Source organism: Bubalus kerabau, chromosome 9 (genome assembly GCF_029407905.1).
Source record: "Bubalus kerabau isolate K-KA32 ecotype Philippines breed swamp buffalo chromosome 9, PCC_UOA_SB_1v2, whole genome shotgun sequence".
Lineage (NCBI taxonomy): Eukaryota > Metazoa > Chordata > Mammalia > Artiodactyla > Bovidae > Bubalus > Bubalus kerabau.
In genome coordinates, this window is record NC_073632.1 from 87,378,497 (window position 1) to 87,450,585 (window position 72,089).

General features: G+C 37.2%; 1 long non-coding RNA gene across 1 annotated transcript; it reads right to left on the reverse strand.

Moving 5' to 3' along the window:
* Positions 1–19,580: 19,580 nt before the first annotated feature.
* Positions 19,581–40,129, reverse strand: LOC129620084 (uncharacterized). Its single transcript, XR_008698367.1, has 3 exons — positions 39,838–40,129; positions 39,072–39,118; positions 19,581–21,944 (listed from the first exon to the last, which is right to left on the reverse strand). It is a non-coding gene; the product is annotated as an uncharacterized LOC129620084 (long non-coding RNA).
* Between the last annotated feature and the right edge of the window lie 31,960 nt (positions 40,130–72,089).

A 72,089-nucleotide genomic window follows, 5' to 3' on the forward strand; every position in this document is an offset into this window, starting at 1 on the left:
TGTGTGTGGGTTTGTACAGGTGGCTTGTCAAGGTTTCCTGGTTAGGGAAGCTTGTGTCGATGTTCTGGTGGATGGGGCTGTATTTCTTCTCTCTGGAGTGTAATGAAATGTCCAGTAATGAGTTATGAGATGTCTATGGTTTTGGGGTGACTTTGGGCAGCCTGTATCTTGAAGCTCAGGGCTGTGTTCCTTTGTTGCTGGAGAATTTGCTTGTTATGTCTTTCCCTGGAACTTGTTGGCCCTTGTGTGGTGCTTGGTTTCAGTGTCGGTATGGAGGCGTTTGATGAGCTCCTGTCAATTAATGTTCCTTGGAGTCAGGAGTTCCCTGGAGTCAGGGATTGGACTTAAGCCTCCTACTTCCAGTTATCGGTCTTAATTTTACAGTAGTTTCAAAACTTCTCCTTCTATACAGCACCACTGATAAAACATCTACGTTAAAGATGAAAAGTTTCTCTACTGTGAGGGTCACTCAGAGAGGTTCACAGCGTTACATGGAGAAGAGAAGAGGGAGGAGGGAGTTAGAGGTGACCCAAATGAGATGAGGTGGAATCAATAGTGGAGAGAGTGGGCTAGCCAGTAGTCACTTCCTTATGTGCACTCCACAACTGGACCGCTCAGAGATGTTCACGGAGTTATACAGGGAAGAGAAGAAGGAGGCAGGAGACAGAGGTGGCCAGAAGGATAAAAGGGGGAAATGAAAAGGCGGGAGACAGATCCAGCCAGTAATCAGTTCCTTAAGTGTTCTCCACCGTCTGGAACACACAGAAATTCACAGAGTTGGGTAGAGTAGAGAGGGGTTAGGGAGGAGATACAGGTGACCTGGTGGAGAAAATGGAGAGTCCAAAGGGAGAGAGAGCAGTCAAGCCAGTAATCTCGTACACTAGTGAAAAATGGGTCCTGAAGATTGGGTTCTTAAAGGTACAAAATTGGTAAGAAATACATAAAAACAAAAATTAGAAATTAGAGTAGAGTTTGGAATTTCCAAAATGCGATGTTAATGAAAAGGAGAAGGAAAAGAAAGAGAGAAAAAACGAACAAAGAAAAACAAACAAGGTCGTGAAAGTAATAAAGAAACTACAGGTACAAAATTGATAACTAATACCAAACAGCAAAAATTAAAAATCCAGAGTAGAGTTTGGAATTTCAAAAATACAACGTTAAAAAAAAAAAAAAGAAGAAGAAGAAGAAAAATAAAGAGAGAAAACAAACAAACCAACAAAAACAATGTCGCAAAAATTATAAAGAAAATACAGGTACAAAATTGATATCAAATACCAAAAAGCATAAATTAAAAATCTTGAGTAGAGTTTGGAATTGCAGATATACGATGTTATATAAAAGAAGAAGAGAAAGAAACAGAGGAAAAAAAAAAAAGTCACAGCAATTATGAAAAAAACTATAGGTACAAAATTGATAACATATATCAAAAGGCTAAAATTAAAAATCTAGAGTAGAGTTTGGAATTTCAAAAATGCAATGTTAAAGAAAAGAAGAAAAAGAAAAAAGAAAAAAAAAAAAAAAAAAACCACGGTCAAAAAATTATAAAATATATATATGAAGTTTGCTGAAGAAGAAAAAAAAAAAATAGGGTCTTTTTTTTTTTTTTTTGCAAAGTAATAGTTATAAAAGTGAAAATTAAAGGACAATAGAGGACTTAAAAAAAATTTTTTTTTAATTAAAAAAAAAAAGAAAGAAAGAAAGATTGATCGTAAAAATAGTAAAAATATATCTAGGTCTTTCTCTGGTTTTGTTGTGAGTATTGTGGGTTCAGTTCATTTTTGGCAGTTCCTTAGTCCGACTTATATTTCTCAAGATCTATAGGCCCCTTCCTATGTAATCCGTAGTAACCACAGGGTTTTAATCTATGGCCTGTAGCTTCCAAGGAGTTTCCCTCTGTTATAGCTTCTTCTGTTTGCTGGTCTCTTCAGTGTCTGGTTCCCGCCCTGACACAAAGGGGACGGTGGAGGACCCTATTTTTTTTTTTTTTTTTTTTTAATTTAGGCTCACTTGTTCAGCCGCGCTGTGGGGAGGGAGGGAGGGATGCTGCAAACAGATAACACTGGCGTGCGCTCGAAGTGCCTCGGCCACACTGGGTCTGCCCCCGCTCACGGCGCGTGTAGCCTCCCTGCCCACACTGCTTGGGCTCTAGGTTGTTCCGCCGGGAACAATCAGAGGCCGGCCCTGGACTGAGCTCCCAGGTCCAAGCCGCTCAGGTTCAGGCACTCGGGTAGTCCTCAGAGGCGCAGACTCGGTTGGGCCTGCGTTTTGTGTTCTTCCCAGGTCGAGCAGCTCAGGCGATGAGGTGCTTGGCGGGCGCCAATGCTGCGACTTATCGCCTCCCCGCCACTCGGTTATCTGGGTGTAAAACCGGCGCACCTTCTCAGGCAGATGTTGACCGTCCAGACCCCCAAGAAGTTTTAGTTAGCAAAGAAGCCTGCTTACAGTTTTATAGATAGTGTCTCTCTGGGGCTGCGATTGCCCCCTTCCGGCTCTGGTTGCCTGTCACCGGAGGGGGAGGTCTGCAGCCGGCTATCTCTGTTCAGTCCTTTGTTCTGTGCGCGGGCCTGGCGGTGTCTTAGGTTAGGGCTGGCTTTTCGCGTGGTAGATATCCCACAGTCTGGTTTGCTAGCCCAAATTATTTCGCTCAGATAGCGCTCAGGACATTCGGCCCGATTCTTACTCTAAGGGACACAGCCCGCGCCGCACTTCCCTGCCCAGCCCCCGCTTGCTAATGCCGTGTGCAGGCGTCTGCGCTGCTTCTCCGCTGGGGGAGTTCCCGTAGGGCTCACAATCCGCGATTTTTAATTGTTTATTTTTTTTTTCCCCCTCCCTTTTATGTTGCCCTCTGTGCTTCCAAAGCTCGGCACAGATTCGGCAGTGAGAGGGTTTCCTGGTGTTTGGAAACTTCTCTCTTTTTAAGACTCCCTTCCCGGGACGGAACTCCGTCCCTCCCTCTTTTGTCTCTTTTTTTGTCTTTTATATTTTTTCCTACCTCCTTTCGAAGAGTTGGGCTGCTTTTCTGGGTGCCTGATGTCCTCTGCCGGCATTCGGAAGTTGTTTTGTGGAATTTACTCGATGTTTAAATGCTCTTTTGATGAATTTGTGGGGGAGAAAGTGTTCTCCCGTCCTACTCCTCCGCCATCTTGGCTCCTCCTGAAATATAGATTCTTATACCAATTGTCTTTCAAATGTTTTTATTGTTTATAATGTATAATTCATTCTCATTTTGTACACCATGGACGAGGAAATGGAAGTATGTTATTTTTAGAGACTGATTACAAATTGATCCTTAGAACACTCTTTACTTTAACTAGTTTGATTTAAACAATTGTCTGAAAATCTCCCAAATAGCCTTTTCTCAGGTACATTCTTTGTGGCTTTAAATTCAGACAACTGATCTGATTCCCAGTCATCCTTTTTCATAGCATAGTTATAATGAATCCAGTTGCTTTATCAGATGCTTTTGGGTATAATTTGAGAACTATGATTGACATTTTAATAACTATTGTACTTACATCAATATTATTTAGCACATTTTCTAGGGCAATAGTAAAGTTAAAAATGCATTTAGCTGGCTTAGTTATTAAATCTGAAAATGTCTTCAAAATGAGAGAAGCCAGAATATTTATCTGAACTGATTCAATGTTCTGTAATTTTTTTAAATGCCAAGTAATTAAGTTTAGAGTCTAGGAAATTGTACTTACATGTACATATAAGTGTAACTTACATTTCAGTACATGCACAAAAATACATCCTATCTTTTACATTACCTATAATCAGCTATTCTCCTTCATTTCATTGGATTTCAAAAATGAGAACATAAATAGTTGCTCTCAAGAAATACATCATAAAATAAGCCACTTTTAGATATGGTTTTGTTAATTGGAATAACTTCTAAAAGGGAAATACAGCAATTGTTGCTATGTAATTTAGGTCAAGTGTCTTAGTTGCTCAGAGCTAATACATAATGTAATCATCATCATCTCTAAAACTCTTTCAATCCATAATAGTCATAGATTATAACAAGAAGAGATACGTATGTTTCTCAAACATGCGGTGGCACAGTATGGACATCAGTTGGAGTCTGTCTGCCAAGAATCTCTTCACCCTTTGTGGTGCAAGAGAGAGTAATCTACTCTAGACATTTTATCAGAAATAAATTTAGATGCTTATAAATTACTGAATTTACTAGAGTAGATCCTAGGGTGGGCCTCCAAGAGTGACCCCCCACCAAAAAAAAAAATACAGAGTCAAGAACTAAACAGATACTCTCTCCGAGGCCACCACTGAATCTATGTTAGAAGAAAGGTGACAGGGCAGCTGCTCCTGAGGAAGCTGAAGAGATGCTTCAGAGGAAAAACAAAGTCTCACATTTTCACAACATGGTCAGCAGAAACATCCCCAAATTATAGAAAGTTGGCTTCCTTCTCATGTACTTTTCAGAGAATCTCAGGTGAGAATCTAATTTATTCCCACACTCTCCCATAGTGGACTCGTGTGTGTGTGTGCTCAGTCATGTCCAACTCTTTGTGACCCTATGGACTGTAGCCTCCAGGCTCCTCTGTCCATGGGGATTCTTTAGGCAAGAATACTGGAGTGGGTAGCCATTCCCTTCTCCAGGAGAACTTCCCAACCCAGAGAGCAAACCCATGTCTCCTGCATTGCAGGCGGATTCTTCACTGCTGAGCCACTGGGCAATGTAATTTTAGGTTTCAGCTTCAACAAATAGGAAACTGAAGTGAAGTTTGAGGGAACCAATCAGGAGTTTATTGTTCTAAAAACGCATAATAATACATGGTTTGCTTCCATCACATTTATCCATTCCCTAATGATGGACATTTAAGTTGATTCAACCTCCCTGTTACCATAAACAATGCAGGGATATGCATTCTCATACATTTTGCTATTCGTTCTCAGGGTTGCAAAGACTCCACTTGCTCAAGCCATATTTAACATTCTGATTGTTATAATGAAGGCATTCCTTCTTCCAGTTAATCTACTATTTTCACTTTGAAGACTGTAATCAGTCATTCTATTCTCACCCAATACCTTTCACTAGTAGTGATAGTTTCAATGTGCCAAGAGATGACAAATCTCTGCACCCTAAAGACATATCACCAGAGCCTCATGTAGATATGGCCACACTGTTCAAAGCTGAACTTCTGATTTGCCTCATAAAACTTAATTCTTTTTTTTTTTAATTTTTCCTATGGTGTTAAGTGGCAATATGATCAGTTACTCAAGCCAGAATTCAGGAAATTTTCCTTTGCTCCTCTTCCTTCCTCACCTTCAACATCCAAAAGAAACTTGAATCCAACAGATTCCATTCCTGAATACCTATACTGCCTGCATTTCCACGGCAACTAGTCTGGTTTGAAACACTATCACCTCTCAGTCTGGAACACTGTACTATTGGATAACTTCCCATATTGCCTTCTTACCTTCTCTCTTGCTCGCTTTTAATCTGTTCTTTACATTGCATTCAGACATTCAAAATGGAAATCCAATCATTTAATTAACTGTTTAAGACTCTAATTGTTTCCCACTGCCTTTAAATAAAATCCAAACACTTTAACATGAACTACAAGGTCCTTGCCAAAAGAACTACTGCCTTCATAGCCTCCCTTCTGCAGGTCTTCTATTCTACTTAGTTTCCAGTTATATTGGAATTTCGGTTCATTGACTCTGATACAGTCTCACTGGTTAGACTTAACACATCTAGTTCCCCAATCTCTGGTAAACTCATTCTTCTCAGTTTACTTTAGTAAATTCTACTCAATCCTTCAGGTCTTGAGTAGACCTCAAGGATTTTTTTTGAATCAAATGTTTTTAACTGATCCAGTCAAAATTATGTATATCTCATGTAAAACCTTATCAGAATACTTTGTGTTTCCTAACATAGTTTTTTTATGTTTTTGAAGCTTAGACACATTTCTGAAATGATTCATTAAATATATATTTCATCTCCTCTCCTGACCTAAGGAAAGCTCTTTCTGCTGATCTAGGGCATTATCTGGTACATGAAAGGAAATCAAACATTAACTTAGCACCTATTAGGCTCCATACACCATTCTTGGCACCACAGACACAACAGTGAACTAAACAGATAAGAATACATCCTCCCCAAAGAGAAATTATAATGATTTTAAGAGCAGCATATTGATGGGTTTTAGAGCATGGCCTCTGAAGGCATACTGCATAGATTCAAATCACAGTTCAATCACTTCCTAGCTCTGTGATTTCTGATTTAGGTAACTCTCTGTATTTATTCCCTTATTCATCAGTTCAGTCACTCAGTCATGTCCAACACATATTGACCCCATGCACTGCAGCAGGCCAGGCTTCCTTATCCATCACCAAATCCCAGAGCCTATTCAAACTCATGTCCATCACGTCAGACATGTATCAGATCATGTCCAACTCATGTCAGACTAATCATCAGATCCAACCATCTCATCCTCTGTCATCCCCTTCTCCTCCCGCCTTCAATCTTTCCCAGCATCAGGATCTTTTCCAATGAATCAGTTCATCCCATCAGGTGGCCAAACTATTGGAGTTTCAGCCTAAACATCAGCCCTTCCAATGAATATTCAGGACTGATTTCCTTTAGGATGGACTGGTTGGCTCTCCTTGCAGTCCAAGAGATTCTCAAGATTCTTCTCCAACACCACAATTCAAAAGCATCAATTCTTCGGTGTTCAGCTTTCTTCACAGTCCAACTTTCACATCCATACATGAGTGCTGGAAAAACCATAGCCTTGACTAGATGGACCTTTGTTGGCAAAGTAATGTCTCTGCTTTTTAATATGCTGTCTAGGTTGGTCTTTCTTTCTTCCAAGGAGCAAGCGTTTTTTAATTCCATGGCTGCAATCACCATCTGCAGTGATTTTGCAGCCACAATAAATGAAGTCTGTCACTGTTTCCTCATCTATTTTGCCATGAAGTGATGGGACCAGATGCCATGATCTTAATTTTCCAAATGTTGAGTTTTAAGCCAACTTTTTCACTCTCCTCTTTCTCTTTCATCAAAAGGCTCTTAGTTGTTCTTTGCTTTCTGCCATAAGGGTGGTGTCATCTGTGTATCTGAGGTTATTGATACTTCTCCCAGCAATCTTGATTCCAGCTTGTGCCTCATCCAGCCTGGCATTTTGCACGATATATTCTGCATGTAAGTTAAATAAGCACCGTGACAATATACAGCTTTGACGTTCTCCTTTCCCGATCTGGAACCAGTTTATTGTTCTATGTCCAGTTCTAACTGTTGCTTTTTGACCTGCTTACAGATTTCTCTGGAGGCAGGTAAGGTGGTCTGGTATTCCCATCTCTTGAAGAATTTTCCACAGTTTGTTATGATCCACACAGTCAAAGGCTTTAGTGTAGTCCATAAAGCAAAAATAGATGTTTTTCTAGAACTCTCTTGCTTTTTTGATGATCCAGAAGATGTTGGCAATTTGATCTCTGGTTCCTCTGCCTTTGCTAAAGCCAGATTGAACATCTGGAAGTTCACGGTTCATGTATTGCAGAAACCTGGTTTGGAGAATTTGGAGCATTACTTTGCTAGCATGTGAGAATGAGCAATTGTGTGGTAGTCTGAGCATTCTTTGGCATTGCCTTTCTTTGGGACTGAAATGAAAACTGACCTTTTCCAGTCCTGTGGCCACTGCTGAGTTTTCCAGATTTGCTGGCATATTAAGTGCATCACTTTTACAGCATCATCTTCTAGGATTTGAAATAGTTCAACTGGAATTCCATCATCTCCATTAGCTTTGTTCGTAGTGATGTTTCCTAAAGCCCACTCGACTTCACATTCCAGGATGTCTGGCTCTAGGTGAGTGATCACACCATCGTAGTTATCTGGGTCATGAAGATCTTTTTTGTATAGTTTCTGTGTATTGTTGCCACCTCTTCTTAATATCTTCTGCTTCTGTTAGGTCCATACCATTTCTGTCCTTTATCGAGCCCATCTTTGCATGAAATGTTCCCTTAGTGTCTCTAATTTTCTTGAAAAGATGTCTAGTCATTCCCATTCTATTGTTATCCTCTATTTCTTTGCACTGATTGCTGAGGAAGGCTTTCTTATCTCTCCTTTCTATAATAACATCTACTTCATAAGTTTAATAAGAAAATTAAATGAGCTAATATTTAAAGGAATTGAAAAAAAGAGTATTCAGCATATAGTGCTGCTGCTGCTGCTGCTAAGTCACTTCAGTCATGTCCGACTCTGTGCAACCCCATATACGGCAGCCCACCAGGCTCCTCTGTCCCTGGGATTCTCCATGCAAGAACACTGGAGTGGGTTGCCATTTCCTTCTCCAGCATATAGTAAAGCATGATAAATACAAAATGTGTATTTTATATGTTGTGCTGAAAGAAGTATATTTTACTATTAAAAAATCAGGGTAAAGGGGACTTGTAATAGAAAATGAGGAAAGCAAGGGGCAATTTTCAAATGGTGGTCAGACAGGCCTAGGGAAAAGGCAACATTTGAGCAATAAATTGAAGAAGGTTCAAAATACATGCTTTTTAATGAATTAAAGAATGATTTATAGCATTTTAAGAGTAGCAAATGATAAATAAAACTCTCACAATATGTAAAGAATAGGTTCTTCTCTGTTCAAACCCTTTGCTCATTAAACAAGGCACTCTGGCACAATCCTTTTCAATAAACATTTAATGTAATATATCTAGTTTTATAAATCTACTTATAAAAATTATTAGACATCTTAGGATTTCCTATAAAAACTATTAGACAATAGAATCAAAGTCTTTTGCAAACATTTTATTTACTAAGTATAGAAGACTTATAGGTAGAAAGCAATAGACTAGACAATTTATTTTATATTGCACGTCAAACAATAGATAAATTCAGAGAGCAAAAATGAAAATCTGAAATCTCACTAGTCATTGCAAAAGCAACAAAGCAGCTCTATTCCACCCCCTATACTTTTTTGAAATCATATTTTGAATGCATTTCACCAGACCTGGCTGCAAGGAGAAGTGATTTTTAAATGCTATTTTTAACTCCCCTGAGATCTCTTCACAGGAAGAATATTAACGACTTGTCAAAAATAAGTGAAGTGAAAGAAATATTTAATTCCCTTAGAATGGCATTACTTTGAAAATCTGCAAAAATAAAGTCTAATTCCATAAAGAAAGAAATATGCAGTTTTGTTGAGACAGCAAATAATGACAAATTTTTGAGGCCTATGAAGATATTGTAGTAAGGATCAAGAGGAAACACTTCTCTTTCTCCTTTTCCTCTAGTAATTTTTCCAGCTACTTCAAAACACATCTTGAGGTTAACAGATAAATTTTGTAAAACATGTCTTTTCCATATAGCTTATTTTTAACATAGTAGACATTATTTTTAATTTTCTCTTGCTTTGGGTGAGCTAAAATATACATAAGGGAAGCCCCTTGCAGTCCAGTGGTTACGACTCAGCACTTTCACTGCTGTGGGCCTGGGTTTGATCCCTGGTCAAGGAACTAAGATCTTACAAGCCATGAAGTATGGCAAAAAAACAAATATATGAACATAAATTTCAATATGGTATACATGTCAAAAAGAGCTCCCTTTTTATCGAGAAGTATCTTGATATAATTATCAGGAGGAAAAATTCTATTATGGGAACTAGGTACGAAATAAATAATTTCCTCTTTTAATTCAAGACCTGGATATTTGATGACTATATTGTCATGATGTTAAAGTATATCAAGACTACTTAGTTTGAATATTAGGAGATGGTAAGGACCATAATTCATCCTCAACCGATAAAACTATTTGCAACTGACAAAACTATTCACTACCAGCAAATCTGTCCTTCAGACATGCTCCTTAGTACCATATTTTTCTGAAGTCGCCCACCTTTATGAAGTGAACTGGCCACATGAAGCCTTAATGATAGCTTTGGGCCTATCTACCTTTAGGTTTGAATTAGAGACAAACCAATCTTTGTGAAATTGAAAAATAATACTTGTCAAAATACATTAATTTATTAATGAAAGAATTTCACAGATGAAGGAAACATGGAGTTTATAGCTAATAGAATAGAAATATTAACAAAAACAATATGATGACTTCAATATTTTCAAATGCTTTCTCTCTGAAAAACACAAGATCTACAAAATTTATGACTTTTTCATACATTGCTGAGCCCACATAAAAAGTAGGAGAATTCCCTGAAGGTCAAAGTACAAACAGCTATCTGAAAATAAGTGGAAAGTGAACATGAGGCCATAACCGTTCTAGGAATGAATGCCAATAATAGGACCTCTGGTGGCTCAGTGGTAAAGAATCCTCCTGCCAATGCAAGAGACATGGGTTCAATCCCTGGATCAGGAAGATACCCTGGAGAAGTAAATGGCAACCCACTCCAGTATTCTTGTCTGGGAAACCCCATGGACAGAGAAGCCTGGAGGTCTACAGTCGACAGGGTCACAAAAGAGTTGGACACAACTTAGAGATTAAACAACAGATAGGATCCCAGGGCTTAGCTGGTTAACAATCAAAAATAGGGGAATAACAGACTAAGATGAGGGCCATGAAAAATGGGAAGTTGAACATGTAACTCCATCATAAAGCTATAAATCTATGAAGACTGTATCCTTATTTAAAGGATGGGCTGGGAAAAGTCAGTCAGTCAGAAAAGGAACTCGTCAGGAAAGCATATTTTATTTTCCTGCCCTATGTGAGAAAGGGCCTAGATACAGAGCAATCAGGTGCCCTGCATTCCTGGCATCTGAAAAGAATATGTAGGGATTCTTAGGACCTCTGATGGGCAGAAAGTGAAGAGGAACTAAAAAGGCTCTTGATGAAAGTGAAAGTGGAGAGTGAAAAAGTTGGTTTAAAGCTCAACATTCAGAAAACTAAGATCATGGCATCTGGTCCAATCACCTCATGGCAAATAGATGGGGAAACAGTGTCAGACTTTATTTGGGGGGGCTCCAAAATCACTGCAGATGGTGATTGTAGCCATGAAATTAAAAGATGCTTACTCCTTGGAAGGAAAGTTATGACCAACCTAGATAGCATATTCAAAAGCAGAGATATTACTTTGCCAACAAAGGTCCATCGAGTCAAGGCTATGGTTTTTCCAGTACTCATGTATGGATGTGAGAGTTGGATTGTGAAGAAAGCTGAGCACTGAAGAATTTATGCTTCTGAACTGTGGTGTTGGAGAAGACTCTTGCAAGCCCCTTGGACTGCAAGGAGATCCAACCAGTTCATCCTAAAGGAGACCAGTCCTGGGTGTTCATTGGAAGGACTGATGCTGAGGCTAAAACTCCAATACTTTGGCCACCTCATGTGAAGAGTTGCCTCATTGGAAAAGACTCTGATGCTGGGAGGGATTGGGAGCAGGAGGAGAAGGGGACGACAGAGGATGAGATGGCTGGATGGCATCACTGACTCGATGCACATGAGTTTGGGTGAACTCTGGGAGTTGGTGATGGACAGGGAGGCCTGGTGTGCTGCGATTCATGGGGTCACCAAGAGTTGGACATGACTGAGCAACTGAACTGAACTGAACTGAACTTATGGGTCCAATGATCCATCCCTTGTTCCTACATGTTCTTGACTAAGCTCAAATTTCCACATGAATATGACAGTCAGTGGTCACTCTGATTAATCTTACTGGCAGAGGACAGGATCAAATTGATTCTATTTTTATCAACTATTAACTTAATGCTGCCAGAATCCAGGGGTCAGGAGGAAGCCCATCCACCTTATTGACTTAAAGTAGACTTCCTACAGTCACACACTCAGGCAACTGTGAATAAATCCTAGAAGGAACCAGTGGATCTTATCTCAAACAGCTAAGATGTATTCTAACCCAGTCTTTTATTTCGATTCACAGTGAAACATTCTGATCTCTGGTGTTACTGCAAATAATTACAGAGATCCACAGATGAGCCAAAAAGTAACCCCACCTCCAATGAAAAGACATTTCCATAGTTCAGTCCCCTCCACTGATATACATTTCCTGAAGGAGCACAAGTCATTCCAGTTTAGGGTTTATTTTTACACTTGACTTGGGTTACAATTACATTGATTTGGTTAAGCTACATGGGCCATAGGATTGAATGGTTGTAGTTTTCCTGCCACCATGCCACAATCCACAGTCACTCAGGTACAAGAGAAAGCATATATTTGTAGCCACTGAACTGAACAAAATTTTGCTGGCCTGTGTGTTTTCATTTGTACAGTGCAAGGACAGTGAGGACTCCAAACTCAGAAGCTACCACTGATTGCATTTGAATACATCAGAATATTCCAGGAGTGAGCATGTCTGCATGACTTTTTTCTGTTTATATCACACATGAATGGAGATGGCAAAGCCAGCAGCAAGCAGGTCAGTTACAACTGCTGTTAAATGACTGCTTTATCAGGCTGTGCTTTGGGATCTTGGGGACAAAGAACATTAACTGCTTCCCACTCCCTGAACCTCAGAATCTTTGGTGTTTCCTCCCCAGACACTGTTATTGTTCCTCTCACTTCATGGCTGTGAAATAATAAATATCTCATCCTAGCAGCTCCATCTCCAAATTTTCTCAAATCATCTACTACTGACACCTAGACTTTTCATCTTGAGGGAGGCAGTGGTTCAAGTACAAAAGGCACAAGGGCATTTTCATCAAATTTACAAAGACTCATTATGCAACCTACCTTGGGTCACCATGTGGCACTGAGTTAGCAGTGTACTGAACCAAACTGCAATTATCTTTATAATATAAAATTAGGTCATTCCAACAAGAGAATCCAGGTGGCTAAACCAGAATTAGGTTTATATCCATTAGCATTCCTTTTAACTGGGCTGCCACCAAAAGGCCATACCAAGCAAGTTGACCTGGACTTGCTGTCAGGAGAGAGATGCACCATGCTTAAGAATGGTGAAGATGCCAAGCAAAATTTTCCAAATAAGTCTACATAATTATCTAGCCCTTCCATTTTGATCATTAACCAGGAGTGATGGATAAAAGATGAATCTTGTCTATGAATAAGAGATGAATCTTGTCTGTGGATAAGAGATGAATTTTGTCTGCATTCAGTGATCACTCTGCCTTATTAAGGCTATGGACCATAATGAGGGAGGGAAATTGAGTCAGAAATTCTTTTAATTTGATCCTTGGGTAGTTAATTCTAGGGTTCAACAATGCCACAAGTTTGCAGCTGATAGGGAATGTGAATGTTTCTCAAATACATTGACTATCAGACCATTATGAAGTGGCCTAACCCCATGAACAGTATGAAAAGAAAATAAGGATAGTGATATCAGATTATAAGTGGTCCAGAAAGCTGAAAACATGGCATAGTTTAGTTCGATGAGTCATAGTTGTGTGATAAGAGAAAGCTAATCAGATGCAAATAACATCATAACCTACTAATATATTAACAGTGAGGCACTGTTGTTAGTCTCAACAAGGGTCAGAGGTCCATCCAGTTAATTTTTCAAGTTAGGTTGAGGCAATGTCCCATGCAATATGGCCTTCTTCATTGTAAGACAAAAGGGCCAACTTCTAGCAGAAGTCACAAGTCTAATACAAAGTACAGCTTCTTAATCACAAATATATAGTCCTTTATATCTCAGTCCTTGATAAAGAATCCACCTGCAACTCAGAAGACCTGGGTTCGATTCCTGGGTCAGGAAGATCTGCTGGAGAAGGGATAGACTACCCACTTCAGTATTCTTGGGCTTCCCCTCCAGCTCAGCTGGTAAAGAACCTGCCTGCAATGCGAGAGTCCATGGGGTTGCAAAGAGCTGGACACGAATGAGCTACTTTCACTTTCACTGTATGGCCAGTGTGGGATGATATATGTGTTGCCATGCCTACTGCAATAATAAATCTGAGTAGAAAGAGTGATTCTGGACAGTGTAGGCTTGATTACCAGCTTATTCCAGTAAGACTTAGAGAACAGGCTCTTACTATAGGCATCAACATGAGTGACTCAGACTGTTAGATAAGCAGACAGAATGTATTTCTATGTCTCACAAGTCCCAAATGGAAGAAGTCTACTGCAATTCACTGTGAAAATGAACGTTCTTATCTCTGATCTTGTATGCTTCAATTTCAGCATCAGTCCTTCCAATGAATATTCAGGGTGGAGATTTCCTTCAGGATTGACTGGTTTGATCTCCTTACCAAAGAGTCCCTTTGGGGACTCTAAAGTCTTCTCCAGAACCACAGTTCAAAAGCATCAATTCTTCGGGACTGAGCCTTCCTTATGGTCCAATTCTCACATATATACATGACTACTGGAAAAACCATAGCTTTGTCTGTAAGAACCTTTGTCAGCAAAGTGATGTCTCTGGGCTTTAATATGCTTTCTAGGTTTGTCATAGATTTTCTTCCAAGAATCAAGCATCTTATGTGGCTGCAGACACTGTCTGCAGTGATTTTGCAGCCCAAGAAAATAAGATCTGTCACTGTTTCCACTTTTTCCCCATCTATTTGCTGTGAAGTGATAGGACTGGATGCCATGATCTTGGTTTTTTTGAATGTTGAGTTTTAAGTCAGCTTTTTCAGTCTCCTCTTTCACCTTCATCAAGAGGCTCTTTAGTTTCTCTTCACTTTCTTCCATTAAAATGGTATCATCTGCATATCTGAGGTTGTTGATATTTTTCCCAGCAATGTTGATTCCTGCTTGTGAGTCATCCATCTTGGCATTTTGCATGATGTATTCTGCATATAAGTTAAATAAACAGGGTGACAATATACAGCCTTGATGTACTCCTTTCCCAGTTTGGAACTAGTCCATTTTTCCATGTCCGGTTCTAACTGTTGCTTCTTGTCCTGCATATAGGTTTCTCAGGAGACAGGTAAGGTGGTCTGGTATTCCCATTTCTTTAAGAAATTTCCACAGTTTGCTGCGATCCACATAATCAAAGGCTTTAGCATAGTCAATGAAGTAGAAGTAGATGACTTTGGAATTCTCTTGCTTCTTCTATGATCCAACGGATGTTGACAATTTGATCACTGGTTCTTCTGCCTTTTCTAAATCCAGCTTCTACAACTGAAAATTCCTGATTCAAGTATTACTGAAGCTAGATTGAAGGATTTTGAGCAATACCTAACTGGCATGTGAAATGAGCACAATTGTGTTAGTTTGAATATTCTTCAGCATTGCCTTTCTTTGTGGTTGGAAAGAAAACTGACCTTTTCTGTACTCTTAATTACAGATGTTGATTTAATTATAATAGTTGATTTAATTAACCCCGTTCAATACTGCTTTCTAAAGAAATCTCATTACTAGTGATTATTCATCTTTCCATATGAACTTTAGAGTCAACTTATCTATCTCCATACCAAAATAAAAGCTGATATTTTTACTGTGATTACATCAAATCTTACTGACTTGAGGCAAACTAACATCTCTGTGGGCTTCCTTGATAGCTTAGTTGGTAAAGAATCTGCCTACAATGCAGGAGATCTGACAGAATGTGGTCCACTGGAGAAGGGAATGGCAAACCACTTCAGTATTCTTGCCTTGAGAACCCCATGAACAGTATGAAAGGGCAAAATGATAGGATGCTGAAAGAGGAACTCCCCAGGTCAGTAGGTGCCCAATATGCTACTGGAGATCAGTGGAGAAATAACTCCAGAAAGAATGAAGGGACGAGCCAAAGCAAAAAGAATACCCAGCTGTGGATGTGACTGGTAATAGAAGCAACTTCCGATGCTGTAAAGAGCAATATTGCATAGGAACCTGGAATGTCAGGTCCATGAATCAAGGCAAACTGGAAGTGGTCAAACAAGAGATGGCAAGAGTGAACGTTGACATGCTAGGAATCAGCGAACTAAAATGGACTGGAATGGGTGAATTTAACTAAGATGACCATTATATCTACTACTGTGGGCAGGAATCCCTCAGAAGTAATAGAGTAGCCATCATGGTCAACAAAGGAGTCCGAAATGCAGTACTTGGATGCAATCTCAAAAATGACAGAATGATCTCTGTTCGTTTCCAAGGCAAACTATTCAATATCACAGTAATCCAAGTCTATGCCCCAACAATGCTGAAGAAGCTGAAGTTGAATGGTTCTATGAAGACCTACAAGACCTTTTAGAACTAACACCCAAAAAAGATGTCCTTTTCATTATAGGGGACTGGAATGCAAAAGTAGGAAGCCAAGAAACACCTGGAGTAACAGGCAAATTTGGCCTTGGAATACGGAATGAAGCAGGGCAAAGGCTCATAGAGTTTTGCCAAGAAAATGCACTGGTCATAGCAAACACCCTCTTCCAACAACACAAGAGAAGACTCTACACATGGACATCACCAGATGGTCAACACCGAAATCAGATTGATTATATTTTTTGCAGCCAAAGATGGAGAGGCTCTATACAGTCAGCAAAAACAAGACCAGGAGCTGACTGTGGCTCAGATCATGAACTCCTTATTGCCAAATTCAGACTTAAATTGAACAAAGTAGGGAAAACCACTAGACCATTCAGGTATGGCCTAAATCAAATCCCTTATGATTATACAGTGGAAGTGAGAAATAGATTTAAGGGCCTAGATCTGATAGATAGAGTGCCTGATGAACTACTGAATGAGATTCGTGACACTGTATAGGAGACAGGGATCAAGACCATCCCCATGGGAAAGAAATACAAAAAAGCAAAATGGCTGTATGGGGAGGCCTTACAAATAGCTGTGAAAAGAAGAGAAGCGAAAAGCAAAGGAGAAAAGGAAAGATATAAGCATCTGAATGCAGAGTTCCAAAGAATAGCAAGAAGAGATAAGAAAGCCTTCTTCAGCAATCAATGTAAAGAAATAGAGGAAAACAACAGAATGGGAAAGACTAGAGATTTCTTCAAGAAAATTAGATACCAAGGGAACATTTCATGCAAAGATGGGCTTGATAAAGGACAGAAATGGTATGGACCTAACAGAAGCAGAAGATATTAAGAAGAGATGACAAGAATATACAGAAGAACTGTACAAAAAAGATCTTCACGATTCAGATAATCACGATGGTGTGATCACTGACTTAGAGCCAAACATCCTGGAATGTGAAGTCATGTGGGCCTTAGAAAGCATCACTATGAACAAAGCTTGTGGAGGTGATGGAATTCCAGTTGAGCTATTTCAAATTCTGAAGGATGATGCTCTGGAAGTGCTGCACTCAATATGCCAGAAAATTTGGAAAACTTAGCAGTGGCCACAGGACTGGAAAAGGTCAGTTTTCATTCCATTCCCAAAGAAAGGCAATGCCAAAGAATGCTCAGACTACCGCACAATTGCACTCATCTCACACGCTAGTAAGGTAATGCTCAAAATTCTCCAAGCCAGGCTTCAGCAATATGTGAACCGTGAACTTCCTGGTGTTCAAGCTGGTTTTAGAAAAGGCAGAGGAACCAGAGATAAAATTGCCAACATCCGCTGGATCGTGGAAAAAGCAAGAGAGTTCCAGAAAAACATCTATTTCTGCTTTATTGACTATGCCAAAGCTTTTGACTGTGTGGATCACAATAAACTGTGGAAAATTCTGAAAGAGATGGGAATACCAGACCACCTGACCTGCCTCTTGAGAAATTTGTATGCAGGTCAGGAAGCAACAGTTAGAACTGGACATGGAACAACAGACTGGTTCCAAATAGGAAAAGGAATATGTCAAGGCTGTATATTGTCACCCTGCTTATTTAACTTCTATGCAGAGTACATCATGAGAAACGCTGGGCTGGAAGAAGCACAAGCTAGAATCAAGATTGCCGGGAGAAATATCAATAACCTCAGATATGCAGATGACACCACCCTTATGGCAGAAAGTGAAGAGGAACTAAAAAGCCTCTTGATGAAAGTGAAAGAGGAGAGTGAAAAAGCTGGCTTAAAGCTCAACATTCAGAAAATGAAGATCATGGCATCTGGTCCCATCACTTCATGGGAAATAGATGGGGAAACAGTGGAAACAGTGTTGGACTTTATTTTTTTGAGTTCCAAAATCACTGCAGATGATGACTGCAGCCATGAAATTAAAAGATGCTTACTCCTTGGAAGGAAAGTTTTGTCCAACCTAGATAGCATATTCAAAAGCAGAGACATTACTTTGCCAACAAAGGTTCTTCTAGTCAAGGCTATGGTTTTTCCAGTGGTCATGTATGGATGTGAGAGTTGGACTGTGAAGAAGGCTGAGCGCCGAAGAATTGATGCTTTTGAACTGTGGTGTTGGAGAAGACTCTTGAGAGTCCCTTGGACTGCTAGGAGATCCAACCAGTCCATTCTGAAGATCAGCCCTGGGATTTCTTTGGAAGGAATGATGCTAAAGCTGAAACTCCAGTACTTTGGCCACCTCATGCGAAGAGTTGACTCATTGGAAAAGACTCTGATGCTGGGAGGGATTGGGGGCAGGAGGAAAAGGGGACGACAGAGGATGAGATGGCTGGATGGCATCACTGATCCAATGGACGTGAGTCTGGGTTAACTTCGGGAGTTGGTGATGGACAGGGAGGCCTGGCGTGCTGCGATTCATGGGGTCACAAAGAGTCGGACACAACTGAGCGAATGAACTGATCTGAACAATGCAGGAGACCCCGGTTTGATTCCTGGGTGGAGAAGATCTGCTGGAGAAGGGATAGGTTACCCACCCCAGTATTCTTGGGCTTCCCTTGTGGCTTAGCTGGTAAAAGAATCCACTTGCAGTGCAGGAAACCTGGTTTTGATCCCTGGATTGGGAAGATCCCCTGGAGAAGGAACGTCTCTGTGATGTTATATCATCTTATCCACTCTTTTTGTTTAAGTCCACTTCTGTGTCCCTCAGGAGTGTTTTATAGTTCTTCTCATTTAAATTGTACCTTTCTTGATAAATATATTCACAGGAATATTACCTAGGGATATTACCTTTTGATTGTAATGGGTCCTTCCATAAATTATTATTTCTAACTGGGTATCAATTTTATATATGAGGCCTATGTTGGTCAGGGTTCTCCAAAGAAAGAGAACTAACAGGATATGGGTACACAGAGAGATTTTAGGTAATTGACACACAAGACCATGGAGGTGACAAATTCAAAATATGCAGGATATATTGTAAGACTGAAGACCCCAGGAAGAGTTACTGTTGCAGCTTGAATGGAAAGTCAGTCTGCCGGCAGAATTCCTTTCTCTTCAGAGGAAGTCAGACTTTTTTTCTATTTAGGCCTTTGAATGATTGACAAGGACCATCTATATAAACTTATTCGAAATCTGCTGATTTGAATATTATCCTCATGTAAAAAATACCTTCACAAAAACATCTAGAATTATGTTAGACCAAATATCTGGGTAGCATAGACTAGCCAAGTTAATATATACAATTAACCTTCATAAGGACCTTTAAGTTTAAAATATTTGTCTTATATTGCTACTTCAATTTCATATCTCTCTCTCTCTCCACACCCTCTTATCTCCCTCCCTTTCCCTCTCTCTCTCCCCTTCTCTTTGATTCTCTGTAGCTTTTCATATAAACTATCACATCTGCATATACAGATAGTCTTGCCTTTTTTCTAACTCATGCCTCTAATCATTTCCTTTTATTGGATTTTATTTTTTAATATATTCAGTACAATAGTAAAAACTGAAGCAATAATGAGCTCATTTCCCTTTTCTCTGAATTGAACAGAAACTGGTCCAGCATTTCCCATTATTTAAGTTTTGGATTATTCACATTTGAAGAGCATTGAATCACTCCTCTATTGAGTGTTTTTATTAAAAAAAGTATTTAATTTGTGTAGAACTTTTCATGGAAATGATATACATTTTTCTCCTTATACCTACTTAAAACATTAGCTATATTAATGGATTTTATAATCTTTTCCACCCCTGGATTAAATTAATCTGATTTAATCATTATTTATTCATGTTAATGTGTTTTTATCTAATAGCTAATACGATTTTATTTCAAACATCTGCATCAATATTTGCATAAAAAAGCATAGTCTATAGCTATCTTTTATGTGAAATCATAGTAGGATTTAAGTATCAACATTTTCCCATTGCAAGTGTTATGATCTATTTAAAATCAGAAAACATTTTATGTATTTCAAATAGGAGGATTTTAATGCATAATCATATAATATGATTTGGAAGGATTAGAGGAGCAAAAGAGAAGGAACATTATTAAAAATTAGTCACTGCTACAAACAAGTAAATATTAAGCCCAGGACCTGGGTCATAATGCTAACAGCTCTGTTGAAGTCATGTTGCCTAATATGGAATGCACAAGCAGGCATATCTATGACACTGCTACTTTTGAGGGAACCACATGGCCTGAGCAAGAAATAAAGAGCCAGCATTCCCAGGCTCTTGTTACTCTTTGTAGCTGTATCTGTCACTCTCACTGTCATGAACACTATTATTGCTGCTAATGTTCTTCAAGCCAGAAAAACTATGAGAAAAAAAAAAAAAAAAGGGCAAGAAGACAGAATCATTTCTCTACTTTCCACTTCAACAAAATTTCTACTAGTGCATCCCATCTGGAGACATTAACTGTAGATAATTTGGCCTGGGGATCTGGGAACTGTGATGTGTGAAGCCCCAGATCCTGCACTACAAAATAAAGTCATTTTTATTGAAAACATGAAGAATTTGCTTTCTAACATCCAAGACCGCTAAAATAAGAAATCTGGTGATTATCTGGTTCTTACAATTTTAAGGATCAGAATTTTATTTATTTATTTTTATTTGTTGTTTAAACAAATGTACTACCCTATGCAGGATGTTGAGGCTTCCCCAGTAGCTCAGCAGTAAAGAATATGCTTGCAATGCAGGACACACAGGAGACATGGGTTTGATCCCTGAGTCTGCAAGATCTCCTGGAGGAGGGCATGGCAACCCACTCCAATATTCTCACCTGGAGAATCCCATGGACAGAGAAGCCTGATGGGCTGCAGTCCATGGGGTCGCAAAGCGTCAGACATGACTGAAGAGACCAGGCACGCACACATGACTGCAGGATGTTACAGTGAGACAGGCTGTCCATTTGTGGAGAAGAGGACTATGTGGAAAGTCTCTGCACTTTTTGCTTAACTTTGCTTTGAATCTAAAACTGCTCTAAAACATAAAATTATATTTAAAAATGGGTTCTCACTGACGAAAATAATATATTCAAGACATGTGCCTTGGGTAGTTACATCAGAGACTGACACTTGTAGTCTCTAATCTTAAAAATAGTGACCCAAGTTTGCTTCCTGAAGAAATCTCACTTTGAAGGATTTCTGGTTGCCTAATGCCAATTGTAAGGATAGGAGCATATTGCCTCTAGAATGTTGTCAGATATCCCTTGAGTTCAAGTTAGTGGTCATTACACTTAAAGAACACAGAACAGATTTACAGCAAACTTACAAAAGAGCTTTTACAAACTGTTCTGTGCCATCTTGTTAATAAATCCTCCTTTAATAAATGATTTTATCTTCAATATAATCTGATACAATACTGTGAGAGAATCACTAATGAACAATTGGTTTATGTTAGTTTCCAAAGTAACTATTTAGGAAAAGTTAGTGACAACATACTTAAAACAAAATGGGAATGATATTCATAGAGAAACATTTAAATTTCCTAGAAATCCCATTACAAAACTGGGTAACTGGTTTAAAATGCAACAGGTTTGAATTAAAACAGGTTTGAATTAAAACAGAAAGTCACTGAAGTTTCAAGATGAATGCCTTCAAGAGGAATGAAAAGTGAAAGTGAAGTCCCTCAGTGGTGTCCGACTCTTTGCGACCCCATGGACTGTAGCCTACCAGGCTCCTCTGTCCATGGGATTTTCCAGGCAAGAGTACTGGAGTGGATTTCCACTTTCTTCTCCAGGGGATCTTCTCAACCCAGGGATAGAACCTGGATCTCCCACATTGTAGACAGACGTTTTACCGTCTGAGTCACCAGGGCTTCAAGAGGAATGATAAACATTTTATTCAGTAGATAAAATGACAAAATTATAAGATGTGAATGGTAATGTTTCTTCTTTCTGCAAAAAAAATGAGATCAATTCATCAGTAGAGGAAAAAGAAACCAAACAATGTTTATGACAATAATGCTTCAAATAGAAAGCAAACTCAACTGTGTCATGCAAATGAAAGAAAGTGAAAGTGAAAGTTGCTCAGTCATGTCCAACTGTTTGCAACCCTGAATTCTCCAGGCCAGAATATTGGAGTGGGTAGCCTTTCCCTTCTCCAGGGGATCTTCTCAACCCAGGGATTGAACTCTGATCTCCCACATTGTAGGCAGACTTTTTTACCAGCTAAACCACATGGAAAGCCCATGCAAATGGCAGAATATAAAAAGTTAAGTGAGAAATTATTAAATCCTGAATTAATAAACATATTATTTTAAGTAGTGTAGAGATCGAGATATTGAATTCATACGGGAAGAAATATTATCTCAGCATAATATTTGGAGTTGACATAAGTTGGGAAGGGGATTGGAAAAGCAGAAGGAAGGGAAATGCTAATACTATTTAAAAACTGAAAATCAAGAGAAAATATTTAAATTATATGAAATAATAACAAGAGGAATATAGCTCTCCCTATTTTTAAATACAATATATAATATAATGCTGTAATGATTTAAGTAGTATATGTAGACAGACAAAGAAATAGGGCAGAATAGAGAACTGGGAATAATGGCAAATGTATTGGAACTTAATGTACTATAAAGTTAATTTCACTAATTATTAATTTAATAATTAATTTCAATAATAAAAACAAATTATTCAATTAACAGTGTTCAAAAAAAAAAGGATACATTCTGCATTCTTTAATTAAAAATAAATTCCAAGAGGATCAAGTATTTAAATTTTTTAATTGTATATAAATGTTAGACAAATATGAGAATTTTTAAAATATAAATTCAGAATGTGAAATATGACCTGAAACTCTGAAATATAAAGACTCATAATTTTATTATACTAAAATATTATGGATAAACATAAAACAAATGATACCAATTTATATTTAATATCAGAAGGGAATAATTCTCTAAATACATAAAAAGCTAAGAAAAACCAACATTAAAAAACAATAAAGAGCCAAATAAAAACTGAGGAAAACATAAATATACATTTTTTTGAAAAAGAGACAAAATTTAAATGGCTCCTAAAAACACTGAAAAGATAATGAATAATATTCAAAATGAAATAAATGGAAACAGGTATCTCTGTGTCTATCATAATTTAAAAGTTTGAAAATATGTTTGCCAAGTATTCTCAGATGTTAGTGAAAAATTAAATTTGTATAACCTCTACAGAGTACAAACCATCAGTAATCTACCAAAATTAAAACAGCATATAACAGTGATATGGCAATTCCATTTCTACTCCACTTCCACCCTAGAGCTGTATTTGAGCTAATAGATGTTATTGTTTATTATCACAAAATATTGGAAAATACTAAATTACTATAAAAAGGAAATTGTTAAAAAGTTAACACAAATTTGGGCTCATCCTTTGGAATAAATCCTTTGTTATTTAAACCAAACTGCCTAAGCACACTTGGAATGCACACTGGAGCTTCAACTTCAGCATCAGTCCTTCCAATGAATTAACATAGGTGTCCCTACATCATGTCCTTGCATGCAAAAGTTATTGTAGCAATGCGTTCTACCCACTGCTCTCAAATATTTGAGAAGTGGGGAAGCAGTGGGGATATATGGGCTTTCCCTATTTAAATTTTCAGATAAATGATAACTTTATGCTCAGAAAAACAAAAATGAAGCCAATTACATTTCAAGGGAAAGACCTAATAACAAAGAAAAGCAACAATTAAAATTGGTTTGTGGTAATTAGTTAGCAATATGGTCATGGGAGGAGTAAGAAGGAGAAAAAAATCTAGTTAAGCCTGCACATTGTACCGTAACTCAAATAAAGTTTAAATGAACAGAAAGGTAATATGTAAAAAGAGAGAGAAAGAGAGGGGAAAGAGCAAGAGATTATATATGTATTTCATCCCATTGAGCAAAATACTTGCAACATATTTAAAGAAAATTAAATGCCTCTTTGTCTTAAAATATGCAGGTTTTCCTTTTACAATTTGAGAGGGTAAAAAGCAACTTTGAAGATAAATAAGAAGGGTTGTTTGCTGCAAAGTGTTCTAAAAGCAGGTTAAAAAGGGGACTAGAAAAATAGCACCATGTTATAAGAAGAATTAAACACTTTTGCACAGAGAATTAAGAACTTCTGGACTTTTTCTATTGGGTCTTATACTGTGTTTTTGGAAAAGATATTCTGTCAATGAAGCCTATGATCTTGATAGGCTATATCCTTGTGAGGGAAACAGAAATTATTTTCTAACAATTTTAAAATATTTATTTGTTAATAAATATATTTTTAATAAATATAAATTTATTTTATATTAATAAATATATTTATAAGTATATATTATATATTTATATATTTATTAATTTATTTACAAATATATATTTATAATTTATTTATAAATATATATTTATAAATAAATGTTTTTATGTATTTTGTTTACTGAGTAAACAAATTGTTGAATTCAGTCAGTAAACAAAAATACTACCAAACTTTATTAACTCTTAAACATAACAAGCCATAGAAAATTTTCATATAATTTACCCTAGCAATTTAATTTTTATCAGTAGAATATATTCTAAGAAAATCATTCAAATAGTATAATAATATATGTGTATAATTGGCTTAGAGTAGATATCTTACATGGAGAAGGCAATGGCACCCCACTCCAGTACTCTTGCCTGGAAAATCCCATGGATGGAGAAGTCTAGTGGGCTGCAGTCCATGGGGTAGCAAAGAGTCAGACACAACTGAGGGACTTCCCTTTCACTTTTCACTTTCATGCATTGGAGAAGGAAATGGCAACCCACTCCAGTGTTCTTCCCTGGAGAATCCCAGGGACAGGGGAGCCTGGTGGGCTGCCGTCTCTGGGGTCGCACCGAGTTGGACACAACTGAGCGACATAGCAGCAGCAGCAGCAGCAATCATACAGAGGCATTAAAAAAGAATAAAAATTGTAAAAAAGCGACCATAAGAAGGAATATACTTGATAAGTTATATAAGTAATGCATATTTTAGTATATATGTTGGTAAAATCAATTTAAAAGGATATAAAATTTAAAAGATAAATAAAATCAATCTACAGTATTATAAATGAAGTATAGCTGACAAATATGAATTTCAAATGTATATGTCATATTCACTTGAGGTTATTTGCTTTTAGGCCAGATGGAATTTAGATTAATTGAATTGCTTCCTAGTTACTAAAAAATATCCCATTTTATAATAAGATATATTATTCTGTGATTAATATGCTGATTTTTTTCCAGAAACCATTTTATATTAGGTAGTATTCCACTATCAGATCCTTCTTTTCTTTACCAGTTTTCACAATAAAACCTAGGAGAGGTCACTTCTCTTGAGGTAGATTTTTCTTTGTCAGACTCTAATTGCTGATCTTTGCACAATGTCCAGGTTTTTTCCCTTTACTAAATTATAAAAGTGTAAAATGGTGGTGGTGGGGGGGAGGAGTAGACCAGAAGAAAATTAAGGGACATAGCGATGAAGGGGTCTAGAAACAGCATCAGGTGGCCAATTACCAAGTTTTACCAACTTTTTAGCTTTGACATGGATAGTCTTAATTCTTCAGAAAAATTGTTAGATATCAAGTATTTTATCCACATCAGAAGCACTGTTATTCCATGAATCTGCAACTGGCAACATCAGAGATGAGAAAAGATTTAAAAATAAATGTTGTCTGTTTAAATGTATTTTTAATTCAAATGAAGTTTTCTACACTCATCACAATGTGATACTTTCTCTTTATATTCATATCATGATTCACCTTGAAAAAAACTGGTGTCAAGTCTGACAGAGGAAAAATACTTGTAGAGAATATGACAGCCACAGATGGGACTGGTGATGCTGAGAAATGGAATAAATGATTTTCCTCCTTATTTTTATGCTATGATTCTTCTCTTGGAATATTGGGCCTATATTCACAAAAAGAAATTAAATGTGTCAGAAGTTTACAGTTCAGTTCAATCATTATAGTAAGTTACTATTTCTTCAACATTTTTCCTTTAAATCTCAAGAATCCAAATTCCATTGTTTCATCAGTTTTTTTCCTACTGGCATTTTCAAAACTACTATCCATATAAACATTCATGGGATGTTTCAGTAAATATAAGCCAGGCAGATATTCACAGAACATATAAAATATTCCCCAGCTGTGTAAGATTTTAGTCATCCTAGGTATTATAAAGTGAATCACTTAAATAGTATACAAAGGTACTTATAATAGAGGAAACTAAAACATTCTTATATTTATAATGGTACAACATTTTTCAAGAGGATAATCTGTATATAGAGAGATTAAAATTGAATACATATAAAATGCCAGTAACTTGAGGCTTTATATATTAATCTTCATGTACTTAAGAAACTTTACCATAAGGAATCATACAAAGTTTTTATTTCCCACAAGTGGATTTTAGGAAAACATGTGATTTAAAAACTCAATTGAGTGTGTTCAACTACTGGGTTTTTGATTCCTGATGTATAGCAGGCACTGTTCATGTTGTTGGAAATGCATCATAAATGAATCACTTCTTCCTTGCTGGGCAATGAAAATAAAGCATGTGTTTCCCTCAAAAGCATCACTGCTATCAATATAGCTCTGCTCTTCTTTTGCATAGTGTAATCTTGCAGAAAGTTTTATAAAGTATGAAAAACATCCACCTAACTCTTCCAAGAGGAACCTCAAGAAAGTTTTCAAAGTAGAAAACACTTGGTAGTTTGAAAATATAAACACTTAACATCTGTACCTACCATAAGTTAAATTCAGTCACTCTATTGTGTCCAACTCTTTGCGATCCCATGAACCGCAGCACACCAAGCCTCCCTGTCCATCACCAACTCCTGGAGTTTACCAAAACTCATGTCCATTAAGTCGGTGATGCCATCCAACCATCTCATCCTCTCTCATCCCCGTCTCCTCCTGCCCTCAATTTTTCCCAGCATCAGGGTCTTTTCCAATGAGTCAGCTCTTCGCGTCAGGTGGCCAAAGTACTGGAGTTTCAGCTTCAACATCAGTCCTTCCAATGAACACCCAGGACTGATCTCCTTTAGAATGGACACGTTGGATCTCCTTGAAGTCCAAGGGACTCTCAAGAGTCTTCTCCAACACCACAGTTCAAAAGTATCAATTCTTCAGCATTCAGCTTTCTTTATAGTCAATCTCTCACATCCATACATCACTACTGGAAAAACCATAGCCTTGACTAGACAGATCTTTGTTGGCAAAGTAATGTCTCTGCTTTTTAATATGCTGTCTAGGTTGGTCATAACTTTCCTTTCAAGGAGTAAGCGTCTTTTAATTTCATGGCTGCAGTCACCATCTGCAGTGATTTTGGAGCCCCAAAAAATAAAAGTCTGCCACTGTTTCCACTGTTTCCTCAACTATTTGCCATGAAGTGATGGGACTGGATGCCATGATCTTAGTTTTCTGAATGTTGAGCTTTTAAGTCAACTTTTTCACTCTCCTCTTTCTCTTTCATCAAGAGGTTCTTTAGTTCTTTACTTTTTCCCATAAGAGTGGTGTTATCTGCATATCTGAAGTTATTGATATTTCTCCCAGCAATCTTGATTCCAGCTTGTGCTTCATCCAGCCCAGCATTTCTCATGATGTACTCTGCATATAAGTTAAATAAGCACGGTAACAATATACAGTCTTGATGTACTCCTTTCCCAATTTGGAACCAGTCGGTTGTTCCATGTCCAGTTCTAACTGTTGCTTCCTGACCTGCATATAGGTTTCTCAAGAGGCAGGTCAGGTGGTCTGGTATTCCCATCTCTTTCAGAATTTTCCACAGTTTATTGTGATCCACACAGTCAAAGGCTTTGGTGTAGTCAATAAAGCAGAAGTAGATGTTTTTCTGGAATTCCCTTGCTTTTTTGATGATCCAGCTGATGTTGGTAATTTGATCTCTGGTTCCTCTACCTTTCCTAAAACCAGCTTGAACATCTGGAACTTCATGGTTCACATATTGCTGAAGCCTGGCTTGAAGGATTTTGAGCATTACTTTACTAGCATGTGCTGCCGCTGCTGAGATGAGTGCAATTGTGCAGTAGTTTGAGCATTCTTTGGCATTGCCTTTCTTTGGGATTGGAATGAAAACTGACCTTTTCCGGTCCTATGGCCACTGCTGAGTTTTCGAAATTTGCTGGTATATTGAGTGTTGCACTTTCACAGCATCATCTTTCAGGATTTGAAATAGTTCAACTGGAATTTCATCACCTCCACTAGTTTTGTTTGTAGTGATGCTTCTTAAGCCCCACTTGACTTCACATTCCAGGATGCCTGGCTCTAGGTGAATGATCACGCCATCGTGATTATCTGAGTCATGAAGATCTTTTTTGTACAGTTCTTCTGTGTATCTTGCCACCTCTTCTTAACATCTTCTGCTTCTGTTAGGTCCATACTATTTCTGTCCTTTACGGAGCCCATCTTTGCATGAAATTCTCCCTTCATATCTCTAACTTTATTGAAGAGATCTATAGTCTTTCCTATTCTATTATTTCCCTCTATTTCTTTGCACTGATCACTGAGAAAGGCTTTCTTATCTCTCCTTGATATTCTTTGGAACTCTGCATTCAAATGGGCATATCTTTCCTTTTCTCCTTTGCTTTTCACTTCTCTTCTTTTCACAGCTATGTAAAGCCTCCTCAGACAGTCATTTTGCTTTTTTGCATTTCTTTTTCTTGGGGATGTTCTTGATCCCTGTCTCCTATACAGTGTCATGAACCTCCATCCATAGTTCATCAAGCACTCTGTCTATCAGATCTAGTCCCTTAAATCTATTTCTCACTTCCACTGTATAATCATAAGGGATTTGATTTAGGTCATACCTGAATGGTCTAGTGGTTTTCCCTACTTTGTTCAATTTAAGTCTGAATTTGGAAATAAGGAGTTCACGATCTGAGCCACAGTCAGCTCCTGGTCTTGTTTTTGCTGACTGTATAGAGCTTCTCCATCTTTGGCTGCAAAGAATACAATCAATCTGATTTCAGTGTTGGCCATCTGGTGACGTCCATGTGTAGAGTCTTCTCTTGTGTTGTTGGAAGAGGGTGTTTGCTATGACCAGTGCGTTCTCTTGGCAAAACTCTATGAGCCTTTGCCCTGCTTCATTCTGTACTCCAAGGCCAAATTTGCCTATTACTCCAAGTGTTTCTTGACTTCCTACTTTTGCATTCCAGTCCCCTATAATGAAAAGGACGTCTTTTGGGGGCATTAGTTCTAAAAGGTCTTGTAGGTCTTCATAGAACCGTTCAACTTCAGCTTCTTCAGCATTACTGGTCGGGGCATAGACTTGGATTACCATGATATTGAATGGTTTGCCTTGGAAACAAACAGAGATCATCTTGTCATTTTTGAGATTGCATCCAAGAACTGCATTTCGGACTCTTGTTGACTATGATGACTATTCCATTTCTTCTAAGGGACTCCTGCCCACAGTAGTAGATATAATGGTCATCTGAGTTAAATTCACCCATTCCAGTCCATTTAGGTTTGCTGATTCCTAGAATGTCGACGTTCACTCTTGCCATCTCCTGTTTGACCACTTCCAATTTGCCTTGATTTAGTTACTGCCAAATTTTAAGTATGGGGCCTCATGGAGAGGAGCTGAAATCATGTTTCATTGGGGAATGGAACTTCATATCATTCTCATCACTTCTCAAATACTCTCAGGCTATGTCTAAAGCTGGGACATGGAGAAGAAAGCCCATAGTTTGGCAAACCTAATAGCAAGATTGGAAGGAAGGTTGCAGGTGAATTTATGCTTAGTCACTAGACTCACACCCCATAATAATGAAAGGGAATGATTTTTGCAACTGCTGGCAAGTAACAGGAGCAAGTCAAAGTTCCAGGTAATAAATCAACAGATTAAAGCTCTGGTACATAAAAGATGAAAAGATTTTTTTGAAGGAGAGATGTCTTAACAATCAGTATAAAAGTGTGTGTGTGTCTGTGTGTGTGTGTCTAGATCAACAAAAGAGAACTGAGTTCCAAATGTGAACCAGCGTTAGGCTGCCAGACCCTGGCAACAAGAGGCAAGTGAAATCAACCAGGATAATATAAATCTCTTAGAATGGACAATAATCTTGCAGCAGAGTATGGGTTACAGGTGCGTTTGACACCTGAGTTACAAATGTTTGAGCCAAAACTTGAGGGATGGGTAGCAGTTTGTGAATTGGTATTGAAGCAATAAGAGATAAGCGGGAACAGAATTGGAGGAGAAGGCAGTTCAGTGGAAGAAACTACACATGCAAAAGAAATACCAAAGAAAGCAAAGATTATCCAGTGAAGTATAACATTTTATCAGAATAGTGAAAAACAAGCTGGACACTATCTCTTGCTTTTAGTATGCTCATATATGGTCCAACTCCTATAATGCATTTACCAAGCAAATGATTAGAAGATTTAATTACCCAATTAAATATTATTTAGTTTACTGGAACCTGAATATATACATTAAGTTGCACAAATTTTTCATTTGGAAACCATTGTAATTGTACAAATAATTCACTGCTGTAGAGTGTACTGAAAATTATTGTGCCATATTTTAAGTAACACTGGCTTTTCACTGAAAATACAACTTCTCAGCAGTCAAAGACAAGTTTTTTTGTTTGTTTTTTGTTGCTCTTTAATCCAATCTGTGCCATTTTTAAATGAAAATCCTGGAATCTGCCCAGTGAAGATTTTCTAGGGTATTCTAGTATTCATTTCTCAATTATGCTGTTGTTGTACGACAATACAAGTTCTTTAACTTCCTGATGATAATTAGACCACAGATGCATAATTAAATGTATTTTAGCTTACACAAATTAAGTCAAACAAAATCCTACTGTTCTCATTTGAGAAATATAAATAAACAGGCTTATATAGAAATTTGCATCCTTACTTAGTAAAGAATTGTATTTTATCATAGTTATTTTTTCAAATGGACAAAAAATTATTTATTATTTGTAATGAAGTCCATACTATGAGTACTTTCATTTTAAAACATTCTCTATGTTTCATTAACACAGTAGGGGATAAGTGTGTATAAAGACACTATGACCAGAAAAACCTCTTAAAAGGTGACAATAAGCTGTCATATGCCCTATACAAATAAATAAGCTAAAAAGAAAAAATAGTAAGAAAAAATAAATTATCCAAGAAAACTACCAATAGACTATTCAATTAAACATACATTTGTTTAGAGTAGGATTTATTCACTGGGGACACATATCAATAAGGCATAATCCTCATCAAGTTTATGATATAATGAGGAAAATAAATTGAGAATTTACATCAAAATGAGAATCATATTAATAACGGTATGCATACAATACAGTGGGAGCATCAAAGAGAAGCATACTGCCTCTTTGATGGAAAGAAAAGTTTTCACATGAATAGGGAAGAGACTGGTAAATAGGGAGAGGAAATTTTAGGGAGGGCGTCAGGACACTGAGAAAATATTCATAAAGCATTTTACCATTTGAGGCTAGAAATATGGTACAATATGTCTCATTTGTTCAAATATGATAAAACCGTGTTTTTGTGTAGTTGATATTATTATTTACCTCAATGTAAAGAGTTGTTTTGTTTTAATGTTATCTAACTTATACTTTTTTTTTTTTTTGAGCCCTGTGGACTTTTTTTTTTATACTTGTACTTTTGATAGGGGAATTGTAGCCATGCTTACCAATTATGGTGACAAAACATGGTGTCAATTTGCTGTTTACCTCCTTGAAAGTTATGTATCTCTAAAGCATGATTTGACCACCTAGTTGTATTCAGCAATTTTCTGTTTCTATGTCATTCATTTTATGGTTTGTGTTTCTTGCTCTTTTTTTTCCATGGATGCCATGAGATACAATTATTAATACATAAAAACTCGGTATCTTGGTTACCAAAACTAGAAGAATATGACACTCGACAATTCTAGGGCTTGACAGCTAACATCTGTCTAGAGATATTTTAAAGCTACGTTGGTTAAATCACAACTCAATCACATTTATATGCCAGGAATCATTTTTATACCTTTACAAACTTGTTATTAACTACTTCATGTCTAGAGACAGAATGAGATGATTCATTTAAACTGAGTTTGTGAATAGAAACTTAACATCTGGAGATATCCTCTTACTCATTTTTTAAATCAGTATGTTTTTGAGTATACTTGACCTGGGAGGAGGAAATATTGATTATGACCTGTAGGTTTTCATTAACTATGGAACATATACCATGCTAGTTTTCTGAAAGGACATTTAGGTTCCAAACATGCAAATAAAGTACAGCTCTTATCTGAAATAGGATACTTAATGAATTTATTAAATAGTCACATGGTCATAAATAATAAGGGTACTGGTAAAAGTACTCTGTTTCATTTTTAACTACAGATCTCAGTAATTTTGTAAGTAAGGCCAATTTAACTACATATGTCTATTCTTCAGAGTCACTATTATAAATTTTTCTTATTGATTCATTAATTCATATTTAGGCATTTCTATCAGAGAAGGCAATGGCACCCCACTCCAGTACTCTTGCCTGGAAAATCCCATGGACAGAGGAGCCTGGAAGGCTGCAGTCCATGGGGTTGCTGAGGGTCGGACACGACTGAGCGACTTCCTTTTCACTTTTCACTTTCATGCATTGGAGAAGGAAATGACAACCCACTCCAGTGTTCTTGCCTGGAGAATCCCAGGGATGGAGAAGCCTGGTGGGCTGCCGTCTATGGGGTCACACAGAGTCGGACACGACTGAAGCGACTTAGCAGCAGCATTTCTATATACTGAATTGAGAAATTTCTATATACTGTATTGCATCATGAGAAACGCTGGACTGGAAGAAACACAAGCTGGAATCAAGATTGCCAGGAGAAATCTCAATAACCTCAGATATGCAGATGACACCACCCTTATGGCAGAAAGGGAAGAGGAACTCAAAAGCCTCTTGATGAAAGTGAAAGTGGAGAGTGAAAAAGTTGGCTTAAAGCTCAACATTCAGAAAACTAAGATCATGGCATCCGGTCCCATCACTTCATGAGAAATAGATGGGGAAACAGTGGAAACAGTGTCAGACTTTATTTTGGGGGGCTCCAAAATCACTGCAGATGGTGACTGCAGCCAGGAAATTAAAAGACACTTACTCCTTGGAAGAAAAGTTATGACCAACCTAGACAGCATATTAAAAAGCAGAGACATTACTTTGCCCACAAAGGTCCATCTAGTCAAGGCTATGGTTTTTCCTGTGGTCATGTATGGATGTGAGAGTTGGACTGTGAAGAAAGCTGAGCACTGAAGAATTGATGCTTTTGAACTGTGGTGTTGGAGAAGACTCTTGAGAGTCCCTTGGACTGCAAGGAGATCCAACCAGTCCATTCTGAAAGAGATCAGCCCTGGGATTTCTTTGGAAGGAATGATGCTAAAGCTGAAACTCCAGTACTTTGGCCACCTCATGTGAAGAGTTGACTCATTGGAAAAGACTTTGATGCTGGGAGGGATTGGGAGCAGGAGGAGAAGGGGACAACAGAGGAGGAGATGGCTGGATGGCATCACTGACTCAATGGACGTGAGTCTGAGTAAACTCCGGGAGTTTGTGGTAGACAGGGAGGCCTGGTGTGCTGCGATTCATGGGGTCACAAAGAGTCGGACACAACTGTGCAACTGAACTGAACTGAACTGATATATTGTATTTTCTGTACTATACAGGGTCAATCTGAACAAGAAACTATTTAGATAGCATTTCATTACAGTTTATACAAATGTAGTTTGTGAAATTGATGTTTAGACATAGCTAAAGAAGAAAACAAAGAGGTGTTAGCTGTCATCTACTAAACTGAGTCTTGGAATCCTGTCTTGGTTCCACAGAATGAACAGGATCTCTGTATAGTGACAATATTGGCTCAAACTTGAGAAACCTGCCCATGTGTCTATTCCCTGAAATATGATTCATCAAAAATACTTGGTAATGCTCTTTACTGAGACTAGTATTCTTTTGAAACTTCTCTCAAAATAATTATGCAGGGACCTGTAGAAAAGTTTAAGGGAAAAGAAGAAACCAATTGTCAAAATGAGACTGAAAGATTTTGATTAATTTATTACCATATATAGAAATTTCAGAATGGAAGTCTGGAATCTTCTGTGGAGGTAACAATCCATTTTTAATCATGAAGTCAATGATAATCCTAAGAGTAAGAAAGTACTGTTAACAATGAGACATAGACAAACCTCTGCTGCTGCTGCTACTGTTAAGTCACTTCAGTCGTGTCCGACTCTGTGCGACCCCATAGACGGCAGCCCACCAGGCTCCCCTGTCCCTGGGATTCTCCAGGCAAGAACACTGGAGTGGGTTGCCATTTCCTTCTCCAATACATGAAAGTGAAAAGTGAAAGTGAAGTCACTCTGCCGTGCCCGACTCTTAGGGACCCCATGGACTGCAGCCTACCAGGCTCCTCCGTCCATGGGATTTTCCAGGCAAGAGTACTGGAGTGGGATGCCACTGCCTTCTCCAGGACGAATCTCTAGGGACTTCTAATTCATCTCATAAAGTATTTTCTGAGCTTGTCATGAACTGCCTATATGATAAAATAAATTTATAAGTCAATCTGATGACAATTACTGAAAGTCTTTATACATGAATATGATTGTGTTTTTATTCAACCTGAAAGGAGCACAACTACAGAAATATATTTCAAGTACCACTGGTATCTACTTATCCCAGGGACCCAGTTTGAGTTTCTCTTTTTCATTTGCCTATACTCTACAGAATGAAGGCTTCATATCTAGCATGACTCTCTGTATATTTCAAACTAATTAAAAATACAGAGACCACCAAGATGCATACCTTTTTTTATCTCTTCTTTTATAAAAACTGTTTGGTGTCAATCAGCCATCTAGCAAATCTCAAAGACAGTATGAGTTTGAAAAACTCTTTTAACCGTTTTATTATTCTGAATCTGAGTTTTTAAATTTGAAGTAAAGAAAGTGAAAATGAAGTCGCTCAGTCTTATCCGACTCTTTGCAACCCCATGGACTGTAGCCTACTAGGCTCCTCCGTCCATGGGATTTTCCAGGCAAGAATACTGGAGTGGGTTGCCATTTCCTTAAGAAAGCAAATACCAAAAAGAATTATAGGAAGATATAAGACAGGGTCATACTCAGTATTTAGAAAAAAGAAATAGTATCAGTTTTGGGTTAAACTGACAATATTCAAAGTGAACAGAACAGGTAATAAAAATTATTAGGAATTCTAGTTTTTACAAAAGGGAAGAAATTTTGTTAGTGATTGTAAAGTATTAAAAAAATGGAACATAAAGTAATAGGCTTTCAACTGACAGCATTTGGGTGACATAAGGAACTTCATCTATCTGATTATGGTACACCATTTTTTCTGTATTTTCATGTTATTAACAGGATATACTATCAAAAACAAAGCAACTCTTATTTCACTCTGCATATAACCCATTTAACAAGTTGTTTTTGCATTAAAAGAGTAACAAATATTTTTCCATATTATGGATTAACCTATAAAATGTGACCAACCTCACCTACCTTTGTCAACACTTAATATTGTACATTTCTTTTTTAAAATATATTACAAACTGCTACTCACAAATTTTCTTCAAGCTTTCACAACAAACTGTCTACTCTCTCATATTTTTAAATGATTATTATATACTTAATATCGTTAACCAAAGTAACCAACTTTTGTTACCATAAAGACACAGAAAAATTGTAAAACTGTGGAAGTAAACAGTGAACTATTATACACTAGCACCCTAGCAAATCCACGTAGCACCAGTAATGCAATCCTTCTATAGCCATACATTTTTTTAAATATCTATGGATTCCCACTTCAACAGCAAGAAACCTGGCTCCCACCATCTGTCATCCATTAGCCTAATTCTTCAATTCCAATACAAATGTATGGCAATATCAGAACCCTTAACCTATATCCCCACAGCAAAGAACCTTATCAACTAAAATACAGTTTTTGCACAATGTTTTTCCATTTAGTCTTATGGATCTCATTCATTTCCAAAGTAACTGAAGTTATTATCTATCTCCCCATCCACCTCAGTGAGATGGATTTATTTCTATCAATGAATAGAATTAGGTTTTCTTGTCACAGTCTGCTGTCCTTCCTGGGATCTCTTGACTTTCCAAGTGATGTTTTAAAAAAAAAAAAAAACATAGACTGAGGTTCACTCTGTGCTCTGAGGTGAAACAAATGTGTAATGCCATATATCCACTATTATAGCATCATACAAAGTAATTTTACTGCTTGAAAAATCATTTGTTCTCTAGCCATGTATCCTCCCCAAGTCTCCCAAGACCCTGGTAACCAACCACTATTTTATTGTCTCAACAGTTTTGCCTTTTATAATTTCGTGTAATTATAAGCATAGAGAATATAGTCTTTTTCAGATATGTCTTTAACTCAGCAATATGCATTTAAGACTGCGCTTAGTCACTCAGTTGTGTACCGACTCTTTGAGACCCTATGGACTACAGCCCGGCAGTCTCCTCTGTCCATGGGGATTCTCCAGGCAAGAATACTGGAGTGGGTTGCCATGCCCTCCTCCAGGGACATTTAAGACTGCTCCATGTCTTTCTGTGGCTTGGTAACTCATTTATCTCTATCACTGAATAAAATTCTACTGTGCAGATGAAAATGTCCTATTAAAGGACATATGATGGTTTCTAGTTTTTAATGATTATGAATAAGGCTGTTATAAATATTCACATGCAGGATTTTGTGTGGATTTAAGTTTTCAGATCAATTGGGTAAATACTTAGAAGCTCAATTACCTTCCAAATGACTCTACCACTTTGTATTCTCATCATTTACCCATTCTCAATATTTCTTGTTTCATTTTGAGTTCTTTTTATGTTTTGGAAAAAGTCCTTTATTAGATATGATTTGCAAATATTTTCTTCCAGCCTTTTGAGTCTTAGCAGCATCTTTAGCCAAGCAGAAATTTTAATTTTATTAAAATCTATTTAAGCATACTTTATAATTTTTATCTTTTTGGATCATGCTTCCAGTGTTGTATTTAAAAATGCAGTGCCACAATATGTTTAAAATGATGAAAGGGAAAAACCTACAACCAAGAATACTCTATCCAGCTAAGACTCTTGTTCAGATTCAATGATGAAATCAAAAACTTTCCAATATTGTATTGGTTTTGCCATACATCAACATGAATCCTCCATGTGTATACACGTGTTCCCCATCCTGAACTCCTCTCCCACTTCCCTCCCCGTACCATCCCTCGCAATATTGTAAAGTAATTAGCCTCCAATTAAAATAAATAAATTCAAATTAAAAAAAAAAAAAAAAACTTTCCAGACAAGCAAAAGTTAAGAGAATTCAGCACCACCAAACCAGCTTTACCACAAATGCTAAAGAAACTTCTCTAAGCAGGAAACACAAGTGAAGGAAAAGACCTACACAAAATAAATCCAGAACAATTAAGAAAATGGTTCATACATATAATAGGATCATACATATAATCACCTAAACTGTAAATAGATTAATTGTGCCAAACAGATTGGCTGGGTGGATGAGAACATTGCATGTATACACTTCCATTTACCACAGCACTCTATTTAACCCCACAAAATGTATGTAATTATTTTATACTGTTAGGTTAATCATGTTTCCATTATAGCTTACAACTATATTTATCTTCTATTTTTTGTCTGGCTATTTATCAGTAAAAACTGATAAACATCTTTTACTATTGTGATTATGTGACTGTGCTGTGCTCAGTTGCTCTGTCATGTTCCACTCTTTTCAACCCTATGGACTGTAGCCCCCCAGGCTCCTCTGTCCATGGGGATTCTCCAGACAAGAATACTAGAGTTGGTTGCCATGTCCTCTTCCAGGGTATCTTCCTAACCCAGGGATCAAACCCAGTTCTCCCACATTGCAAGCGGATTCTTTACCATCTGAGTCACCAGGGAAGCCTGATTATGTAATGTAATGGTATTATTTGCTTAATACCTTTGTATCATGATTGGTCAATGGAAAATAATAGAATTCTATAGCACAAAAACTAAAAAAAAAAAAAAAAAATCACTACCAAACTCAAAACCACCTAAATTTTCTTCTACAAAGAAAACAAGAAAAGTAGTTTTCTAGTTTAGTCTAATTTAATCTGGTTCCTATTGTCAAAAAACAAATTACTACTGATATCATGAATTTGTCATAAATAATTTGATTAGCTATTTTAGGTGGAAAAACTAACTTTACATAATGTTCAAAAATACTTGAAGCCCATAAGAGTACTGTTTAAAAGACAGCAGTTTCTGTTATTTAATTGCACACATACTTTTTACATTTTCCTGCTTTTAAGTCACATGTGAAAACAAACACCATCAACAAAACTTGACTAAAAAGTCAGCTTGAAAATTGAGAAATTTTAAATTAGATTTCCCATAAGAAAATAAATGACTCTTGTAAATTATACCATTCTGCTTACAATATTTTTCACATTTTTACCCAATCAGAACACTTGACTTTAAAAGAAAATAAAAATACGTTAAATTTTTTCAGGGATTCACAATACACTAGGAGATCTATATATAAATATGTACACATATAGAAAGGTGTATATAAACATACACACATGTAGCTTTACCAAGTCTTAAATAACTGTCATTATTGTTGTCATTGGATTGACAATATTGTCATTGGATTGACAACGATTACTGCTTGCATTTTCACCATTTACTAGCCTAATATTACTTCACATTCTCATACTCTTTATCTTACAGCTTAACAACCAAGGTCATTAAGCTAATTCACAGCTAAACTGGTTTTTAATTGAGTTACTACACCAGCAAGTGCCTGAAGCTTTCATAAAAGTCCAGACTACTTAAAGCAAATACTTTTTTTTTCTTTCCTCAAAAGTATTGAAGTCATATTTTAAATATTTATCTGCACTTTATTTTCTATAAACTAAACAAAACTTTTTTTTAATATATGAGAGACTTCGTTAACTAATTTTCAGGATTCTTTGAAAAAGAATAAAACAGTCACGAAACTTTTGTGACTCAATTTTCTCTTACCTTAAATCTGGCCAACAGGTTTCAATGGCAGCATTGAGGCACGAAATCTGAGAATAAAAGTCACAAACGTTCGTCAGCTTTCACCTCAATCTCTTGGATATCATTTCCTTATGCCATCTCTTGCAGTTAGGTTTCGGGAAGCAGGGATTGGTGTTTCTGTTTTTAACCTCGACAACTTTATTAAGATAATTCCCTGGGTCTGTGGACACTGAGGTTTGCAGACGAACCAACCAACACTGGAGCTAAGCAGCCAGGTGGCACCAAGCGAGCTTCCTTTGAATCCCGCGCAAAGCTCTTCACAAAGAATGGAACTCCAAGTCCCCGGCGACCCCCAGGCAGCTCAAACGCTGGCGGGAAACGCCTTCTCCGCCTCATCTCACAGGCACTAACTGCCGCGTGTGAGTTCCAACTGCTTCTCCAAATCTCGCGTTATTACATGAAGTGAGGAACGAAATCAAATCAACAGTTTAAAAAATAAATAAATAAATAAAACCCAAGCTGCTGCCGTGTAGTTTCACGTCCCTATATCCCTGATAAGAGAGAGGGCCATGAAGCTCTCAAAGGCCCATGGGGGCTCGGAGCGTTGTCTCCTTGGTGTCCTAAGGCCTGTACAGCACGGGCAGCTCCTTCGCCAAGGGTGCTGGAGCCACGCCACCTCCCCAGGACTTGAGAAAAAGCCCTAAGGCCCCGCTCGGCCTGAAGCACTGGGCTTTCAGGAAAAGGACGAGGAGCCCAGCCATCCCTACAAAGCCCTTTTAGCTGTTACCCTTTGGTTTACAAGCTGCACATTTCCAACACTCTGGCCTTAAGAAGGAGTGAGATGTTTTCGTCCCAGGTTTGCAAAGAATTACTCCTGAAGGAGCATTCCATCCATGGTCTCCTCCACCTCTTTCACTCTACTTCCGGGCTCCAGGTCTGGAGGAATGAGAATTCTGAGCCGCTGAGGCTCATGGCCTGCTGGACGGTTGGCGTGGGAACAGCATCAGGTATGCAGTGGGTGCAGCCTAGGCTTTGGGAACCAATCATCAAAACCCCAGCCTCGAAGCCCTGCCCCCGGCCAGCTATCTGCCCCGTGGCCATGTAATAAGTGAGGTTACTCTCAGACCTCAAAGCTGTAAGAAATTTAAGCTTTATAGTAAGTAAGTAAGTGTTAGTCGCTCAGTCGTGCCCAACTCTTTGCGACCCCATGGACTGCAGCCCACCAAGTTCCTCTTTCCATGAGATTTTCCACGCAAGGATACTGGAGTGAGTTGCCATTTTCTTCTCAAGGGGATCTTCCCAACCCAGGGATCAAACCCGCGTCTCCTGCACTACAGGCAGATTCTTTACTCATTGAGCTACAAGGGAAGCCTAAAGCTTTATCGGGCAAAACTCGAACCTAAGGGGCTATCAGTAAAATATAGTTTAGGATGAATTCCTGACCCACAATGTGGCTGTTAACACCTTTTCCTAACACCTGAGAAAGATTTTAAGGCAGAGTCCCTTAGGCTGTGGAAATAAAATGGAAAGGTTACTAAGCATCTTAATTGTGTGCCCCTAGACCATGGGTTCGGAGAAGGCAATGGCACGCCACTCCAGTACTCTTGCCTAAAAAATCCCATGGACGGAGGAGCCTGGTAGGCTGCAGTCCATGGGGTCGCGAAGAGTCAGACATGACTGAGCGACTTCACTTTTACTTTTCACTTTCATGCACTGGAGAAGGAAATGGCAACCGACTCCAGTGTTCTTGCCTGGAAAATCCCATGGACGGAGGAGCCTGGTAGGCTGCAGTCCATGGGGTCGCGAAGAGTCAGACACGACTGAACTTCACTTTCACTTTTCTTTTCATGCACTGGAGAAGGAAATGGCAACCCACTCCAGTACTCTCGCCTAGAAAATCCCATGGATGGAGAGGCCTGGTGGGCTGCAGTCTATGGGGTCGCACGGACACGACTGAAGCGACTTAGCAGCAGCGGTAGCAGACCATGGGTGGAGGAGCCTGGTAGGCTACAGTCTATGGGCTCTCAAAGAGTCGGACACGACTGAGCGACTTCACTTTCACTTTACACTTTCATGCATTGGCGAGGGAAATGGCAACCCACTCCAGTACTCTTGCCTGGAGAATCCCAAGAACAGGGGAGCCTGGTGGGCTGCCGTCTATGGGGTCGCACAGAGTAGCACATGACTGAAGCGACTTAGCAGCAGCAGCAGCACACCCTCTCATCCAGATGAAAGGTCTTCTAAAGATATCAATATTAACTGTGAGTCTTCTTGACTTTGAGGGTAGACAAAGTTTTTCTAAACCGCATAAGGATATTTTTCCATAGTACCCTCATTCCCAAGACAGAGAGAAATATGTCTGAGATTTAGGGCAGTGGCTTTTAACCAGGAGAATGAATCCCAGTAAGATCCCTGGGAAACTCAAAACCGTTTTAAGAGTCTTGTATTAGTAGAAATGTTATCTGTCAACTTAAACTAAAAAGGCTGGAGGCAGTTCAAAATGAAAAATAAGCTTCTAGTGCCTCAATCTTCTATAAACAGGAAGCATACTGGAAAGCTACTCAACTACAGAAACAAGACTTTTTTTATATAAGGAAAGGATCATTCACGATGAAGAATAAATAATCTGGCACAGGGAACCTCACTTCTACCTTACACCTGCATCAGGATTTGAAATGATGAGCTCCTCTAGTAGCTCATGCCTGACCCTGATGCTATAATATACAGAGAGTTTAAGGGCCTTGAGGGGATTTAAGTGTCTGTTCCAGAAATAATTTCAGCAGAGTGGTTGATTAAATAAGACCACAGTTGAATGCAACGCTCCTATTGGAAGACAGAGTCTATTTCATCTCTTTCTGAATCTCTTCTTAGCCTGTGAATTGCTTTAACCAGCAGAATGTGGTGGGAGAGACAGTATAACTCCCAAGTCTGGGTCATAAGAAGTCTTGGTGTCTTGGAACTTTTGTTCTTGGGACATTCCCTTGCAGAATTCAACTGCCAAATCATTAAGAACCCAAGCCACGTGGATAAGCCAAGTGTGATTGCTCCTACCGACAACCCAGCTGAACTTCCACATGAAGGGTAGCATCAGCTACCAGCTCTGGGAGCCAACAGTCTGCTGGAGCCTTCAATTCTCTGCAGATCCATCCACTGAGTTCAGTGCCTCAAACCAGAACCACCCACCAAGTCTATTGGACACAGATCCAATAGATATAATAATAAATTGATGTTTTCAGCCACAGAGTTATGAAGTGGTTTGCTAAGTGGCAGTAGGCAAACAAACAAACAAAAAAAAAAGGCAAAGTTATAGTAATCCATCCAGAAAATCTATTCATACGTGAGAATAATCTTAAAATGGAAAGCAAGCTGTGGAAATCCAGAGACTACAACTGAGTTTCTCCATTTATACATTATTCTCTTCAATAACTGTCAAAGTTGTAGGTGAAGATTAAAGTTCAAATTTTAAGTTTATTAACATCCTGTTTTCAGTGCATATGGCATTTTCTCACATATTGACTTGGCTTATTTATGTATTTCTGTAGGGATTTTCTATTTTCTTTTAAGAAGAGAGGGAGGAAATGCTGTGCACTATGAACCCTTTTGATGTCTCAAGAGGAGATGAAGCTCTCCGCAGGCCAGAATCAATCAATCCTGTATCATTTATATCCTCATTTCAGAACCCCTCAGGCTGCTTGATAGAATTATTATCTTAGCCAGCAAAGTTCTTAGTAAGAATCAAAGCTAAGTATTTTCTAAGCTTCAATTTTTATAAGTGCATCTTTTTAAGTAATAATAGATATGTCTTTGGATTAGACACATCTTAATGTAGACAGTTTGTTAAAAGTTTTGACAGATTAATAAATATAAGTCTCCCAAACATGAAAAGAGGTTGAAAAAAAAAGAGAGAGAGAGAGAAAAGGAATAAGCAAGCTACAGACACAGAATGAGTTAAAAACAGGTCATTGTGAGAAACAAATTATTTTTTGAGAAAAACAAAATTTGTATATTTTTTTCTCATTTAAGCAAATACACATATGCATTGGTAGCCTCAGTGTTACAGTTTCAGCCATGGGTCAAATAAATATGGACAGATTGTTGTGTCTTTGTAAAATTGATTATTTGGTTCCATTAGTTCCAGAACAGAAGGTCAGAATGACACAGACAACCTCAAAAGCATAGTTATCCTGGTATTTACTGATCTATTGGCTGCTTTTTATTCTAGTGAACATAAATTTGCTTTTCCTCTTTTTTCTTGTTCTAACTTATTTGAGCTCACAGTGGCACACAAAAAAATGAATAACACAGGATTTTATTGACAATTGGCAGCCAAAAAGGCAGCACTGTAGATAGTGACAGAAACTTTACTTTCAGCATCACTAAACCATCATTTTGGGAAAATGATAAAAGAGAAGCAGGTGTCTCAGAGGCCAGAAGAAATCAAAATTGTCAAAACAAACAGAAAAATCAAGAAACAAAAAACTCAAACATTAAAAAGGTAAAGTTGGTTGGACCATGTAGTCGAAACCACTGAAACCACAAGTAGAAATAAAAATGGCACACAAATATAAGCCAAACCAGATTTGGAACCAGAAACAGTTTTGGGAAAGAATTTATGCTAATCCAGAAAAAGAGTTAGTGAGACACACAACACCTGATTCAGAAAATGGAACTGAATTAGGAATAGAGTGGAAGCTATCTAGTAGAATGGTGAAATCCACCTTGGGAGCTAAAGAATCCTGTGCATCTGGGTTCAAGAGGTCCAGGAGTGTTGTTCTCAGCAGCAGCACAGTATCATCAGGGCCGATGACTAGATCTACTGCGGCAGCTCAGTGAAAGCGTTATTTCTGAAATAAATGAATAAGGAGAAAAAAGCTTTCAAATGTTTTTGCAAGTACAGATTTTAGAAGAATCTTTTTAATCACGATTTTTTTAAAAAATGTACCTTAAATAAATGAGTTTACTAAGGTTACAGATAGTCTCTTCACAGTGGATAAGTAGTCATTTTGTAAAATTATATCAGGCAATGACTGCCACAGTTTTATAAAAATCAGTAATAGAGCTGTTTCCTTTAGTGAACATACAGAAAATGACTCAACATTCCATCTGTTTGGTTGTCATGATTTGGATATCTCAGGTAAAGTGAAAATACCTTTTTTTTAATTCTCTGATCATAATATGTAATAAATAGACCAAATAATATCAAGGTATGTGTTAGTTTGCTTACTCGACATGTTTGAGCCTTGTTTCTAAGTCATGTCACTCTGTCAGAGTTGCTGGATTTCCAGCTTTAATATAAGATTATCCTGCCAGCAATTTCAAGGCAGTCTTTATTTTCGTGTTGAGGCCGGTACACCGATTCATACCTTGCTGTTGCTGCTGGGATCACTGATGTTTATTTTTCCCCTTTTATTGCAATTAGCCTTATCCAGGGCCACTTTTAACTTTCTACCGTGAGGCCTTGAGTGTTTGGCTTTTTATGATTTCTTTCACAGTAAATCCCTTGGTTTCTAAAGTGTTCTGTTCTTGTCCCCTGGGGTATGACAACAGAAAGTTTTCACTGAACATCAGAACAGGTCTTAATATAACACTTCTGCAAGACAAGAGTGTTTTATTTGCTTTGCGTTTGCATGATGACATTCATTAAACTGCTCTCTTCTCTGTCAAGAAGATCTGTTTGAGTATAACTTTCTTCCATGGCATTTGGAGAATTTAACAAGTGGTGACAAATTAAGTTACAGAGTTAAGCAGAAAGAATATCATCAAAATTATGTTCTGCTGCCACCAATAACAATTGTAAGAACTGGCAATGAAGTAATTATAATAAATCTGTATTAATGGTTACTAAGTTAGCTACTTACAATGTGCCAAAATTTTACCTGCATAATCACATTTTTCCTTACCATGACACCATTAAATAGAAATTATTTTTATGGTTTTAAATTATCACATATTGCTAATATAAAAGCCTCCAATATTCAATTCAACAAGTGATCAAATTGCTGAAGATCCAATTATCTAATGATCAATTTCAAATTCTCAATTTTCCAAATTTTTCAAATGAAAACATTTATCAATTGACTGAAATGGTTTCAATAGAATTAACAGGAGATTGAATAGCATTACCAAGAATGTGAAATGATTGTAATTGATGTATTTTGAATACTGAAATATTAAATTTAAGGATATTATTTATAATATCACATTTCATCAATTGAAAATAATTATTATTTCTTAAAGGAATTCTTAATAGTGACTTTAAATTCTCTATATCATTTACTCTTGCCTAACTTTTTTATTTGTCATTTTTATGAATTTATCTTTGAATTCTTTATTTTTTCCTTGTAATTAAATTATCAAAGTTTAAGTATGAAACATAAAGATCACTACATTCATATTATTATTCTTTTTCTATATTCAGCAGTTTTCTATATTCAGCAGTTTCTGTTTTACCTGAAAACTGCTTCTAGTGGTCAGATCCAAACTGCTCTGTCTTAGAGGCATGATATTATAATATCTGATTTAGCCTGGATACTTTAAAATTCAAATTTAATTGTAATGTATGTTTTATTTCTGATAAAAATTAAGATTGATAGTAAATTCTTCAAATTTGAAAACTATAAAATGGCCTTCAATCATTTGAAATTAATAAGAAGTAGATAAACAAAAATCTCATGGACAGAAGAGCCAGGCAGGCTACAGTCCATGAGGTCACAAAACAGCTGGACACAACTTAGCAATTAAACAACAAGGTAAACAATCCTATTATACTTCTTCTATTGTGTATTTATAAATTATGTTTTTGCAAATTGACTTTTCCTAAATTTATCTGACTCTTCAGAAAATTGTATTTTCAAAAATTGACTCTTAGCAAATTCCTTTCATGAATTATTTTGCTTGCTGTGTTATACCCACCCTATAGAAATGAAAGCTGAATTGTGAAGGGTTTCAATGGCTTGCTCAAAATAATTCAGATAGTAAGAGGGAAACCTGGTTTTCAAGTTCTTCGGATCTGTATCATTATTCCATGCTATTTTTAGAGTATGAAAATTTCGATTTTTTAAAATTAATTCATTTCAGTTTTCATTGTTTAAAATTCTACTTTAAATGGCATCATGAATTTAAAGAGTGTGTGGATTCCTAGTGAGAAATTATTCTAAACCACCTTGAGGGTCTTCACTAGGTAGGCAGTCAGGATATGTACTGTCAAAAAGGGGAAATTTCTTAATGATCTAGCACCAATCAACTAGGGATAATTAGATGATTAATGATACTAGCTTTTATCCTAAAAGAGAAAAAGAGACATTGAAATATATATATATATAAACATAGCAGCGGAGAAGGCAATGGCATCCCACTCCAGTACTCTTGCCTGGAGAATCCCATGGACAGAGAAGCCTGGTGGGCTGCCATCTATGGGGTCGCACAGAGTCAGACATGACTGAAGTGACTTAGCAGCAGCAGCAGCAGCAAACATAGCAGCATAAACACATATATACTTTAGAAATACTGACCTGGCAGCATTGTAGAAAAGAGAGATGAGGCTGGAGTCAGGAAGGTCAGAAATGCTGACATACTTCACAGTTAATGACAAGAGCCAACATGAAAATAGTACAAACAGTGATAGATAAGCACACAGAAAGTAGAAATAGAATAAACAGGATTTGATAATTTTATGGAGCTAGATTGTAGGAAAAGGGGGAAGGTTATGGTCTGAGTATTGAGGTAAATTGCCCTAGTTTCCATCAGAATAGTAAATTGAAATGAAATGACATTTTTGGTAGAACAGATAATGAGATTGACATCATATCTGTTAAGTTTAAATGATTGTGACTCTTCAATGGAAAAATACACTAGGTAATATTAATACCAGCAGAGGTGTGTGTGTGTGTGTGTGTGTGTGCATGCGTGTGAGCTCAGACAGAGGCTGGTACAGTCTCTATAAATAAATGTTCTTGAATTATCAACATATATGTGGTCACTGAAGCCATGGATATGGATAAGAGTGAAAAACAAGAATGTCAGAAAGAGGGTAAGATCAAAAGAGAACTTCAGGAATCTCAAATCTTTAAAGCATAAAAGGAATAAAAAGATCCCAGAGCACTGAAAATGAGCAATTAGATGAACAGAAAGAAATCTACAATAAAAGGGTGACTTAAGTGCCAAGCAATATGAAGGAGTTATTTCTTTAAATTTAATTAACAAAATAAGCACATGCCTAATATGTACTGAAAAAACATTCAATGTGTTCCTAAGTTGACCATTGGTAATATTGTTGAGAGTAATCACCATGGTAGGGTGGAAGTAGCTGTGAACCTCCAATAAAATCTTAATTTTTTGTTGTTTTTATTTTTTTATTAAGGGATAATTCCTTTACAGAATTTTGTTGTCTTCTGTCAAACCTAAACATGAATCAGCCATAGGTTTGTCTTCTGTCAAACCTAAACATGAATCAGCCATAGGTATACATATATCCCCTCCCTTTTGAAACTCCCTACCATCTCCCTCCCCACCCCACCTCTCTAGGTTGATACAGAGCCCCTGTTTGAGTTTCCTGAGCCATACAGCAAATTCCCATTGGCTGTCTATTTTACAGATGGTAATGTAAGTTTCCATATTACTCTTTCCATACATCTCACCCTCTCCTCCCTTCTCTCCATGTCCATAAGTCTATTTTCTATGTTTGTTTCTCCACTGCTGCCCTATAAATTAATTCTTCAGTACCATTTTTCTAGATTCCATATGTGTGTTAGACTACAATATTTATCTTTCTCTTTCTGACTCAATTCACTCTGTGTAATAGGTTTTAGGTTCATCCACCTCATTAGTACTGATTCAATGCATTCATTTTTATGGCTTAGTAATATTCCAATTGTGTATATATACCAAAACTTCTTTATCCATTCACCTGTCAGTGGATATCTAGGTTGCTTCCGTGTTCTAGCTATTGTAAAAAGTGTTGCAATGAACAATGCGATACATGTGTCTTTTTCAATTTTGGTTTCCTTAGGGTATATGCCTAGGAGTGGGATTGCTGGGTCATATGGTGGTTTTATTCCTAGTATTTTAAGGAATCTCCATACCATTCTCCATAATGGCTATATCACCAACAATGCAAGAGTGTTCCTGTTTCTCCACACCCTCTCCAGCATTTAGTGATTGTAGACTTTTTGATGATGGCCATTCTGACTGGTGTGAGGTGATACATTATTGTGGTTTTGATTTGCATTTCCCTGAAAATGAGCAAGTTGAGCATCTTTTCATGTGTTTGTTAGCCATCTATATGTCTTCTTTGGAGGAATGTCTGTTTAGGTCTTTTTCCCACTCTTTCATTGGGTTGTTTGTTTTTCTGGCATTGAGTTGTATGAGCTGCTTGTATATTTTGGAAATTAATCCTTGTCAGTTGTTTCATTTGCTATCATTTTCTACCATTCTGAGGGTTGTCTTTTCACTCTACTCATAGTTTCCTTTGTTGTGTAAAAGCTTTTAAGTTTAATTAGGTCCCACTTGTTTACTTTTGTTTATATTTTCATTACTCTAGGAGTTGGGTCATAGAGGATCTTGCTTTGATTTATCCCATCCAGTGTTCTGCCTATGTTTTCCTCTAAGAGTTTTATAGTTTCTGGTCTTACATTTGGGTCTTTAATCCATTTTGAGTTTATCTTTGTGTATGGTGCTAGGAAGTGTTCTAATTTCATTCTTCTACATGTAGCTGTCCAGTTTTCCCAGCACCATTTATTGAAGAGGCTGTCTTTGCCCCATTGTATAGTCTTGCCTCCTTTGCCAAAAATAAGGTACCCATAAGTGCTTGGGTTTATTTCTGGGCTTTCTATCTTGTTCCATTGGTCTGTGTTTCTGTTTTTGTGCCACTATCATACTGTCTTGATGACAGTAGCTTTGTAGGATAATCTCAAGTCAGGAAGGTTGATTCCTCCAGCTCCATTCTTCTTTCTCAAGACTGCTTTGGCTATTCGGTGTCTTTTGTGTTTCCATATGAATTGTGAAATTTTTTGTTCTAGTTCTGTGAAAAATGCCATTGGTAATTTGGTAGGGGTCACATTGAATCTGTAGATTGCATTTGGTAGTATAGTCATTTTCATAATATTGATTCTTCATACCCAGAAACATGGAATATCTCTCCATCTGTTTATGTCATCTTTGATTTCTTTCATCAGTGTCTTATAATTTTCTGTGTACAGTTCTTTTGTTCCCTTAGGTAAGTTTATTCCTAGATATTTAATTCTTTGTGTTGCAATTGTAAATGGGATTGATTCCTTAATTTCCCTTTCTGATTTTTCATTGTCAGTATATAGAAATGCAAATGATTTTTGTGTATTGATTTTATATCCTACAATCTTGCTAAATTCACCGATTAGCTCTAGTAATTTTCTGATACTATCTTTAGGGTTTTCTATGTACACTATCATGTCATCTTCAAACAGTGAGAGCTTTACTTCTTTTTTTCTGATCTGGATTCCTTTATTTCTTTTTCTTCTCTGATTGTTTTAGCTAGAACTTCTAGAACTATGTTGAATAATAGTGGGGAAAGTGGATACCTTTGTCTTGTTCCTGATCTTAGGGATAATGTTTTCAGTTTTTCACCATTGAGAATAATGTTTGCTGTAGTTTTATCATATATAGCATTTACTATGTTGAGGTAGGTTCTTTCTATGCCCATTTTTTGAAGAGTTTTAATCATACATTGGTGCTGAATTTTGTCAAAGGCTTTTTCTGCATCTATTGAGATGCTCCACAATCCCTAAATTCCAGCTCCCAGCCACTGCACCTTCCAGGGAACCCACGACCCTGTCTGGGGCATGTATGGCTACAGCAAGGACTATCTGATTTTCATTCTGTTTAGGCTGCCACAGATCAGCTGTTCCACTGCCAGCCTTAAATGTTTCTCCTCTGACAAAGACAGTTGCCCCGATGTGGGAATCGGGCCCTGGTTCAGTTCCCCTACCCACCCAAGGCAAGTCCAGTCCTCCTAACATTCCTGTTTTTCCCCTTAGATCCTTTGTCCTACTGAGTTTTTCATGGGTTTATATATTCTTTTTGCTGGTCAGGTACTCCTGTCTGCTCTCAACTGGTGTTCTGCATGCCCTTCTGTGTCTGAAGGTGTAATCCTGATGTATCCATGGAGAGAGAAGTACTCCATATCCACCTATTCCTCTGTCATCTTGTCGCCCAATCTTAATATTTTTTTAATCCTCTGCCTATAAAAAAACAGATTTTCAATGCATTTATTTGAAAGAAATTATGATTTTTTTAAAATTACTTTTAAATAGGAAGATACAGAATGAACCAGATAAATACTGGATAATACAAAGTTACTACATAGTCTTTCTTTACCCAAGACTTTGACGTTTCAATGTCATATATTCCTGAGAAATATAATAATGAACCAAGAAAAATGCCAACTAAAAATCAGGAAATTTTAAATATATAATAAAGAATTGTTGCACTTTAGTAAATATATATAATATTCATATTCATACATATTATATATAAATATACATATTTATTTTTATATGTATTATATTATATATACTTATATATATATATATATAAAATAGAAAAATCAAGAATGTTCCAGAAAAACATCTACTTCTGCTTTATTGACTATGCCAAACCTTTGTGTGGATCCACAAACTGTGGAAAATTCTTAAAGAGATGGGAATATCAGACCACCTTACCTACCTCCAGAGAAATCTGTATGCTGGTCAAGTAGCAACAGTTAGAACTTGACATGGAACAAGAGACTGGTTACAAATTGGGAAAGGAGTACGTCAAGGCTGTATATTGTCACCCTGCTTATTTAACCTATATGTAGAGTACATCATGGGAAATGCTGGGCTGGATGAAGCACAAGCTAGAATCGAGATTGCTGGGAGAACTATCAATGACCTCAGGTATGCAGATGACACTGCCCTTATGGCAGTAAGAGAAGAACTAAAGAGCCTCTTGATGAAAAAGAAAGAGGAGAGTGAAAAAGTTGGTTTAAACCTCAACTAAGATCATGAAAACCAGAAAACCAGAAAAAAACCAGAAAACTAAGATCATGGCATCTGGTCCCATCACTTCATGGCAAATAAACTGGGAAACAGTGACAGACTTTATTTTTTGGGGGGAGGGGGGCTCCAAAATCACTGCAGATGGTGACTGCAGCCATGAAATTAAAAGACGCTTGCTCCTTGGAAGAAAAGCTATGACCAACCTAGACAGCATATTAGAAAGCAGAGACATTACTTTTCCAACAAAGGTCCATCTAGTCAAGGCTATGATTTTTCTAGTAGTGATGCATGGATGTGAGAGTTGGATTATAAATAAAGCTGAGCTCTGAAGAATTGATGCTTTTGAACTGTGGTGTTGGAGAAGACTCTCGAGGGTCCCTTGGACTGCAGGGAGATCCAACCAGTCCAACCTAAAGGAAATCAGTCCTGATATTCATTGGAAGGACTGATGTTGAAGCTGAAACTCCAATACTTTGGCCACCTGATGAGAAGAACTGACTCATTGGAAAAGACCCTGATGCTAGGAAAGACTGAAGGCAGAAGGAGAAGGAAGGGGACAACAAAGGATGAGATGGTTGGATGGCATCACTGACGTGATGGACATGAGTTTGAGCAAGCTCCGGGAGTGGGTGATGAACAGGGAAGCCTGGCATGCTGTAGTCTGTGGGCTTGCAGAGTCAGACACGTCTGAGTGACAGCACTGAACTGAACTGAGTAAATAATATCTGATGGAGATTAGAATAGATTTATTTACTGTCATTTGATTATTTATAATGTTATAACTCATCATTAAAACATGATTATTAATTATGAGTTTTCATTTATGGAAGATAAAAATTCATGGGCATATTTTCAAACTAAGGAATCTATCTTAAAAAAAAAAACTTTGGAAATACATACTGAAAAATAAACCACAGTTATCATCATGTAATATTTTAAACCTTTGTAGCAGAACAGAAGGTATTTAAAATAACTGCAGAGAAAATTTTCAGTTTCACAATAACAGAAGTTTCTTGAGTTGAAAGTCGAAAGCTTCAGACAAAACAACTCTCTTTCCATTTAGACAATAAATTACCTTATTTTGTAATGGGCACTGTACCACTGGTTAAGAAGATAAAAAGATGTTGCGCCTCTCTTTGTAAAACTCACTATAAAGTTTAAAAAAAAGGTAGAAAGTCATAAAAATAAATAACCACAGTTGAGTGTGACCAGGTGTTATATTAATATGCAGGTATAAATTGGATATTTACTTCATATTTGATTATCAAAATAAGCCTATGGTAGACTAATGTTTTCTCTATTTTATTAGTGAGGAAACTGAAGGTCAGGAGGTGTTCCTTTTTCAGTGCTAAGAAGTCATCATTATCTGTTTCTCATGCAAGACTGTCTGTCAAAACCAGTACTCCCAACCACTAACCTATGTTTCAACCAGTGAATAAGAGCGTATTCATGGTAGGTTGGTTTATAACTCACAAGCCCAAATGAGGCCTACATGAATAAATAAATGCCATGAACCCACACATCTTCGCCAAAAAAGAGTTGTAAACATGCTAATAGTGTAGATAACAGAAAGTCCCTATACATACAGGTGTTTGAGCAGGACCACAAGTTAGTCTAAAGTATAAACTTATGGGGTGGAGCAGGCTGAGTAAAGAAGTTAGTCATGTAAAGAATTTTCTATGTTCAGTTCAGTTCAGTTCAGTTGCTCAGTCGTGCCTGATTCTTTGTGCTAGGCTTCCCTGTCCATCACCAACTCTGAGAGCTTACTCAAACTCATGCCCATTGAGCCGGTGATGCCATCCAACCACCTCATCCTCTGTCACCCCCTTCTGCCTTCAATCTTTCCTAGCATCAGGGTCTTTTCCAATGAATCAGTTCTTTGCATCAGGTGGCCAAAGTATTGGAGCTTCAGCTTCAGCATCAGTCCTTCCAATGAATATTCATGACTGGTTTCCTTTAGGATGGACTGGTTGGATCTCCTTGCTGTCCAAGGGACTCTCAAGAGTCTTCTCCAACACCAGAGTTCAAAAGCATCAATTCTTTGGTGCTCAGTTTTATTTATAGTCCAGCTCTCACATCCATACATGACTACTGGAAAAACCAAAGCCTTGACTAGACAGACCTTTTTGGGAAAATTAGTGTCTCTGCTTTTTAATATCCTGTCTAATGGCACCCCACTCCAGTACTCTTGCCTGGAAAATCCCATGGATGGAGGAGCCTGGTAGGCTGCAGTCCATGGGGTCGCTAAGAGTCGGACACGACTGAGCGACTTCACTTTCACTTTTCACTTTCATGCATTGGAGGAGGAAATGGCAACCCACTCCAGTGTTCTTGCCTGGAGAATCCCAGGGACGGCGGGGCCTGGTGGGCTGCCATCTATGGGATCGCACAGAGTCGGACACGACTGAAGTGACTTAGCATAGCATAGCATAAGTTGGTCTTAACTTTTCTTCCAAGGAGCAAACATCTTTTAATATCATGGCTGTAGTCACCATCTGCTATGTAATTAACAGTAAAAACACTGTAAGAGCAGAGTAGTATTTCCACATGAAAAAAGTGAAAGTGTTACTCAGTTGTGTCCTACTCTTTGTGACCCCATGGACTATAGCCACCAAGCTCCTCTGCCATAAAATTCTCCAGGCAAGAATACTGGAGTGGGCAGTCATTCCCTTTGGCATGGGATCTTCCCAACCTAGGATTCGAACTGGGGTCTCCTGCATTGTAGGCAGATTCTTTACCGTCTGAGCCATCAGGGATTTCCACATATATTAGACAAATTGTCAACTTGTATGCTATTCAAAAAAACAAAATGTGCCTAATGCAGAACAGAAGGGATATCCTAGAGGGCTGTGTATAACTACTTTACACTATTAAAAGGAAGGAATGCTTCATTTGTGACTAAATGCTTACTGATATCCTTTTACTCATTAGCAGTTTTGCTATTGGCAAGATCTATTTTCCTGTTGGTCTCACTTGATTAATCAGGTAATCTAAGGAACACAGAGAACAGAGCATCAGCTTTGCCTGAAGCAGAGTTACATTAAGTTCACAGAAGAGATGACTGCTGAGATAGTTTGGTGGAACCCAAGTGCAGTTTGCCAATTAAGGCTGTAGGTGTGAAGTGAAGATGGCTTAGGGAAATCATGGCAAGCAATTCTTTATTATTTGCAATAAAATTATTTAATACAATTTTTAATAACAGCATGTTTATAAGTCTTTTTCCTTCAAAATAAAAAAAGAGGTTTGAAATTGATAAAGGTGGGCTGTTTCCTCTGATTGAGATATTTATTCATGAAAACATTCTGTACAAATGATCAAAGGCTAAATATTAAAAAAATCAAATTAATGGGTGATCTTAAGAGCAATTATCATACCACCATTGCAATTACTATGTTTGTATAACTAATATTAATTACTAGGCATTATCCTAACCACTTAACATTGATCACCTTACTTAATCATGGGAATACCTCTGTACATTTGTGCAGCATATATTTCATATCACAGATGAAATAAAAAGTCATTTAATACAATCTAATATCCACCAAAGGTAAAAACTCTATCAAACTAACAGCCTAAAACACTTTTTTCAAACAGATAAAGTCTAGCTACAAAACAAGCCCTTTAAAATTACAGTTAGGAGAAGAATACTGCTCTCGTTAATCCTATTCAGCTTTTGCAAGATGTTCTAGTCAGCTACATTAAGTAAACATATATTTTAAAAATCATAAATAAATAAAAGAAAACTGCAAATATAAGAAATAAAATTCTCATTATTTATAATTAATATGATTAATGTCATAAAATCCTGTAAATAATCTAAAGAAAAATTATTAAAAATTAGTATTTAAAAAAAAAATTAGTATTTAGCAATGTTGCAAGATTTCAGGTCAATTTACTAGGTAGTTGCCAGATATAAGATCAACTGCATTTCTGCATATCAACATACAGTCAGATATTATAATTTCAGAAAGAGATGATTCTAACAGAATCATAAAGTACCCAGGAACAAAAGCAAAAATATTATTTATAGTTAAGACTTGTATATAGCTAATGAGAAATTTCACTGATAACATATTAAAGGACAGAAAAATAAATAGAAAAATATTTCTACAAATTGTCTCAAAATCAAAAGATTCCTTCAATATGCTATTAAAAAATAATTTCCAGTAGATGAAAGCAAGGTTTATTAATTTCAGCACTGTTGACATTTTGGTCAAATATCTCTCTGTATTGGGGAGCTGCTTTGTGCATTTTTTAATGTTTAGCAATATCCCTGGCCTCCATCCAATAGATGGCAGTAGAACTCCTCACTTTATTATTATAATCAAATTAACCCAGACACTTGCAAATGTCTCCTGGGAGGCAAAATGACCCCCAGTTGAGAACCACTGGGTTAAATATATAAAGATGAATTACAATTTTTAAAATATAAATATAAAAGATTTCTCTAGGACCTTGAGATAAGAAAAGATTTCTTCAAAAGAAATACAAATATATAACATAAGGAAAAATGATGATAAATTAAGAAATTAAATTTGTTAGCATACCATAAAGAAGCTTAAAGCTAGGTGAAGATTATATATTTGCAACATATCTGAAGGAAAATATTATCTTGAGTGCATAAAAGCATTAACAAAAAGAGTCAAATAAAGAATAAAACCAACAAGCTACTATGAAAATACAATTTAAAATCATGATTAGATCAAAATTTATATACTTCATACCCTCACTCTAATCTTCAGAAATGGAAAAAACCTGCCAATGTTAATAACTGGTGGAAAAGTTCAACAATTGAAACACTCAACTTTGCTAATGGTAGTATAAATTGCAGCAACTTTCATAGTGTTTTGTAGTAATATTGAATACTTGAAAAATTCTATAAACCAAAATGACATTTCCAGCTCTATACTCTTGAGAAATACTTTCATCTCAGGATGGACATATCAGCAGTTTATAATATGTAAAATTTTAAATAACACAAATATGAAATGAATGAAGCATCAGAAATTTAATTAAAAATCTTTAGCAAAATTAGGCAAAAAATAATAATCTATGTGAAACTGAAAATTAATGAATTAAAGCTATACATAACAATCTGGACATACTTCACAAACAGCATAAAAAGAGTAAATCACAAAAGATTAGTATATATAGATCAATAGACACTAGATACAGTGATAAAATGGTTCTAGACACATAAATTTCAAAATGTATAATAAATAATGTGAATAAACAATATATTAAAAGTGCATACATAAATGTTAATATTGCAAAGGATAAATAAGTGTAAAATTTAGACTTGCAGTTACCTTAGGGAAGAGAATTTAAGATATTGTGATTGTCCTATTTTTTAAGCCAGAATTTAGTAAATATGTGCTTGCTTTTTAATAATTTTTAGACCATACACATAAATTATGGACAACTTTTTGTAATATGACTGTTTCATCATAAAAATAACACTAAAAAAGTTGTTCTTGTTCAATTACTAAGTTGCGTCCAACTCTTGAAACTCCATGAACTGCAACACACTAGGCTTCCCTGTCCTTTGGTGGTGACATCCAACCATTTCATCCTCTGTTGCCCCTTCTCCTCCTGCCCTCAATCTTTCCCAGCATCAGGGTCTTTTCCAGTGATCCAGCTCTTTGCATCAGGTGGCCAAAGTATTGGAGCTTCAGCTTCAGCACTGGTTTGATATCCTTGTAGTTCAAGGAACTCTCAAGAGTTTTCTCCATCCACCACAGTTTGAAAGCATCAATTCTTTGGCGCTCAGCCTTCTTTATGACGTTCATATATCTGTCACACTCATAAGTTTTCACCAACCAAGCAAAGATAAATATTGAATTTATTACAGTTCTCCTTGTGTGTTAATTTGATGCATATATTTAATATAAAATACTGTAACAGCATTAAATTACTGCTGCTGCTGCTGCTGCTAAGCCGTTTCATTCGTGTCCGACTCTGTACAACCCCATAGATGGCAGCCCACCAGGCTTCCCCGTCCCTGGGATTCTCCAGGCAAGAATACTGGAGTGGGTTGCCATTTCCTTCTCCAATGCATGAAAGTGAAAAGTGAAAGTGAAGTCGCTCAGTCGTGTCTGACTCTAGTGACCCCATGGACTGCAGCCTACCAGGCTCCTCCGTCCATGGGATTTTCCAGGCAAAAGTACTGGAGTGGGGTGCCATTGCCTTCTCCATTAAATTACTGATAATTCTCAAATGCCAGTCAAATTAGATATCAATTTTTTAGTTAAGCATTTAAGCTAGCTCTTCTATTTGACAGTCCCAACCTGTTGCTAATAACAGCCAAGAGATGCTACAACTGAGTGGCTATCCCAACAACAAAGCAGACTTCAAATGAAGAATATCATTAGGGGAAACAAGAGACATGTGATAAGGATAAAAGGAGAAATCCATCAAAGACATAAAAATTCCAAGTATTTGTACATCTAATAACAAAGTTCATCTTACTAAAAACACAGTTTGACAGAACTAAAAAGAGAAATATATAAATGCATGATTGTAGTTGGTGATGTCAACATTTCTTTCTGATAAAAAGATGGAATTGCATAAATTTAGTAGATAAAAATTAATAAAAATATAGGAGAACTGAACAAAATTATGAACTAATTTGACCTAAATGATATTTATAGAACACACCAACAAATAGAAAAATGCATATTTTTTTCCAAGTGTTAGTATAAAAGGAAATGTTCACCAAGAAAGACTACAGATGGGGCAATGAAACAAGTTTTGATAAGAATAAAATGACTAACATGCTAAGACATGATTGAAGTACTTGTACTTCAAGTACAATTCTTGTACTACATGAAAATAAAAGTCTTGTATCCTTCTGTTGAACCAACAACATTGTAAAATATTTTTAAACCCCTGAAATAGAATAAGATTTGTGTTTGAGGTAAAAAAAGGATTATATGAATCTTCATAAAATTATATGAAATATGTCACAACAAATAAATTTAACAACAGTAAGTGAGAAATCAGAGAAATTACCAAATATTTAGAAAATAAATGAAACAAACTTCTAAATTATTTTTCAATCAAAAATGAAATTGCAAGGAGACATTAGAACATCTTTTCATCAAATGGCAATAAAAATACTTTATATAAAAATTTGTGGATTGCAGCTAAAGCAGAGTGTAGAAGAAACCTTGGAGTGTTAAAAGTATATATCAGAAAATAAGAAACATCTAAAAGTTATACCTTAAACCATCATTTAAAAAAACTATAGAAAAAGAACAACTGAATCCAAAGTGAGTAGAGAAGGGAAATAAAAAGGTACAGCATAAATAAATGCTGCTGCTGCTGCTGCTAAGTCGCTTCATTCGTGTCCGACTCTGTGTGACCCCAAAGACGGCAGCCCACCAGGCTCCCCCGTCCCTGGGATTCTCCAGGCAAGAACACTGGAGTGGGTTGCCATTTCCTTCTCCAATGCATGAAAGTCAAAAGTGAAAGTGAAGTCGCTCAGTCGTGTCCGACTCTTCACGACCCCATAGACTGCAGCCTACCAGGCTCCTGCATCCATGGGAGGCTCCTCCGTTCATGGGATTTTCCAGGCAAGAGTACTAGCGTGGGTTGCCATTGCCTTCTCCGATAAATAAATGAAGTAGAAAATAAAAATGTGTACTTAAAATTGGTCCATATGTATATATAATTTTTACCTCAATGAATTGATTTTACTGGAAAAGCTGTGAACTGGCAAGGTATGTAATCCAAATTAATTCTGGTGATCCTAGCCATGGAGTGTTTGGCCCCAAGTAAAAAGCTGCATATACAGAAGTAATTTTTAATACTTTTTAGCATAATGGTCCTTGTTTTAGAGAAGAAAATGAACACTAGGATGACAACAGAATTGCTCTTAACGGTTCACATGTTATATGTGTTACCATCAGCAGACCTTGATCTAGCTCTCTATTTTTACCTCAATGTTTGAACACTTAAGAGATCTCCAGATAAAAATATCATACTACACATAGACATATCAATATATGATTACAAAGTAACATATAGGTTTAATTCTCTTGGTACAATTTCAAGTTAAAGTTTAATGTAGATTAAGAAAAATAAATAAATAAAAATTTCAGAATCCTACAATGTACCAAACATCTTTTATACACATTTTTGTTCAATTTACATACCATACTTAAGTTTGACTCTATTTCTTAAGATAAGGAGAGAAACATCATCAAACAAGTTTACCCAAGTCATTCAACAAGTTCTACTCATATGTTCTCAAACACAGCAGTTTGTCTGCTATATCCGATTGCCTTTTTCTTTATCTATATATTCATTTATTCTGTCTTATATAACAGAGAGACATATGGTAATTAAAACATAGTAACAATCTTAGGCCAATACATTTCTTATAAACATCATTGTCAAAGAAACACTTTAAAAAATAGTTACATAATTAATTTCTGCACTCAAAGCAGCTATAAATCCAAGTTGAGCATTCTTTTTTCTAAACTTGCTTCAACTGGGAGAAATTTTACACTTCTTTATTTAGAGACAATAGTTTTATTTTAGATATATAATCTCAAATTAATAGGTGTAACATGTACTTTTTAATTCAACTGATCCTGAAAGAACAGAGTGCCAGATACTGACAGTGTCAATCTGATATTGACCATAGCAGATTTGCTTGCATGCCTGTGTCATTCTGCCTACCTGGGCCCTTTTCTAGGAGAGATTTCCCCACTGATTATTTTTAGACTACACACCAGTCTTGAAAGTCTCTCATCTGAACAATTCTAAAATTTTTGATGAACATTGAAAACCCAGATACAGAGCATATATCATTAAATATTTTCTATTTGATATTATTATTTCACCCCTTTGGTTTTTATTTGTACCTTTAAGAAGAAGGTATAAACTTTCAGGGAGCACACATTCCAGGTCCTGTGCAAGGCACATTTTGTGCATGGCTTCAGAACAACTTTACAGGATAAATTTTATTATAACTATGGCACATATTCAGAAAACTAAGATCATGGCATCCAGTCCCATCACTCCATGGCAAATAGATAGGGAAACAATGGAAAAAGTGACAGATTTTATTTTATTGGCCTCCAAAATCACTGCAGATGGTAACTGCAGCCATGAAACTAAAAACGCTTGCTCCTTGGAAAAAAAGCTATGACCAACCTAGACAGCATATTAAAAAGCAGAGACATTACTTTGCTAACATAGGCCATCTAGTCAAAGCTGTGGTTTTTCCAGTACTCATGTATGGATGTTAGATTTGGGCTATAAAAAAAGCTGAGCATTGAAGAATTGATGCTTTTGAATTGTGGTGTTGGAGAAGACCCTCAGACTGCAAGGAGATCAAACCAGTCAATCCTAAAGGAAATCAACCCTGAATATTCATTGGAAAGACTAATGCTGAAGCTGAAACTCCAATACTTTGGCCACCTGATGTGAAGAACTGACTCACTGGAAAAGACCCTGATGGTGGGAAAGATTGAAGGCAGGAGAAGGGGATGACAGAGGATGAGACAGATGGTTGGATGGCATCACCAACTCGATGGACATGAGTTTGAGTAAGCTCCAGGAGTTGGTGACAGACAGGGAAGCCTGGCATGCCGCAGTCCATGGGGTCGCAAAGAGTTGGACACAACTGAGCGACTGAACTGAACTGAGGGCACATATATTTACCCTGAAGGGTTTCATGACCGTCTTCTGTTCAATACCTTATTTTGCAAGGTTGGTCACAATCTCCCATGACAAATGCCTAATGTACTTTAAGACATGAATAATATAAACTTTAAAAATTCTAAGAAATGATGATTTAGAGAACTGGTTCATGGCTGCTTGATCCCTTGACACTCCTACCCTCCCATTTTTTTCACACTCTCCTTTCTTTCTGTGTCAGCTTAATATGGAAGCATCTCTCCCCATAACATTGACGTTTTCTATGTGTGTGGACTTAATTAAAAGATATATTTTATTAGAAAAAACTCAACATCTCTTATTTCTAATTTTGTTAAAAGAAAGACCATTCTCCAGCAGCAAAATATGCATACACTGAGCCAGCTGCTCTGTTTCAAAAATAGAAAATATGATGCATAATCTGTAACTTCTGGAAAAATGTTTCTGATTTTTTTAAATGACTATTTTATTCTGAAATGACTTCTAAATGATCTTGAGGGTGACACTCCTGTGAGAACAAGTAACCAAAAATGAAATCACATTTCACGTTGGAAGGAAATTAGTAATCATATATGTGAGCTGTTTTTCTCACAAGAGTGGTAATACGTTATTGCAGTTTAAAGAGGGAAATGTGTGGAAAAGTACCATTGGCCAATTTACTATGAAACAAGAATAAATGGACAAATCATAGCAAAACACTCACAATTCACCATTATAAATCTGACTTAGCCTATGGCATTTCAATTTACCGAAAACCTTAGAGTTTATAAGCAGATATTAGATAGAATAAGAGAGATGACGTTAGGGTTAATTTTAGGCAAGAATACTTATTCCAGCAAGAATATATCTAAACTGTATTATTCTTATAAGGACTTTTCTTTGTGCCACACTTCCTTGAGTGCATGCACGCTAAGTCACTTCAGTCGTGTCCAACTCTTTCTGACCCTGTGAACCCTGTTCATGGGATTTTCCAGGCAAGAATACTGGATTTGTTATAGCCAAACGCTCTGGGAAGCAATCTCACTCAGAAGGACAGCGTGGACGGAGGAGTGCAGTTTATTACACCAGTGGGTCCAAGGCAAAGTTTCCTCTTTAGCCAGGGACCCCGACTGATTTTTGTAACAACCTCTTATACCGAAAGTGTACATGTCCAAGCCCACATCCCCAAATTCCTTAAAGTCCACTCTGGACAGTGTTATTAAGAGACGCAAACAGGTTATGCAAACAGTCATAGATTTACATTCTAAAGCTAACTGGACATACAAGTAGTCTTCATCAATAATTACTATGTAATTATTAAAATTATATAGTGCACATTGCATTCCTTCTGGCTCTGGGAGATCTAGGTACAGGGTCTGCCTGTTATGATTTTTATCTGTCTGGGATTGCTGATAGCAATTTGTCTCTATGGCCTCCCCAGTGTGCAGTCCAAAGTTAGCTGAGAGTGTAAGATGGAGTTCCTTTTCTTTTAAAAATGGAGTCAGTCCAGTCAGGGCAAGCTGCTCCTTTCCTTCTTCAGAGTGGGTTGTCTCCTCCTCCTCCAGGAGATCTTCCCAACCCAGGGATAGAACCCATGTCTCTTATGTCTTCTACATTGGCAGGTGGGTTCTGAACCACTAGCACCACTTGGGAAGCCCTTGATTGGGAGAGTCCTGTGTGTTTCATTTAGCTGAGCAACAGTCAGAGATTGGCCTAGTACAATTCACTGACCTTCTATACATTTGGTTATCTTACTGCCTTTGTGTTTACTCTTTTGATTTCCCTGTTGTTCAGTCACTCAGTCATACCCAACTCTTTGAAACCCCATGGATTGCAGCACGCCAGGCTTCCCTATCCATCACCAACTCCTGGAGTTTGCTCAAACTAGTGTCTATTGTGTTGGTGATGCCATCCAGCAATCTCATCCTCTGTCACCCCCTTCTCCTCTTGTCTTCAATCCTTCCTAGCATCAGGTTTTTTCTAATGAGTTGGCTCTTGGCATCAGGTGAACAAAGTATTGGAGCTTCAACTTTAGCATTAATCCTTTCAATGAATATCCAGGACTGATTTCCTCTAGAACTGACTGGGTTGATCTCCTTGCAGTCCAAGGGACTCTCAAGAGTCTTCTCCAACACTACAGTTAGAAAACATCAATTCTTTGGTGCTCAGCCTTCTTTATGGTCCAACTTTAACAAGTACACATGACTACTGGAAAAACCATAGCTTTGACTAGATGGATCTTTGTCTTGGGGAAGAATGGATACATGTATATGTATGGCTGAGTCCCTTTGCTGTCCACCTGAAAGCATCTCAACATTGTTAATCTGCTATACCCCATGTTTTATTATCCTTTCACCTCCCAACACAAGAACATGGGTCTTCACAATTTTTATTTACAACATGTTTGGCACATAAAAAGCACTGAAATTATTATCATCATCATTCTTGTGTGCATGCTGCTGCTGCTGCTTCTAAGTCACTTCAGTAGTGGCCGACTCTGTGCGACCCCATAGACAGCAGCCCACCAGGCCCTGCCGTCCCTGGGATTCTCCAGGCAAGAACACTGGAGTGGGTTGCCATTTCCTTCTCCAATGCATGAAAATGAAAAGTGAAAGTGAAGTTGCTCAGTCGTGTCCGACTCTTCATGACCCCATGGACTGCAGCCTACCAGGCTCCTCCGTCCGTGGGATTTTCCAGGCAAGAATACTGGAGTGGGATGCCATTGCCTTCTCCTCTTTTGTGTCTAGTATCCTAGAAAAAAAAGTAATTATATATCATTTGTAAAATAATACTAAAATAAATCTAAAAGAATTGATTCCTTTTGGTCTTTTTAGTTGAGATTATTGAAGTATATCAGTCAGATGTAAAAATGTATTTTATACTTTTAAACAAGTATTTTATACATTTTTTATAGTGAGATGATAAGACATTGTAGGGAAAACCATATTAACATTCATTATATATTTTGGCATATTATATAGGAAAATCTTAAGGTGTATTCTGCCAGATATTATTACGGGGCAGAGGGGGGAGGGGGGAAACACTAAAAACAAAAATGGAGCCAAATGTGAATAACAATGAAACTGTGACTTGCCAGGTGGTGATGGTGGTAAAGAACCCATCTACCAATTCAAGAGATGTGAAAGACATGAGTTTAATCCCTAGGTCAGAAAAATCCCCTGGAGAAAGAAATGGCAATGCAGTCCAGTATTCTTGCCTGGGAAATCCCATGGACAGAGGAGCCTGGCAGGCTACAGTCCACAGAGTGCAAAAAGTCGGACATGACTGAAGCAACTTAGCATGCGTGCAATGAAACCCAGCAACTGAAGCATACTAGCAAATTGAAAGGACCAGCCATGTTTTATTTACCTTTCAATTTATCTTTTCTTCTTTCTTGAGTACACTCTAAGCGTCTGTCTACCAAGTTCCAAGATATTTCATATCTAAAGTAATAGGATAGTAGGCAACTACATGTTGTAACTTTACCCAAATTCTTGGTTAAAATTTATATTCATTTAAATTCATTTTCAATCAGGATACAATAAAAGAATATGGCTTAATTTATATAGTACTCTTAATTTATATAGTACTCTCTAAGTGATATTCATTTATTGGTTTTGCCAGAGAAACTTGCCCTATATATTTTCCAGTGAACATCAACTAGGTGGCCCATGGGACACTGAACTCAGATCTTGTGATCTACTTGCCCATAAATACTTGTTTTCTGCTTTCACTAGTTCCATTTCTTTATATCAAGTTGTTATCAACACTACATGACTTCACTAAATATGATGTAAATTGCTTAAATACAAATAGAAAAAGGCTAGTAGTTTGGAGATGGAGAAGGCAATGGCAACCCACTCCAGTACTCTTGCCTGGAAAATCCCATGGGTGGAGGAGCCTGGTAGGCTGGAGACCACGGGATCACGAAGAGTCAGACACGACTGAGCTACTTCACTTTCACTTTCATGCATTGGAGAAGGAAATGGCAACCCACTCCAGTGTTCTTACCTAGAGAATCCCAGGGACGGCGGAGCCTGGTGGGATGCCGTCTATGGGGTCGCACAGAGTTGGACACGACTGAAGCGACTTAGCAGCAGCAGTAGTTTGGAGAAAACTGAATTGAATGTTTCAGACTCCGTAATGCCCTATCCTGTCTTCATTGAAACATGTAATTTTAAATTCAGTCAAGTTAAGACAAATGTAAAGAAAATCATTGTAACACTTTAAATTAGAGAGCAATTATACAAATAACTGTTTTGCAAGAGCTTCCCTTGTAGTTTTACCTTGCAGGTAAAGAATCTGCCTGCAAGGCAGGAGATCCAGATTTGATCCCTGGGTTGGGAAGATCTCCTGGAGAAGGAATGTTCTTGCCTGGAGAATCCCATGGACAGAAGAACCTGGCAGGCTACATCCCATGGGGTTGCAACAGCCAGTCATGACTTAGCAACTAAACCACTACCACATCTCTCCTTAAGTTTTCACTTCACTGTAAATGAAAATTACACTGAAAATTACATATGGGATGCTATGGATATGGATATTTAAGAAATAATCAGAACATCCAAGCAGACTCCTGTTAAAAGTAGATATAGATTTACCTCAGTATTTTGGTCAATGATGCATATGTATATGATTCCACTTATCATGTAGCTCTGAATCCAGATTCAGTTACTGTGAGCCCACAAGGTATGACCCAATGACTTGTATTCTGTGTCTGAATTCTCTCTGGAGAATATTTCTTGTTTGTGTGTGTGTGTGTGATTGCTTTTCCCCCCTGCAAAGTTAGTTTCTAAGAATAACTGAATAAAAATGATAAGACACCACAGGAGGTAATGATTAACTTGGTAAAAGCTATGTAGTCCATACTAATAGACATAATTCAGTTCTGAATTATTCAGTAGAAATCCATTGAGAATAACAATTCACCCAGTAGTCAAATTAATTTTTTTAGTGCCTCATGGATTAAATTGAGAATTTTAGAGAGGTTATTTCCTAGATGGTGTCATGCAAAACATTTTCTTTTTTGTAGCCTGACTTTAATATCAAGCCATGTTTCATCACCCTTTGTGTGTGTGTGTGTGTGTGTGTGTGCATGCACACTTAGTCATCACCCTTAATCACTGTAAATTGAACGGCGTCTATTATTCATGGGTCAATGTGAAAAGCAATAACAAGAAATTATGCTATTTTTCCAAGAGAAGTAAACACTTTTTGTTTTGAAAAGGCTTGAATTCAAGATAAAATACAATGACTTAAATGGCCCTTTCTTTCTAGAATTTTGGGGCCCTCCTCTTTTTTTTTCAATGCTGAAAATGAAGGACATTTAGTTTTTATTAATATATGTTTTATCACATTTGGAAGATCAAAAGTGCCTAATGTTATCATCATCCTCACTTCACAAATTCTACTGACCAGAGGTAGATGCAAACAACCGCTCTTCTAAAGGCAGAAAAGTGTAGGCCTGGCCTCTGAACACCTCAGAAGGAAGCTGACATTTCGACTTTAAAGTTCAATGCACTGGAGCATTGTTCTAGTCATAACAAACTGTCTACATTACAAAATCCTGGCAACACATTCTAGCCATTAAGTTGTATATCCCTCTATTTTCAGTCTGGAAAGTTTTTATTAATTCATAAAAGGATATTCTCAGCCGAGAGAAATTGGAAGCTGGCAGAACAAGCAGCAAACACAGGTCCACTCATTTCCCAGCTGAAAGATTTAACCAGATTCATTAGCATTTGAATTACTTTTGAAAAATTCCACCCATCACAGATTACCATATATATTTTTAATGTATCACTGCAGACTTATATTTCTATGCCTTTTCATATAATTGTGTTTTATAGAATATTTTTCACTTATAATGTTCTAAGCATAGTTTATTATACATTACTCCAATGTTATAATTTTTTTTTCTCTTTAGGTAAGATTACAAATAGTCATAGTGTAAGTATTACTGGAAACAACAAATGATACCTTTTAGACTTAAAGACGTTCAGTGCTTGCACATTAACCTTTTCATCTGCCAAAGGCTCATCAAAGTCATGACAACAAAATGATTAAGATATTGTATATTTGCAGTTAAATAATCATTGATAAATTCATAAGTGATAATAAGGTTAAAAAGTAATTTTTCCATAAGCATTGGAGTTTTTCAAAATATGAAAATTTTTATCTGAATGCTTATAAAAGTTCACAAAAGACAAATAGCATTTGCTTTCTTTGTAAAGATTTAATTGTGCTATTGGGTGCTTAGTCGTTCGTTCATGTCTGACTCTTTGCGTCTCCATGGACTGTAGCCTACTAGGCTGCTTTATCCATGCAGATTCTCCAGGCAAGAATACTGGAGTGGATTGACATGCCAACCCACTCCAGGAGATCTTCCCAACCCAGGGATCGAATCCAGGTCTCCCGGATTACAGGCAGATTCTTTACCATCTGAACCACCAGGGGATCCCAAAGATTTAAAACAGGCAATAATTTTCATAAAATGCACTAATTCTTAGTGTGCATCTCAGAGATACTTCCATCAGTTCAGTTCAGTTCAGTTCAGTCACTCAGTCGTGTCTGACTCTTAAGACCCCATGAATTGCAACATGCCAGGCCTCCCAGTCCACCACCAACTCCCGGAGTTCACTCAAACTCATGTCCATCAAGTCAGTGATGCCATCCAGCCATCTCATCCTCTGTCGTCTCCTTCTTCTCCTGCCCCCATTCCCTCCCAGCATCAGGGTCTTTTCCAATGAGTCAACTCTTCACATCAGGTGGCCAAAGTATTGGAGTTTCAGCTTTAGCATTAGTCCTTCCAAAGAACACACAGGACGAATGGACTGGTTGGATCTCCTTGCAGTCCAAGGGACTCTCAAGAGGCTTCTCGAACACCACAGTTCAAAAGCATCAATTCTTTGGTGCTCAGCTTTCTTCACAGTCCAACTCTCACATCCATACATGACCACTGGAAAAACCATAGCCTTGACTAGACGGACCTTTGTTGGCAAAGTAATGTCTCTGCTTTTGAATATGCTATCTAGGTTGGTCATAACTTTCCTTCCAAGGAGTAAGCATCTTTTAAGTTCATGGCTGCAATCACCATCTACAGTGATTTTGGAGCCCCAAAAAAATAAAGTCTGACACTGTTTCCACTGTTTCCCAGTTTATTTGCCATGAAGTGATGGGATCAGATGCCATGATCTTCGTTTTTTGAATGTTGAGCTTTAAGCCAACTTCTTCACTCTCCTCTTTCACTTTCATCAAGAGGCTTTTTAGTTCCTCTTCGCTTTCTGCCATAAGGGTGGTGTCATCTGCATATCCGAGGTTATTGATATTTCTCCCAGCCATCTTGATTCCAGCTTGTGCTTCTTCCAGCCCAGCATTTCTCATGATGTACTCTGCATAGAAGTTAAATAAGCAAGGTGACAATATACAGCTTTGACATACTCCTTTTCCTATTTGGAACCAGTCTGTTTTTCCATGTCCAGTTCTAACTGTTGCTTTCTGATCTGCATATAGGTTTTTCAAGAGGCAGGTCAGGTGGTCTGGTATTCCCATCTCTTTCAGAATTTTCCACAGTTTAGTGTGATCCCCACAGTCAAAGGCTTTGGCATAGTCAAGAAAGCAGAAATAGATGTTTTTCTGGAACTCTCTTGCTTTTTCCATGACCCAGCAGATGTTGGCAATTTGATCTCTGGTTCCTCTGCCTTTTCTAAAATCAGCTTGAACATCTGGAAGTTCACGGTTTACGTATTGTTGAAGCTTGGCTTGGAGAATTTTGAGCATTACTTTACTAGTGTGTGAGATGAGTGCAATTGTGTAGTAGTTTGAGCATTCTTTGGCATTGCCTTTCTTTGGGATTGGAATGAAAACTGACCTTTTCCAGTCCTGTGGCCACTGCTGAGTTTTCCAAATTTGCTGGCATTTTGATTGCAGCACTTTCACAGCATCATCTTTCAGGGTTTGAAATAGCTCCACTGGAATTCCATCACCTCCGCTAGCTTTGTTTGTAGTGATGCTTTCTAAGGCCCACATGACTTCACATTCCAGGATGTCTGGCTCTAGGTGAGTGATCACACCATCGTGATTATCTTGGTCATGAAGATCTTTTTATATATGTACAGTAATCACAAGCAGATGATATAGAATATTTCACTGAGATACACTAAAATGCCTCCCTTTCCACCTTTACCAACTACTGGAATACATACATTTATTTTAACTTCTAACTATTCTTAACATTCTGACATCTGTCATCATCAGTGTATTCTTCCTAGTTTTGAATTAATAAAAGTAGAGTAAATAACTGTACACTCTTGTTTCTGTTTCCTTCAATTAGTACAATATCTTTTTTAAGATTGATCCATCTTTTTGTATCAGTAGTTCATTCTCTTTAATTGCAGTATTCTAATCCATCTTATTATTATAACATGTTTATTTTTTAATAACTTTATTGAAATAAAATTCAGGTGCCATGAAATTTATTCTTTTAAGACTGTAAATTCAGTGCTTTTTAGTATATTTTAAGAGTTGATCAATACTTTGGCCACCTCATGCGAAGAGTTGACTCATTGGAAAAGACCCTGATGCTGGGAGAGAATGGGGGCAGGAGGAGAAGGGGACGACAGAGGATGAGATGGCTGGATGGCATCACCAACTCGATGCACATGAGTTTGGGTGAACTCCGGGAGTTGGTGATGGACAGGGAGGCCTGGCGTGTTGCAATTCATGGGGTTGCAAAGAGTCGGACACGACTGAGCGACTGAACTGAACTGAACTGAACTGACTGAAAAGTTGATCACTATCACCACTATCTAATTTTAGAACGTTTTCATCACTCCAAGAAGTCCCCTACCCTTTAGTAATCAGTCTTGACAGCTTCTACCTCTATCCCCTGGAACCAATTCATCCAATTTCTTATAAGTTTGTCTATTCTGGACTTTCAAATAAATGGAACCATATACTATGTATCACTGTTTGTTTCTCCATCTGCCTGCTGACAGACCTTCAGTTGTTTCCAGTTTGGGGCCATTATGACTAATAGTGCTATGAAAATTCTTGCTTAAATCTTTTTGTTATCATTCACTTTAATTTCTGAGTTTTATGAGCTTAGATAACTAGAAACTGCTAAACATTTTTCTAAAATTGTTGTATAATTTCTTAATACCCTGAATATAGGAGAGCTCTGATTACACCATAATTTCTGCAACACTTAATATTTTTAGTATGGTTAACATTAACCATTACAGAAATTATATAGTAGAATCCCATTTATAGTTATATAAATTATATAATTTACATATCCATGCAAATTGCATAATTTACATATCCATTATAATTACTGATGTTAAACTGTGGCTAATTGTCCATCATATTTTGTAAAGAGTCAGTTTGAATATTTGATTATTTTTATTGGGCTCTTTGTCTGGGCTTCCCTCATGGTTCAGATGGTAAAGAATCTGCCTGCAATGTAGGAAACCCAGGTTTGATTCCTGGGAATGGAAAATCCTCTATAGAAGGAAATGGCAACTCACTCTGGTATTCTCTTTTTTTTTTTAACTTAGACATTTTCATTTTATAAATACACAAAATCTAACTTTTAATTAGTATTTTTAACTGTCTGATATAATTCAACAGAAATTTAAAAGAAAAACATCACAATCAACTATTTATTGATTTATTTATTACCTCGGAAATGTAACTATGACTCAATATTTTAAAAACATAATCAAATAATGACATCAAAAATCTTTCATGTGTGTAATTATGGCTGACTTGAGTTGTTATACCTCAGAAACCAACACAATATTTTAAAGCAATTTTGATCCAATTATAAAATAAATGAAAAAAATCTTTCAGACAAAACTTATTTGTTTAGCAGGTGCTGAAATTGTTCACTTTTATTTTTATTTTTTTAATTAATTTATTTATTTTAATTGGAGGCTAATTAATTACTCTACAACATGTGTTCCCCATCCTGAACCCCCCTCCCACCTCCCTCCCCATCCCATCCCTCAGGGTCAACCCACTGCAGTGGCCCTGAGCACCCTGTCTCATGCATTGAACCTGGACTGGTGATCTATTTCACATAAGGTAATATACTTGTTTCAATGCTATTCTCTCAAATCATCCCACCCTCATCTTCTCCCACAGAGTCCAAAAGTCTGTTATTTACATCTGTGTCTCTTTTGCTGTCTTGCATATAGGGTCATTGTTATCATCTTTCTAAATTCCATATATATGCATTAATATACTGTATTGGTGTTTTTCTTTCTGACTTACTTCACTCTATATAATAGACTCCAGTTTCATCCACCTCATTAGAACTGATTCAAAGGCATTATTTTTAATGGTTGAGTAATATTCCATTGTGTATATATACCACAGCTTTCTTATCCATTCATCTGCCGATGGACATTTAGGTCGCTTCTATGTCTTAGCTATTGTAAACAGTGCTGCAAAAAACATTGGGGTACACGTGTCTCTTTCAATTCTGGTTTCTTTGGTGTGCATGCCCAGCAGTGGGATTGCTGGGTCATATGGCAGTTCTGTTTCCAGTTTTTAAAGGAATCTCCATATTGTTCTCCATAGTGGCTGTACTAGTTTGCATTCCCACCAACAGTGTAAGAGGGTTCCCTTTTCTCCACACCCTCTCCAGCATTTATTGTTTGTAGACTTTTTGATAGCAGCCATTCTGACTGGCGTGAGATAGTACCTCATTGTGATTTTGATTTGCATTTCTCTGATAATGGGTGATGTTGAGCATCTTTTCATGTGTTTGTTATCCATCTGTATGTCTTCTTTGGAGAAATGTCTGTTTAGTTCTCTGGTCAATTTTTTTACTGGGTCATTTATTTTTCTGGAATTGAGCTGCATAAGCTGCTTATATATTTTTGAGATTAATTCTTTGTCAGTTGCTTCATTTGCTATTATTTTCTCCCATTCTGAAGGCTGTCTTTTCACCTTGCTTATAGTTCCCTTCATTGTACAAAAGCATTTGAGTTTAATTAAGTCCCATTTGTTCATTTTTGCTTTTATTTCCATTACTCTAAGAAGTGGGTCATAGAGGATCCTGCTGTGATTTGTGTTAGAGAGTGTTTTGCCTATGTTTTCCTCTAGGAGTTTTATAGTTTCTGGTCTTACATTTTGGTCTTTAATCCATTTTGAGTTTATTTTTGTGTATGGTGTTAGAAAGTGTTCTAGTTTCATTCTTTTACAAGTGGTTGACCAGTTTTCCCAGCACCACTTGTTAAACAGATTGTCTTTTCTCCATTGTATATTCTTGCCTCCTTTGTCAAAGATAAGGTGTCCATAGGTGTGTGGATTTATCTCCGGGCTTTCTATTTTGTTCCACTGATCTATATTTCTGTCTTTTTGCCAGTACCTT